Source organism: Haliotis asinina, chromosome 12 (genome assembly GCF_037392515.1).
Source record: "Haliotis asinina isolate JCU_RB_2024 chromosome 12, JCU_Hal_asi_v2, whole genome shotgun sequence".
In the NCBI taxonomy this organism is placed as follows: Eukaryota; Metazoa; Mollusca; class Gastropoda; order Lepetellida; family Haliotidae; genus Haliotis; species Haliotis asinina.
Genome location: NC_090291.1, coordinates 17,660,429 through 17,724,757, shown reverse-complemented (window position 1 = coordinate 17,724,757; position 64,329 = coordinate 17,660,429). Strand labels below are relative to the sequence as shown.

The 64,329-nt window shown below is 39.7% G+C and overlaps 1 protein-coding gene across 1 annotated transcript; it reads left to right on the top strand.

Moving 5' to 3' along the window:
• Positions 1 to 23,043: 23,043 nt before the first annotated feature.
• On the top strand, positions 23,044 to 63,390 carry LOC137258529 (sodium- and chloride-dependent glycine transporter 2-like). Its single transcript, XM_067796234.1, has 13 exons — positions 23,044 to 23,238; positions 49,916 to 50,047; positions 50,424 to 50,703; positions 52,224 to 52,356; positions 52,652 to 52,786; positions 53,094 to 53,197; positions 53,537 to 53,661; positions 58,563 to 58,675; positions 59,532 to 59,663; positions 60,369 to 60,468; positions 60,755 to 60,855; positions 61,441 to 61,608; positions 62,897 to 63,390. The coding sequence occupies exons 1-13, from the start codon at positions 23,055 to 23,057 to the stop codon at positions 63,086 to 63,088; spliced, it is 1,899 nt and encodes a 632-aa protein (XP_067652335.1). The 5' UTR covers positions 23,044 to 23,054; the 3' UTR covers positions 63,089 to 63,390.
• The last annotated feature ends 939 nt before the right edge of the window (positions 63,391 to 64,329 follow it).

Genomic DNA, 64,329 nt, shown 5'->3' with positions numbered 1-64,329 from the left:
TTAAACCTCTGTATGAGGATTTCTATAACAAGAAGTCTTCCCTTGTTCCGCCTCTTGGACTAAGAGTGAAACCTTTCCTTTCTGCTGCTGGCATAACGCTAGACAACATAGCTCCCTCCCGTCTGATTTCCTCTCCTCCTTGGCAATTGGTTACCACAAGTAGACCTTACACTGACTACATTTCAAAAATCAGAAACTAATGAATTACAATATAAACAAGAATATATTCAACTAAAACATAAATATTGCAATTACAAATGCTTATTTACAGACGGATCTAAGGACGGTGGCGCAGTGGCTTGTGCTACTGCCATTGGATCTAAAACATATCTTCTCGATTACCCGATAGCAGTTCAATTTTCACGGCTGAAGCAAACGCCATATTGACGGCTCTTAAATATATTCAAAGACACCCTAAACATCAACAAAATATAATCTATTCAGACTCTCTTTCTTGCCTTGAGGCGATTAAAAACGTATCATGTAAACATCCACTTTTAATAGAAATTATTGAATTATATAATGATCTTGCTACTGGCCAGTACGACATCGTCTTTTGTTGGTTACCCAGCCACGTTGGTATTACTGGGAACACAATGGCCGATCGTGCTGCGAAGGTAGCACTCAACAAATCTGTGACACCACTTCTTATCCCCTACTCTGATTATAAAGATCTTATATCCGGGATATCAAGCAGAAGAGGTGGGACACTCAAGTAGGTATCAATAAATTACCTGCGGTAAAACCCTCTGTTGGTTACACCTACTTGGGTTGTCAGTCCAGATTTGAGGAGGTCATCATCCGACGATGCCGTATTGGCCACACCAGGTATACGCATCAATACCTACTGAAAGGTGAAGATCCTCCGTTTTGTATCCCTTGTGATGAACGAATCACAGTCAAGCATCTCTTGCTTGACTGTGTTGAGTATTCCATCACAAGGGATAAATATTTTACATCACGAACTTTGCAGGATCTTTTTATTAATCATAGTTCTCATTTAATTATTGCATTTTTAAAAGAGTTAGATTTGTTGTCTGAGCTGTAAATAGATAAATATTTAATGACTGGAAGTTTCAATTAGTAACTGAGATTGTTAGTGGCAGTATCCTCAAGGGGGGTTAAAGTACAGTAAAATTATTGTCCTCCCGAGAGGGTACGTAAGCCCCATAACATTCGAAGTAAATTAAAGCTCTCCACTGTTTTACTCGTAGCATAGGTGTAGTTTTAATATATGGCTAGATATCACGCAATTGCTAACGGCTGAAGGGATGATGTAAATCCAGCTAGGGTCCATGCAGGTAGCAAAAGTACTGTAAGTCCCCATGGTCCCTAGTATGGTGATCTACCTTCAGTTGTTGGCAATCTACAGCCCGTTTTTATATTGTAGTGTTCTCGGTAATTAAACTGTTTTAGATATCATTACTAGATTTAAATGAATGTCTGTGATATACTAGTAGTTTTGCTGTTCTTTGTCAACAGATTTTAGATTGTTTCAAGTATTATTGATATATATCATGTTTTTTTGCATTGTTCTCGTCACGATATGGATGAGATACTGCCGATGTGACGATAAATATTAACTCACTCACTCACTCACTCACTCACTTCTGCTATTGACAGGATGACTGTAGCATAAACACTCAGCAGCTTGACAATACATGGATACAGGTTGCCCAGTTGTGGTTTCAGACTTGTCAGTGTTTTCAGCAGTGGAGCTAGTGTCAAGATCTTTGGAGAAGATCTAGAGTTTCTTCACTTGATTCCGCTCCAGAAGAGTTTGGTCTGTATCCATCTGGAACTGTGAGGACTGGTGTAGATTGCAGTCGGTCCTCCAAGTTCCATATCAGTATGTCAAGGAAGGTATCCTTGGAAGACTGTATGCACTGCCTTCTGCCACATTAATCGCATTGTAAATGCAGTAGTTCGGAGTACACAAACTCGTTAATAAAAAGAAAATGTGAATACAATGTGGCTGCAGTGTCAAAATTACTCATATTACTCATTACTCATAGTTTTTATTAAATTAGGCAGTACGAGTTAAAGAAAATAAAACCAAAATATTTCTGCAAACATTGTGAATCGCATTATGGAATAATGTAAACGTTCGAATGAAACAGATTATTACTAAATCACCCATATAAGTATGTATGTTTTCGCATTTCCAAACCCACACCGCGCAATGGCTTCGTGGTTATTTTCGATTGGACTAAGCAGTTCGAAATATACCAATAACTTCTAAAGCTGTGATACAGATACTAAATCATGGATTATGCATTGTTGCATAGTTTAAAATGTTTTTATACACACAAAACGGTGTTCGTTATACGTTTTATAAATATCGGTGTAAAATGAAACAAAATGGCGGACACTTCCGCTTGGTTAATCAGTCGAAACAAAGCCGAATTTCGTCGAAATATCTAACCGACAGCCAATGTAAAGAAACTAATGCTAAATACTTTGTACTACTACCAAAACCTGAGTCTCGTGTGCAATTTATTAGATATGCTTTATAACGAAATTAACCGCACATAGCCACCTACCTCGCGAAGAAATCAAGGAGTCGTCAACACTTCCTGGCTTCGGCCCTCGCAGCCTCTTACCTTTTCCTATTGATTCTTTGACACGTGAAGGTCCCGGGATAGAATAGGCCTTCAGCAACCCATGCTTGCCATAAAAGGTGACTATGTTTGTCGTAAGAGGCGACTAACGGGATCGGGTGGTCAGGCTCGCTGACTTGGTTGACACATGTCATAGGTTCCCAATTGCGGAGATCGATGCTTATGTTGTTGGTCACTGGATTGTCTGGTGTAGACTCGATTATTTACAGACCGCCGCCATATAGCCGGAATATTGCTGAAAGAGGCGCAACACTAAACTCACTCACTCACTTGATTCTTTCATCAGAAATAACGCACATTTGCAAGTAATGGCGAGAGTAAACCATCGTCATTATTTAAAACCTGACATATGATTGTTGCGAAAACCTTCAACTTGCGAAGGGGAGCAATTCTATTGTTTTTCTTAAAATCCGGACCGAGTGACACGTGTCAAACTGGCGAGGCCGTAAACAGCAGTGCAAGGCAACTTAGAAAAAGGGCAGGGCGCAAAATAAAAAGGGCAGGGCGCTGCGCCCTGCTATAAATTCCTAGGGGAAACTCTTAAAAAAAACAGAACATTATTTCCGTCGCAATCCTATGGTGCATAATTTAAATAAATTTACAATTTTAAATGCTAAACCGCGGCGTACCTTTAAGCAGCATAAACGCCAATCATGGCAAAATTATGTATCCAAAATAAATTCTCGGACACCCATGTCCAAGGTATGGAACATGGTCCAGAAAATTATAGGTAAAGGTACTAAATCTAGTGTCAATCATCTGAAACATGGAGATCAATTATAGATAAATCAGATATTGCAAACAAACTGAGTGAAACTCTCTCTTAACACTCTTCCTCTTCGAATTATGTACCTAAATTCCAGCAGTTTCAATGACAACAAGAAAAAAGAACCATTAATTTCAACTCAGATAATGGGGAAGATTATAATGAAACATTTTCTATTCATGAACCCCATACTGTTCTTGATCAAGCTCATGACACTGCTACAGGAGCTGAAAACATACATTATCAACCCCTGAAGCACTTACCAGAGTCCTGTTTAGAGACGTTCTTATATATGTTTGATGGTATTTGGACTTCGGGTAAATTTCCTGATCTCGAAAAAGCATATGACACTACTTGGAAATATGGCATTTTAAGAGACTTACATGACTTAGGCTTGCGAGGTCGTTTGCCTCAATTTATAGCCAACGTTTTAAATAGCAAACAGTTTCAAGCAAACATTACAATCAGGATCAGGGTGTTCCACCAAGGCAGTATTTTGTCTTTCATACTTTTTAGTATAAAGATAAATAGTTTATCTTAAGTTGATGGATCGTTATTTCTGGAAGATTTTAATATTTCTTTTCGTGGTAAAAATATGCATACCATTGAACGGCAACTGCAGTTGTGTTTAAACAAGATTAATAAATGGTGTCTTCAAAAAGGCCTTAAATTTTCAAAAACGAAAACTAACCGCATACATTTTTGTGGTAAATACAAACCACATAAAGACCCTAAATTATCTCTAGATGGCACGCCAGTTAAATTTGTTAAGGAAGCTGAATTCTTGGATTTAATCTTTTATTTACACTTAACGTTTTTACTGCATATTAAATCCCTTAAAACTAAATGCCTGAAAGCACTTGACTTGTTGAAAGTGGTTTCAAATTCTAAATGGGGTGGGGATCAAGCTACTCTTCTCTATCTATATCGATCACTCATGCGTTCTAAACTTGATTATGGATCCATCGTCTATGGTGGAGCCTGCAAAAGCAACTTAAACCTATTAGATTCTGTCCATCATCAAGGTCTAAGGGTTTGTCTTTTCTCCTTTCAAACTTCACCTGTTGACAGCCTGTACGTCAAGGCGGATGAACCATCTCTTGAACAGCGACGTATAAAATTAGCTTTACAGAATGTAACAAAACTATAATCCAATGAGTCAAACCCTGCATATAACTGTATTTCTATCCTCTGTATGAGGATTTATACAATAAGAAATCTTCTCTTGTTCCGCCTCTTGGTTTAAGAATAAAACCTGCTGCCAGCATAAAGCTGGAAAATATAGCCCAAGTGGACCTAACATTGACCACTTTTAAAAAATCAGAAAGGAATGAATTAAAATATAATCAAGAATATCATCAATTAAAACATCAATGTAGCAATTATAAATCCTTATTTTCCAAGGGTGGTGACGCAGTAGCTTGTGCCACTGTCATTGGATCCAGAACAATATCTTCTAGATTACCAGATAACAGCTCTATTTTCACAGCGGAAGCTAACGCCATATTAACGGCCCTTAAATATATCCAAAGGCACCCTAAACATAGACAGTATATAATCTTTTCAGACTCTCTTTCTGGCTTTCAGGCTATTAAAATACTTCTTGTAAACATCCACTTTTAATTGAAATTATTGAATTGTATAATACTCTTGCTTCTGGCCAATGCGACATCGTCTTCTGTTGGTTACCCACCCACGCAGGGATTTCTGGTAAGACAATGGCTGATCTTCTTGCCAAGGCAGCACTCAACAAATCTGACACCACTTCTTATTCGGTACTCTGATTACAAAGCTAGCATTAGAACTTACATCCGTGACCTGATGCAGAAGAAGTGGGACACCCAAGTAGGTATGAATAAATTACATGACATAATACCGTATATTGGTTACACCTACTTGGGCTGTCAGTCTAGATTTGAAGAGGTTATTTTACGATGATGTCGTATTGGTCCCACTAGATATATTCATGCATAGCTTTTAAAAGGTGAGGATCCTCCGTTTTGTATCCCTTGTGATGAGAGAGTGACGGTCAAGCATATTTTGCTTGACTGTGGTGAATTCTCCATCACAAGGGATAAGTATTTTACAGTTAAAACCATTAAGGATCTTCTTACCAGCGTTAGTTCTCATTTAATTACTGGGGTTTTTTTTAAAGAAATTGAATTTTGGGTGGAACGTTTCATAATATGTTCTGTAAATAGACGTATTTTAACTATTGTTAGTTTGGATTAGTAATGTGTATTGTTGGTGGCTGTAACCTCAAAGGAGGTTAAAGTATTGTAAAATTATTGTCCTCCTGAGAAGATACGTAAATCCAAAAACATTCACAGTAATTTTGAACTCTCCACTGTTCTTAGTCGTAACATATGTGTATTTTTAATTTTTTTGCTAGATGTTTCTAAATTGCTAACAGCTGAGGGGATGATGTAAATCCAGCTAGGGTCCATGTAGGTAGCAAAGGTACTGTAAGTCCCCATGGTCCCTAGTATGGTGATCTACCCTCAGTTGTTGGCAATCTATAGCCTGTTTTAACAGTGTATTGTCCAAATAGTAATATTAGTTTTACCTTTCCACGCTAGTTTTAATCCCATTTGTGATATACTAGTTGTTTTACTGTCCTACGGTGACAGGTTTTTATAATGTACATATGATCTTTTTCTTTGTTGAATGTTCTCGTCACGATATGGCTGAGATATTGCCGATGTGACGATAAATATTAACTCACTCACCTTCAGTTGTTAGCAATCTACAGCCCATTTTTATATTGTTTTGTCCTCTATAGATAAACTGTTTTAGATATAATTACTAGTTTTACACTCGTTTCTGTGATATTCTAGTTTTTTTACTGTCCTTCTTCGACAGGTTTTCATAAAACCCACACATTCCATTTCGGTGTTATGTTCCCGTCACGATATGGCTGAAACATTGCCGATGTCACGTTAAATATTAACTCACTCACTCACTCACTTTAGTTGACGGATTCAAATATATCATTTCAATATCATAGGTGACAGGTCAATAAATATCACGTTGTTCCGTATCCAGAAAAAAACCCACTGAAATAGGATCAAATTGAATTTTTCCTCATACCCTTCAACCATCAAATATTCATATGCTACCCCTCCAGGATTTGACGTGTTGTGGTTGGACTATAGATGTCGGCAGAAATCAATGAGTCGTCTATGGCGCATAAAGTACTGAATGGAATTCTCCAGTGCGATAATAAACTGGTTCTTGTAATCAGGATGAGTATTAAAAGATCCAATATCCGGGACTTCTTCAGGGCCATGTCAAGAGTGATTACAGTTTTCCTGTCTGGGAGCATGACTTCAACATTGATCTTCTGTGCTTGCTGCAGAACTGTGATCATTGTCTGCCATTCATGTGCAGGAGCAGCAAGTAATGGCAATGCACTCTGCGTGGCTTTGAATTAGTAGAACAGGGGGAATTGTAATTGGACCAAGTGGCAGCTGTCTTACAATTCATTTCATTATGTGCTGAAGGCTCTTACCTGCAGTTTGTTCATGACCTATCCGCTATTTTTATTACTATATTGTCTTCAATGGTAAAATAACTACAGATTTACATGCTTGCTATAAAAAATAAGCATATTGTACTTAGTATATATGCAAAACGTAACTCGTCACTATATGACTGAGGCACCCGTGAACGGCCACCTCCTCGTGGTGGGTGCTGGGTCACGCCAAGAGCCGTTCAAACCCCCGTGTGGACCCGGGTCAACTAGGTCCATAGCACCCCATTGCTGGTCGCAAGGAGTGACCGAATTGGGCAACCTGTTTGCCGTGGGTTGCGTCCCGTGTCGGTGGAGGACGGTAGTCTGGTGGTTGAGGGCAGTAGGAGCCTGAACCGTGTTCCTGCTGCTCAACACACCACTTTGGCCCTTACTTCCGATTCTATCAATCGGCTGGTCACGCCAAGCCCTGTGTATGGACGTGTATGTCATTACACACATTTAATTTGCAAAAATGTTTTGCTTTTGGACTTGGTACATTTGTTTATATCAAATGTTCACGATTTTTCACACTGATGTTTTGAACTTTGCCTAGAGTCTTATGCCCAGAAGGCGGTGGCTCATGGGCCAATCTGGTGGATTTGTTATTTATAACTCTTCTGCTGGAGTATATCATCCGAGTATCCTTGGTGCTGCAAGTTGGAAACCCACTTGTTATTAGCATTGTCCTTGTGATACTCCGTGGTGGGTGGGGAGCTCGGATGATGAACCTTAAAGCACTAGCCATGGCTTACGAAACCCCTGTCACCAAGAAAAAACGTCCTCTTGACACAGAACCTGATATTAATGAACTCAGACCCTCCACATCTATTGACCATTGGCCACGTTACATAGTACTTGAGACCGTTGATAAGACACCCCTGAAGCTGAACCCTTTTGCCATTTCAAAAGGCATACAAGGCATAGCAGGAGATGTTAAAAACGTTAGACGTTTGCGTTCAGGGTCTCTTCTCATTGAATGCAGTAAGAGACAACAAGCAACTAATCTCCTGTCAACTAAATCTTTTGTCGGCATTCCCGTATCAGTCTCTGCCCACCGAACACTTAACACCAGCAAAGGCATAGTGAGAGACCGAGACTGCCTTTTTGCTGATATGCTGGAGATTGATATTGCCTCAGAAATGAAGGAACAAGGTGTACTATATGTAAAACGTTTCACTACCCGGAAAAACAATGAGATCCAACAAACAAACACATATTTGTTCTCTTTTTCTACTCCGACTGCTCCCACATCAATAAAGGCTGGTTACTGTCAACTCAAAGTGGAAACGTACATTCCAAATCCATTGAGATGCTTCAAGTGCCAAAAGTATGGGCATGGCGTAAATACCTGCACATTGTCTGTGACTGATTGTGACAGTGATTTTAAAAAATGTACCAACTGCTCAGGTGACCATTCATCTTCATCGAAACAGTGTCCAATCTGGAGAGAGCAAATGGAAATAAACAGAATAAAGTATACCCAAAACATCTCTTTTTCTGAAGCAAAAAAACTGGTGAAGAGATCTGATCTTCCAGAAAGTTATGCTACAGTAGCAAACGCATCATCTGTGCGCAGCTCTAAAATAACAAAGTCATCTACAAGCTGCCAAACTACCTTGACTTGGGTCAACAGTGACTCTCCACAACTTCAATACCCAGCTATGTCATCACAGACTGAAGAATCACTTCCTGGAACATCAAAGTCTTCTTCTGATCATAAATCATCTTCGCAGTCACGCACTGAGTCTCAATCTACAACTGATAGACAACAAACTGCTAAAGGTAAATCTAAGCCTAAGCCTGACGTTTCAAAACAACAAAGTGGCAGAGCTCCCAAGGGGTCACAAACGTCCATTCTAGGGCACATAGCTTGTCACCCTCCAAAAGAGTGCGGGGTAGATCCCCAATAAATCCCCCCAAAAGATAGTTTATTCCACTAATATTGTACAGTGGAACTGCAGAGGATTGAGGACTAATTTACATGAATTACAGCTATTAGTCCAAGATTTCACACCTTCAGCGATATGTCTCCAAGAGACATATTTAAAGCAAACAGATACATTTGACCTTCGTCATTTTAATGCATATCATTCTTTTTCACCTCCGGGTGATAGAGCTACTGGCGGGTCATCCGTTTTAGTCAGACAAAACGTTATTCAAAGCCCTGTTTCACTTAATACTAATATGCAGGCTGTTGCAGTGAGAATTACCTTACACGTAGCGTTTACGCTATGCTCTCTTTATATTTCGCCGTCTTCGACGTTCACTAAAACTGATCTTCAAGCTCTATATGACCAACTCCCGAAGCCCTGTATTATAATGGGAGATTTAAATGGGCACAACCCACTCTGGGGTAGTGTAAATACAAACACTAAAGGTAAATTGTTGGAGGACTTTTGTTCTGACAATGACTTATGTATTTATAATGATGGTTCCAACACATATTTACACCCTGGCACAGGGACGTATTCTGCTCTCGACTTGTCATTGACAAATTCCGAACTATTAAATGAATTCGAATGGTCAATCCACGATGACCTGTGTGGAAGTGACCATTTTCCTACTATATTAAAAGCTGTAACTCCATCTGATGTTCCTCCATCATCAAGGCGGAATTTTAAAAAGGCTAACTGGGCTTTATATGAAACACTGTGTGCTGAAAAACTTAAACCCGAACGTTTTATTGACGTTTCTGATACTATCAAATCTTTTTCTGATGAACTGAATTCCATAGCTGATGAGTGTATACCAAAGTCCTCTGCAGTTCCACACATAAGAAAACCATGGTTCAACGATGAGTGCAAACAAGCTAGGAAGGCAAGGAAAAAAGCAGAACATTATTTCCGTCGCCATCCTATGGTGCATAATTTAAATAAATTTAAGATTTTAAATGCTAAAGCACGGCGTACTTTTAAACAGAACAAACGCCAATCTTGGCAAAATTATGTATCCAATTGCAAAATAAATTCTCGGACACCCATGTCCAAGGTATGGAACATGGTCCAGAAAATCAAAGGTAAAGGTACTAAATCTACTGTCCATCATCTTAAACATGGAGATCAATTGCTTACTGATAAATCAGATATTGCTAATAAACTGGGTGAAACCCTTGCTAAACACTCTTCCTCTTCAAATTATGTACCTAAATTTCAGCAATATCAAAAACAAGAAGAAAAGAAAACTATTAATTTCAATTCTGATAATGGGGAAGATTATAATGAAACGTTTTCTATTCATGAACTCCATACTGCTCTTGATCAAGCTCATGACACTGCTACAGGAGCTGATAACATACATTATCAACTCCTGAAGCACTTACCAGAATCCTGCCTAGAAACGCTTCTCAATATTTTTGATGATATTTGGACATCGGGTAACTTTCCTCCGTCATGGCGTGACGCCATAGTAGTACCAATACCTAAACCTGGACGTGATCATACGGATCCGTCCAATTATCGACCTATTTCACTAACTAGCTGTGTTTGCAAGACCATGGAACGCATGATAAATAATCGACTTGTTTGGTACTTGGAAACAAATAATCACATCACAGATATACAGTGTGGTTTCCGTAAAAACAGAAGTACTGTCGATCACTTAGTGCGACTGGAGTCATTTGTTAAAAACGCACTAATTAATAAACAACATGCTGTGTCTATCTTTTTTGATCTTGAAAAGCATATGACACAACCTGGAAACATGGTATTTTGAGGGATTTACATGACTTTGGTTTGCGAGGTCGTTTGCCTCAATTTATTGCCAACTTTTTAAATGACAGACAATTCCAGGTCCGTGTGGGTTCTACCCTGTCTGATCATTACAATCAGGATCAGGGTGTTCCACAAGGCAGTATTTTATCTGTCACTCTTTTTAGCATCAAGATCAACAGTTTGTCAAAAGTTTTAAATGATTCAATTGATGGATCGCTTTTCGTGGATGATTTTAATATTTCTTGCCGAGGTAAAAATATGCATACTATTGAACGGCAACTGCAGTTGTGATTAAACAAAATAAATAAATGGTGCCTTGAAAACGGCTTCAAATTTTCGAAGTCCAAAACTAATTGTATACATTTTTGCAGAACATATAAGCCACATAAGGACCCTGAACTATCTCTAGATGGCACTCCCATCAAAGTTGTAAAGGAGGCCAAGTTCTTGGGATTAATTTTTGACTCGCATTTAACGTTCCTACCACATATCAAATCCCTCAAAACTAAATGCCTGAAGGCACTTGACTTGTTGAAAGTCGTTTCAAATTCTAAATGGGGAGGGGACCAAACTACCCTCCTGCAACTTTATCGATCACTGATCCGGTCAAAACTTGATTATGGCTCCATTGTATATGGTGGAGCCTGTAAAAGCAACCTGAAACTTTTAGATTCTGTTCACCATCAAGGTCTGAGACTTTGTCTTGGCTCCTTTCGAACTTCACCTGTTGACAGCATGTACGTTGAGGCCGATGAGCCATCTCTTGAGCAGCGACGTATCAAATTAGCTTTACAGTATGTAACAAAATTATATTCCAGTGAGTCAAACCCTGCATATAACTGTGTTTTCAGTCCTCTGTGTGAGGACTTATACAATAAAAAATCTTCGCTTGTACCGCCTCTTGGTTTAAGAATTAAACCATTTCTTGCTGCTGCCGGCATTGAGCTGGAAAATATAGCTCCTTCCCGTCTTCTTTCTTCTCCTCCTTGGCAGTTGGTTAGGCCCCAAGTGGACCTAACATTGACCACATTGAAAAAATCGGAAACTAATGAATTACAGTATAAAGAAGAATATAATCAATTGAAACATAAATATAGCAGTTATAAATCCTTATTTACAGATGGGTCCAAGGACGGTGGCGCAGTAGCTTGTGCCACTGTCATTGGATCCAGAACAATATCTTCTAGATTACCAGACAACAGTTCTATTTTTACCGCCGAGGCTAACGCCATATTAACAGCTCTTAAATATATTCAAAGACGACATAAACAATATATAATCTATTCCGACTCTCTTTCTTGCCTTCAGGCGATTAAAAATGTTTCTTGTAAACATCCACTTTTAATTGAAATTATTGAATTATATAATGATCTTGCTACTGGCCAATACGACATCGTCTTCTGTTGGTTACCCAGTCACGTTGGCATTTCCGGTAACGCAATGGCCGATCTTGCTGCTAAGGCAGCACTCAACAAATCTGTGACACCACTTCTTATTCCTTATTCTGACTACAAAGCTAGCATTAGAGCTTACACTCGTGATATGATGCAGAAGAAGTGGGACACCCAGGTAGGTATAAATAAATTACATGAAATAAAACCCTACATTGGTTATACATACTTGGGTTGTCAGTCCAGATTTGAAGAAGTCATTTTGCGACGATGTCGCATTGGCCATACAAGATACACTCACGCATACCTTTTAAAAGGTCCGTTTTGTATCCCTTGTGATGAGAGAGTCACGGTCAAGCATATCCTGCTTGACTGTGTTGAATTCTCCATCATAAGGGATAAGTATTTTTCTGTAAAAACTGTTAAGGATCTTTTTAACACAGTAAGCGCTCATTTAATTATTGGTTTTTTAAAGGAAATTGATTTCTGGATTGAATTTTGAGTATATGTTCTGTATATAAATGTATTTTAATTATTGGTAGTTTAGATTAGGAACTAGAATTGTTAGTGGCTGTACCCTCAAAGGGGGTTGAAGTATTGTAGAATTATTGTCCTCCTGAGAGGGTACGTAAGTCCACAAACATTCGATGTAAATTTAAATCTACCAGGTTTTTAATCGTAGTATTCTTGTTGTTTTAATTTTGGTTAGCATTCTGTATACTCGCCAGCGGTTGAAGGGATGGTGTAAATCCAACTAGGGTCCATGCAGGTAGCAAAGGTACTGTAAGTCCCCATGGTCCCCAGTGTGGTGATCTACCTTCAGTTGTTGGCGATCTATAGCCTGATCTTATAGTGTATTGTCCTAATGGTGATGTTGTTTTTAACTTTCCATGCTAGTTTTAATTCCATTTGTGATATTCTAGTTGTTTTACTGTCCTTAGTTGACAGGTTTGTAGACATATAATTAATTTTGATATTAGATGTTCTCGTCACGATATGGCTGAGATATTGCCGATGTGACGTTAAATTTTAACTCACTCACTCACTCACTATATGACTGAAACAGTGCCGAGGTGACGTTTTAGGTTTAATTCTTTCATTCATTGTGGCAGGGTTTAGTCATTTACTTTTACTAAAATTATAAATCTATACTTAATGTAGTCAATTTAAAATATTGCTGACGTGACTAAACTATCAACGCACTCACTGAATTATTAATTTATTGCATTTTTTTTTATATTTGTTGTATGTAAGTATATTTTAAAGACAGGTAATACATGCATGCTTACTATGATTTGTAGTGGCCATACCCTTGACGATGGTGGAAGTACCCTGCAATTATTGTCCCGCTGAGATCGTATGTAAGCTCACTTCAGTTACACAATATTCATATCTTCCACCGTTTTAAATGGTCTAGAATAGTTGAACATTATAGATAAAGGGCTAACATTACACATTAACAGCTGAAGGGATGGTATAACTCCTGCTAGTGAACCGTACAGGAAGCAGACATATTGTAAATCCACAAACTACCAAGTACGTGGCCAATGAGATCACTTGCAATCTCGTATCATGAATTGTTAGCAACTTATTTTAATTGCACTGTGTTATGAAGTGGATGTATTCATCATGCATTCAGGACCAGCTATAGTCAAGATGTGGCTGAAATATGAAGTGTATGTATTCATCATGCATTCAGGACCAGCTGTAGTCAAGATGTGGCTGAAATATTGCAGATGTGGTTTAAATCCTTAAGAACTCGTTCACTCCTGTGGTTTGAAGAGAAGCGGATTCAATCCATGAACTTTTTTTTGCAAAAACCTGTTTAGCAATCATACCTCAGCTTGGCCGAATATCACGTATTCCGGGGACCAGTGTAAGTACATGTATAATTCATACTGTATATGTGTGGAGGATTGTCGGAATCCTCAGTAGTATAAACAATGGTGGTTCTGGACCAGCCCATATAATCCATAATATTAAAACCTATCCTTCCCTCGCTCATCTTAATTTATAAACACCACAACCACAACACGACCACTTTTCATCTCTGTACCCAACAGTCTTTACAGTGAGAGGTGGACTGTGGGGGTATGGGGCTAGTTTATATAAGATATCAATTTAAAATATCGACTTCAGTGCCCTTCTCTTCTTTTTCATCATTTATTAAAATGGCACCCGTGAACGGCCACCTCCTCGTGGTGGGTGCTGGATCACGCCAAGAGCCGTTCAAAGCCCCGTGTGGACCCGGGTCAACTAGGTCCATAGCACCCCATTGCTGGTTGCAAGGAGCAACCGAATTGGGCAACCTGTTGGCCGTGGGTTGCGTCCCGTGTCGGTGGAGGACGGTAGTCTGGTGGTTGAGGGCAGCAGGAGCCTGAACCGTGTTCCTGTTGCTCAACACACCACTTTGGCCCTTACTTCACCTAGACGGGTGGTAGAATCGGCCCGATTCTATCAATCGGCTGGTCACGCCAAGCCCTGTGTGTATGGACTATACTTATTTGTCATCACACAAATTGGATTTATTTATGTTAACCATTGGGTCTTGGTGAAATTGTTCATAAAAGATGTTTAATCTGGTGGATTTGTTATTTGTAACTCTTCTGCTGGAGTATATCATCCGAGTATCCTTGGTGCTGCAAGCTGGAGATCCGCTTGCTCTAGCATTGTCCCTGTGATACTCCATGGTAGGTGGGGAGCTCGGATGATGAAATGAAAAAACAATAACCATGGCGTATGAAACCCCGTACAAAAAAACAAAACGTCTCCTTGAAGAAGATCATACTGATACTGACCTTAGACTGTCCAATCCTACTGAATACTGGCCACGTTTTCTAGTTCTTGAGACTGAAGATAGAACACCCTTGAAATTAAACCCTTTTGCTGTGTCGAAGGGTATCCAAGGCATTGCTGGGACGTGAAAAATATCAGAAGATTATGTTCTGGTGCACTCTTGATTGAGTGTACCAAAAAGCAACAGTCAACAAACCTGTTAAACACTAAGACATTTGTCGGCATTCCCGTCACCATCACGGCACACAAAACGCTCAACACGAGTAAGGGAATTGTACGGGACTGCGATAGATTACGCACTGACATGTCAGAATTAGATATTGCCTCTGAAATGAAAGATCAGGGTGTTCTTTATGTGAAACGATTCTCAACTCGTAAAAATAATGAAACTGTCACAACCAACACTTATCTGTTTTCCTTTTCCCTACCTTCTGCTCCAAGATCCCCCAAGGCCGGCTATTGCAATCTAAATGTTGACACGTACATTCCGAATCCTCTCAGATGCTTCAAATGCCAAAAATTCGGACATGGTGTAAATTCTTGTATATTATCCGTTGTGTGTGCTCGCTGTGGTGAAAAGACACACACAACAGTGGATTGTGACAGTTCCGTTACAAAATGCACCAACTGCTCAGGGAATCACCCGTCTTATTCTAAAGAGTGTCCTGTTTGGAAACAGCAAATGGCAATAAATAAACTAAAGTTTACACAAAACATCAGCTTTGTTGATGCAAAGACACAAGTGTTAAGCTTAGAACAAACAGAAAGCTATGCTTCCATTGCCAGAAGAGCGCCAGAAACAGCATCTAGAGTACCTACAGTATCCACTAGCTGTCAGACAAACTTGACTTGGGTCAAAACGGATTCCCCAAACCTTTTCTCACCCGCTACATCTACTCAAACACGAGAATCACTTACTGGTACGTCCCAAATACAATTAGAAACATCCCCTGATCTAGAACCATCTTCTCTGTCATCGACAAAGTCTCAGTAAAATTAAAGGTAAACAGCAAGATTCTTCAAAGAAACTGAGTGGGAGAGCCCCGAAAGGGTCACAAAATAAAATTCAGTTATTCAATAAATACGGATCGCTTGAGGATATGGACGTGTGTGAAAACGTCCATTCTAGGGCTCACAGCTTGTTGCCCTCCAAAAAAAGTGCGGGGTAGATGCCCAATAAACCCCCCAAAAAGATAGGTTATCAGAATAATCTTTTACAGTGGAATTGTAGAGGTCTAAGGACTAATTTTAATGAGTTGCAGCTCTTAGTCCAGGATTTAACACCATCAGCTTTCTGTCTGCAGGAGACCTATTTAAAACAGACAGATACTTTTGACCTGCGTCATTACAAGGCATATCATTGTTTTTCACCTCCGGGTGACAGGGCCACGGGAGGGTCTTCCATCCTAGTCAAACAGAATATTATCCATAGCCCTGTTTCACTTACTACTGATCTTCAGGCCGTTGCAGTGCGACTAACTTTGCATGTTGCGTTTACATTATGCTCTCTCTATATTTCTCCGTCATCAACGTTTCACAAAACCGATCTTCAAGTTCTGTATGATCAACTCCCGAAGCCCTGCATTATAATGGGAGATCTGAATGGACACAACCCACTCTGGGGTAGTGTAACTACAAACACTAAAGGTAAATTACTAGAAGAGTTTTGTTCTGATAATGATTTATGTATTTATAATGATGGTTCCAACACATATTTACACCCTGCTACAGGGACTTATTCTTCTCTCGACCTGTCAATCACAAATTCAGAATTACTAAATGAATTTGAATGGTCAGTCCACGATGACCTCTGCGGAAGTGACCATTTTCCTACTATTCTAAAGCCTGAAACTCCATCCGATGTACCTCCATCATCAAGGCGGAATTTTAAAAAGGCTAACTGGGCTTTGTTTGAAACACTGTGTGATGAAAAACTTAAACCCGAACGTATTATTGACACTCCCGATGCTATTAAATGTTTTTCGGATGAACTAAATTCCATAGCTGATGAGTGTATACCAAATTCCTCTGTGGTTCCACACACTCGAAAACCATGGTTCAACGATGAATGCAAACAAGCTAGGAAGGCAAGGAAAAAAGCAGAACATTATTTCCATCGCCATCCTATGGTGCATAATTTAAATAAATTTAAAATTTTAAATGCTAAAGCGCGGCGTACTTTTAAGCAGAACAAACGCCAATCTTGGCAAAATTATGTATCCAAAATAAATTCTCGAACACCCATGTCCAAGGTATGGAACATGGTCCAGAAAATCAAAGGTAAATGTACTAAATCTGCTGTCCATCATCTTAAACATGGAGATCAATTACTTACTGATAAATTAGATATTGTGAATAAACTGGACGAAACTCTCGCTAAACACTCTTCCTCTTCGAATTATACACCTAAATTTCAGCAATATCAAAAACAACAAGAAAAGAAAACTATTAATTTCAATTCTGAAGATTATAATGAAACTTTCTCTATTCATGAACTCCATACTGCTCTTGATCAAGCTCATGACACTGCTACTGGAGCTGATAACATCCATTATCAGCTCCTGAAGCGCTTACCAGAATCCTGTTTAGAGACGCTCTTGTCAATTTTTTATGATATTTGGACTTCCAGGAAATTTCCTTCTTCATGGCATGATGCTATAGTAGTACCCATACCTAAACCTGGACGTGATCATACGGATCCATCCAATTATCGTCCGATTTCATTAACTAGATGTGTTTGCAAGACCATGGAACGCATGATAAATAATCGACTTGTTTGGTACTTGGAAACAAATAACCTTATCACAGATATACAATGTGGTTTCCGGAAAAACAGAAGTACTGTCGATCATTTAGTGCGTTTAGAATCATTTGTGAAAAACGCGCTGATTAATAAACAACATGCTGTGTCTATCTTTTTTGATCTTGAGAAGGCATATGATACAACCTGGAAGTATGGCATTCTGAGAGATTTACATGATTTCGGTTTGCGAGGTCGTTTGCCTGAATTCATAGGCAAATTTTTAAATAACAGACAATTTCAAGTCCGAGTGGGTTCTACCCTGTCTGATCATTACAATCAGGATCAGGGTGTACCACAAGGCAGTATTTTGTCAGTCACACTTTTTAGCATTAAGATCAACAGTTTATCTAAAGTTTTAAACGATTCAATTGATGGATCGTTATTTGTGGATGATTTTAATATTTCTTGTCGTGGTAAAAATATGCATACCATTGAACGACAACTACAGTTGTGTTTAAACAAAATTGATAAATGGTGTCTTGAAAACGGCTTCAAATTTTCTAAATCCAAAACTAACTGTATACATTTTTGTCGTAAATATAAACCACATAAAGACCCTGAACTATCTCTAGATGGAACACCAATTAAAATTGTGAAGGAAGCTAAGTTCTTGGGTCTCATTTTTGACTCACACTTAACGTTTTTACCGCATATTAAATCACTTAAGACTAAATGCCTGAAAGCACTTGACTTGTTGAAAGTGGTCTCAAATTCTAAATGGGGAGGGGATCAAGCTACCCTTCTCCATCTATATCGATCTCTCGTGCGTTCTAAACTTGATTATGGCTCTATTGTCTATGGTGGAGCCTGCAAAAGCAACTTAAAACTATTAGATTCAGTCCAACATCAAGGTCTAAGACTTTGTCTTGGCTCCTTTGGAACTTCACCTGTTGACAGCCTGTATGTCGAGGCTGATGAACCATCTCTTGAGCAGCGACGTATAAAATTAGCTTTACAGTATGTTTCAAAACTATATTCAAATGAGTCCAACCCTGCATATAACTGTGTTTTCAATCCCCTGTATGAGGATTTATACAATAAGAAGTCTTCTCTTGTTCCGCCTCTTGGTTTAAGAATAAAACCACTTATTTCTGCTGCCAGCATTGAGCTGGAAAACATAGCTCCTTCCCGTCTTCTTTCTTCCCCTCCTTGGCAGATGGTTAGGCCACAAGTTGACCTAACATTAACGACATTTAAAAAATCAGAAACGAATGAATTACAGTATAAACAAGAATATAATCAACTGAAACATAAATATAGCAATTATAAATCCTTATTTACAGATGGGTCCAAGGACGGTGGCGCTGTGGCTTGTGCCACTGTCATTGGATCCAGAACAATATCGTCTAGATTACCAGATAAGAGTTCTATTTTTACAGCAGAAGCTAACGCCATACTAACAGCTCTTAAATATATTCAAAGACACCCGAAACGTAAACAGTATATAATATATTCCGACTCTCTTTCTTGTCTTCAGGCTATTAAAAATGTCTCTTGCAAGCATCCACTTTTAATAGAAATTATTGAATTGTATAATAAGCTTGCCACTGGCCAATACGACATCGTCTTTTGTTGGTTACCCAGCCACGTAGGCATTTTGGTAACGCAATGGCCGATCTTGCTGCCAAGGCAGTACTCAACAAATCTGTGACACCACTTCTTATTCCATACTCTGAATATAAAGCTAGCATCAGAACTTACATCCGTGATCTGATGCAGAAGAAGTGGGACACCCAAGTAGGTATAAATAAATTACATGAAATAAAACCGTATATTGGTTACACCTACTTGGGTTGTCAGTCCAGATTTGAAGAGGTTATTTTAAGACGATGTCGTATTGGCCATACTAGATGTACTCATGTGCTTCTGTTAAAAGGTGAGGATCCTCCGTTTTGTATCCCTTGTGATGAGAGAGTCACGGTCAAGCATATTCTGCTTGACTGTGTTGAATTCTCCATCACAAGGGATAAATATTTTACAGTTAAAACAATGAAGGATCTTTTTACCAGCGTTAATTCATTTTTAATTATAGGTTTTTTAAAAGAAATTGATTTTTTGATGGAATTTTGAATGTTTTGTTGTGTAAATAGATGTATTTTAATGATTGGTAGTTTGGATTAGTAACTTGAATTGTTGGTGGCTGTACCCTCAAAGGGGGTTGAAGTATTGTAAAATTATTGTCCTCCTGAGAGGGTACGCAAGTCCACAACATTCACAGTAAATTTAAGTCTACCAGGATTTTAATCGTGGTATTCATGTGATTTTAATTTCGGCTAACTTTTCATACAATCGCCAGCAGCTGAAGGGATGGTGTAAATCCAACTAGGGACCATGTAGGTAGCAAAGGTACTGTAAGTCCCCATGGTTCCTAGTGTGGTGATCTACCTTCTGTTGTTGGCGATCTATAGTCTGTTTTTATACTGTATTGTCTAAATAGTGCTATTAGTTTTAACTTTCCATGCTAGTTTTAATTGAAATTGTGATATTGTAGTTGTTTTACTGTCCTTCGTCGACAGGTTTTTATGATGTATATATGCTCTTTTTCATTGTTGAATGTTCACGATATGGCTGAGATATTGCCGATGTTTACTAATTCATGTAAAGTAGCTTTATATTTACCTTCATCCTTTTCTACAACCGCAGTCATTTAACACCAAGTGAAGTACCAATACTACTGATACATAAAGAACTAACATCAACAACCCCTGAATATTTTTACCCTTTCACAAGAAGTCTATGAATATTATTCTGATCAGGTTCTTTATCATTTTCCCTTAATGGATAATAACCAGATATTTTCCCATTTATAATAATTGGTTTATTTTTATCGTATAAGTTTTACCCAATCAGCAAATTGAGATGAATGAGGTAATTCATGTATTTTTATCCTTAGAATAGGATTATCTAAAGGAGTGCCAGTTTTTACATTTTTAACAGTTGTTTGAATTTGTGTGAAAAGTAGACAATTATAATTTTTAATTCCATTCCAGTATCTTTTCTTTGTGTGGAAAATATAATTTTTTTATCTATCACACTTTTTCGATCGCCCTAGAAATATATGAAATAGCTTTAAATAATGATGACTTCTGTGGAGTTTCATCTGAATCTGGAATTGTGTATGTTTTGTTATTGAGATAGTCAAACCATAAGGTCTGTCATTTTTTACATAAAATTCTGTTTGCTTGATTTTCATTTTTGAACCCAAATCTAAGCAGTTTCTTTTTAAAATAAATTTTAACATAACTTGTGTCATTCCTTGTTGTTACCCTATCCCAATCAAACATTAACAAATCTGTGACAGAGCTGATCTTGCTGAGGCATAGTTAAACTGTGTTTCTATCCTCTGTATGAGGATTTATACAATAAGAAATCTTCTCTTGTTCCGCCTCTTGGTTTAAGAATAAAACCTGCTCCCAGCATAAAGCTGAAAAATATAGCCCAAGTGGACCTAACATTGACCACTTTTAAAAAATCAGAAAGGAATGAATTAAAATATAATCAAGAATATCATCAGTTAAAACATCAAAGTAGCAATTATAAATCCTTATTTACAGATATATCCAAGGGCGGTGACGCAGTAGCTTGTGCTACTGTCATTGGATCCAGAACAATATCTTCTAGATTACCAGATAACAGCTGTATTTTCACAGCGGAAGCTAACGCCATATTAACGGCCCTTAAATATATTCAAAGGTACCCTAAACATAGACAGTATATAATCTTTTCAGACTCTCTTTCTTGCTTTCAGGATATTAAAAATATTTATGGTAAACATCCACTTGTAATTGTAATTATTGAATTGTATAAGAATCTTGCTACTGGCCAATGTGACATCGTCTTCTGTTGGTTGTCAAGCCATGTGGGCATTTCGGGTAGCACAGTAAGTGATCTTGCTGCCAAGGTAGCACTCAACAAATCTGTGACACCACTTCTTATTTCATACTCTGATTATAAAGCTACCATTAGAACTTACATCCGTGATCTGATACAGAAGAAGTGGGACACCTAAGTAGGTAGCAGCAGACAAGAGAGGGTTAATTCTCAGCCCAAGCAGCGGAACAAAAGAGGGCTTCTTCTTGTACAAATCTTCATAAAGATGACCAAAGACATATGTAAATGCAGGGTTCGACTCGTCAGAATATATTTTTGCAATACAATGTTACCGTCTCCAAGGTCAACGATCCTGACCCTCTTTGCAGCTATCTTGACAACCGCCGTCCCAGTAATTAAGTATTCGGTAATTAAACCACCAAAATTTATACCTAACATTACATCATATTTCCCAAATGTGGACAATGAAAATAAGCAGAGCAATACGTACACATCAGAATAAATATATAGAAATATGTCATGTGATTTACAAGTATAAACCAACAAATACGATGAATGAATATTCAATATATTTTTCTGAAAATTAATTAGCTTTCAAGCAAGTCCAAATTTACGTATAAAGGAATATACCAGATCATATATATTATGCCAAGGTTATTAGACCTGCTGAAGCCATATGCTGTTATTAACGATGAAACGTCACCAGATGGACTGGTCCAGCATGATTGCCTGTAAATGTCATCTACCCTGGTACCCACAAACATTGCACAACTAACTTCTCAGAACCGAGGAAATTCGGATCACCGAACTATACAGCAATTAAAACTAAGCGCGTAAATGTTGTAATCAACGCTAATCACTCGAAGAAGTTAACTAAATCAACGTCTCAATTTTCCTATGATTTGCTTGTGCTTACTGTAGAATCCAGTACTGTAGTAGAACCATCCAGTCTGGCTTCGATAACATGAATTTATCAATTTATCAGCTCTGCTTTCTTTTTCAGGTTTAACTCGTCACGATATGGCTGAAATATTGCCGACGTGACGTTACATGTCAACTTGCTCGCTCACGTTTTCAGGTTTAAATAGCATACACTTGCTATTCACTAAACTCTAGTGTGTTATTAAATGCCTCTTACGTGCCTCGGTTTGGTTATCACTCACAAACGTCGAACGTTCTGGTCGATGTAAGACTATTTTCCCTACGTCGGCATTATGTAACTGGAAGTGACCTACGCACAAGCACGATCATATACATAAGACTTAGTCCATGGTCCCTGGTATGGTGATCTACCTTCAGTTGTTAGCGACCCATAGCCAGGTTGTATATTGTGCTGTACAAAAAGGGCTATTAGTTTTAATTTCCGAGGCAAGTTTTAAATTGTAACTGTGATATTCTTAGTTGTTTTACTGTCTTTCGTCGACAGGTTTTTCATAATATACATATACATATATTCCCTATGTCAAGTATGTTCTCGTCACAACATGGCTGCTATTCTAACGCTGACTGTTAACTTAGTCGGGCGTAACATGTTCACAACCAATGGTTGGCTTTGCCATATTTCCACTTATTACAGGATTGGTCGTGTTGCACCTGTCACAAGTTAACATAGACTTTCTGTCATGTCGGAGCCGGACGTGTTTCTGAACGCTGACTCTCAAGCATCCACCAACGGGAAGAATGATCAAGTGAGAACCAGGGAGGTATGGTCAAGGAAGAGAGAGTACATTCTGTCCCTCCTTGGGTTTGCCGTTGGCCTTGGCTCTCTTTGGAGATTCCCCTACCTTTGTAAAAGAAATGGTGGTGGTAAGTGTGACTATATTCGTAAATAATGGCGATGTATTGCCTTGAATAGTTGATTTCTTTGTATCTGGAATGGAATATTGAAGAGAGTGACATCAAAATCAAAATGTTTCATTGATTCCAAACGTTGTTTCAGTCTGTCACAACATTTTCTTCTCTGAATGAATGTCAGGCCATGGTGGGCGAACTGGACAACCAGTTCATAATGAACGGAGTTCGGTAATTTTGGTATCAGTCAAATGTACATGGGTGAATGAGAACAAGGAAGGGGACATGTCACATGCAAACATCACCTTTTGTATAGAATTATATATTACACATAAAAATAATAGTATTTTAGGCCTTGCAGTTTTTATTGTCAATTTAGAATAAAATTGAATACGTGATGTTTGCATGTGACATTTCCCCTCCTTGTTCTGAATCGTACATGTACATTTGGCTGATATATCCAAAATACAGAACTAATATTCTGCTCTGACTCACTCTATATGAAAAGGACATGCTTGCGACATATTTCTATCTCATTGATTCAAGTGCGGACAAACTAAATTTAATAAAAATAATGTAAGGATTTGGGTCATTACATCCGTTATTTGATCGGCAGCAGAATGAAATGAAGCGTTATGACCATGCATACATAACGAAATGAATGTATCATGCGTGTGTGAACTTAGAAATACAAACGACCATGACGGTATATACAGTGGTATCAAATCAGAGTCGCTGAGAGATAGAGAGAGAGATAGAGATAGACATAGAGAGATAGAGATAGACATAGAGAGAGATAGAGATAGAGGGAGATAGAGATAGAGAGAAAGAGATAGAGGGAGAGAGAGAGAGAAAGAGAGAGCGAGCGGGTGGTTGTATGTTTGGTTCGTTAACGGTCACGATTACACAAACATTTTATTGGACGTGATAGAGAGAGAGATAGAGAGATAGTTATAGAGAGATAGAGAGAGAGATAGATATATAGATATATATATATATATAGAGAGAGAGAGATTGAGATAGAGCTAGACAGAGAGAAAGAGAGAGCCCAGTCTGGGTGGTTGTATGTTTGGTTCGTTAACGGTCACGATTACACAAACATTTTATTTTGGACGTGATGGCTCATTTCTAGTGTTGACAAACCGGTTACGAACTTGTCTCATGTACCAAGCTAAACAAATGGCCTTTGTGGAATGAATTTTTTCGGGTATACAAACGGATCGCCACTGAACTGAATCAGTATGTTGTGTGTCGCATCTGCCGGACAGGGTGACCTCGACATTCCTCAAGCAGCTGTGTGATCATTGTTTGTTTGTTTTGTTCCTTCATGGTTAATAGCAGTCTGGCAGATATCCATAATCATTGTAGTAAAGATTTTGTGGTTTTTATTAATTGCTGAACATTACAGACATAGCAATTACAATTTTTAAAATATTTAATGAACATTTGTCACGCTGCAAGAGTATGTTTAGGTGAGCACTATATATCTGGTACAGACACTTGATGATGAGAAAGGCGGTAGTCACAGTCATTGTAAGGTAGTTAAGCCGATATGGTCCCTGTGTACTACAGTACAGAGAATGAGAAAATAACCTTCAATAGGGGTTGTGAACTGTCACTTTCCATTATAAGGAATAGAAAACATGCCATCATTCACATGAATGTGAGATCTGTATGGGTAGATGTACAGTTAGACATCCAGCTGTATGGGGTGGATGTACAGCTGTATGGGTAGATGGACAGTTGAATGGGTAAAAGATGTGCAGATGTATGGTAGAATTTGTGCAGCTGTATGGGTGGGTGTACAGCTGTATGGGTAGATGTGCAGTTGTATGGGTTGATGTACAGATGTATGGATTGATGTACAGATGTACGGATGGATTACAGCTGTATGGGTAGATATGCATCTTTACGAATACCTGCGAAGCTGTACTATTAGCATTTTGGAAGATAAGTAGGCTGAGAGATTTTAAGCTCGATGTAACTTTTGGCAGCTTTCCACGCTGCGGGTCCTTATCATGTTTCGTACATCGACCCGAGGGTTTTGATTTTACTCTGGATCGGAAGCCCTGTGTCTTGGCTTTCACGTCATGTGCGACAGGTGCGGCTGCAGTCCCACCGTTAAGCCACCCAAAGCTAAGCCCCGTGCGTGTGACAAAACAGCTCAGATTTGATATCACAACATCTTATTCATATAATGTTCACATCCTATTCACATGTTTCACATCGACGTGAAGCTGGTCCCCAGGGCTATCTGGTGGTATCATCAAGACAAGTCAAGTCTTTACTGGGTTTGACGCCGGGGCGCTTTTAAGCCCAATTTATCCCGATTTACGGCAGTTTTTCACTCTATGGGTACTTGTCATGTTTCGTACATCGACCCCAGCGTTATGTCTTTGACATGGGTCGGAAGCCCTTTGTCTTTCGCGTTATGTGCGACACATGTGGCTGCCGTCATGTTTTCCCACCCTTAAAGCCCAAGTCTGTGCGTGCGGCGGGATGCAAAACAGCTTATTTGATATCACAAGGGGTGAGTCAGTCAGTCAGTCAGAACGCCATCCTTGGCTAGCAGCGCAGGTCCCATCCTCATGTGCTGGCTGTGGTCCCATAGGGTGGCATCCAGACGGCTTCGCAACATCCTCCTCAAGCGCCGGTTTGCCTCCTCCACCTTCCGCTTGTAGGCAGAGACCGTCATGTTCCTTGGTTTTACCCTCGGAAACAGACTCCCTATCACTGCCCTGGAGCCTGGCCATTTCCACCGAAGGTAGTCCAGAAGATCCAGCAGGTCCTCGACCAGGTCCCGAGGATCAGTAGAGGCCGACACGTCGTTCTCTCCCACTTGACAGAAAACAATGCCCTGAAAAGCTGCATCAAAGGCATCCACCTCTGCTTTCATCCGAGCGACGACCGCCCCTCCAATCCCACGCACGGTAGTGAGGATGCCATGTGGAGGGGGACAGACTTGAACAAGTCACCGCACGAAACTATGTCCCAAGATGGCAACGTGGACTGGCTTTGAAACATGAGCTTCAAAAAGTGATGTGATGTGATTGTGTTTGTCTTGTGTGAGGGTGGCCTTTAGTAACACTAAGAATCACAAATGCAGTGTCTTCGCTTTATCTCCAGCTGGAATTAAAGACAATACCAAGGCTTCATCCTTCCGTACAACGTGGCACCCGTGGCGAGCCACCTCCTCGTGGTGGGTGTTGGGTAATGCTAAGAGCTCGCCGACACCCCCGTAGTGGACCCCGGGGGCATATTAGGTCCACCAACCCGTTTGCCGTGGATTGCGGCCCTGTGTCGGTGGAGGAGGGAATCCTGGTGGTTGAGGGCAATGGGAGCAGGACCAGTGTTCCTATTGCTCAACACACCCTTTTGGCCCTTACTTCACCTAGACGGGTGGTTGAATGGGCCCGGTTCAACCAATCGGCTGGCCATGCCAAGCCCTGTGCATGGATTTTATGTTTAAATTTGCACAAAATACGATTTGGAATTGTTTATATTTTGGTCTTGGCGCCCTATTATTTAACTTGAATTTTGTTAACGTGAACTTTGCCTAGAGTATTATGCCCAGAAGGCGGTGGCTCATGGGACAATCTTGTGGTGCATATCTATAATGCTACTGCTTGAGTATATCCTCTTGGTATCCTTGGTGCCGCCTGTTGGAGGCCCACGGGCATTAGGCATCGTCCTTGTTAACACTCCATGGTGGGTGGGGAGCCAAGAGGATGAAACACAAATCTATTACCATGGCAAATCAAAACCCCAAAAAGCAAAAACGTTATCACATTGATGATACTGATGATGAGGATGATATCATTACCAGACTTTGTTACTCTGAACGTAACACATGGCCTCGATTCATTGTCGCTGAATCAAGTGAGAAAAAGTTAACTTCTTGTTCTCCCTTTCTACTAGAGAAAGCAATTCAAGGAATTGCAGGGACTGTCAAGAATGTTACCAAAACTAGATCGGGATCAATTCTCATAGACTGTCTAAAGAGAGAGCAAGTGGCCAATCTTCTGGAAGCGAAATCATTCGCAAACATCTCTGAAAAATGCTATGCTCACAAGTCTCTAATTTTTAGGAAAGGAATTATCCGAGACCAAGATAAGAGTCTGGCAGATCTGTCAACTGATGACATTGTTAGTCAGTTACGTACGCAAGGAGTGGTTGAGGCTAAGCGATTCAGCTTTAAGAAGGATGGAATATATTCACCCTCAAATACTTACGTTTGATGTACCCAGTTTACCTCAGTCAATTAAAGTAGGATGCATTGACATGCATGTTCCAAATCCACTGAGATGTTTTCACTTTCAGAAGATTGGCCAAGGGCAGAACACTTGTAAAAATCATGCTTCTTGTTCATGCTGTGCTGGCAAAGATCACGACAGCAGCACATGTTCGTCTGAAATCAAATGCGTAAATTGTTCTGGCTCTTCTAAAGAGTGTCCGGTATGACATGAGTTTGAAATGATTGCCCAACGTATTAAAACTGAAAAGAACAGAAGCAAGGACGTTGGCAACGTCAGCTACACCCTCTGGTAACACTCTACTGAGAGGTAAGTCAACATATGCAGAGGTGACGAGACCTTCCACTAAATCTATTGACTGCCAAACAGACTTGACCTGGCTGACAGGTCAGACACCTATGAGTATTCAGGATCTTTCTTCCTTCCGTTTCTTCCTCACGATCACAATCATCTGAAACTCAAACAGCACCTACACCGGTTATCAAAAAGAAGAATGTAAATGTAGATTATTCTAAAAAGCAAAATACAAGTGATCGTCTTCCTAAAGGACAAAGAGGCTCTGTGTCCCTTCTCAACAGATTTGACCGTTTAGATGACATGGAGGTGTCACCTCCTCTAACAACCCGCTCTCGGAGCCATTCTCCTATGAAAAAGGGTCGTGAACTTTCACCGATAACACATCCCAAATGATGGATACACTAATACAATGGAATTGCAGAGGACTTAAGAAGACTTATAATGAGATTCCTCTATTGTTACAGGACTTTAAACCATCATCATTGTGTCTCCAGGAGACTTATCGTAAACACACTGATGTTTTTAACTTACGACAATTCACTTGTTACCATTCATTTTCTCCCCAGAGAGACAAGGCTACTGGAGGATCTACTATCCTGGTTAGACAGGACGTGACTCATAGTGCCGTTCCTCTGAATACTAATCTTTAAGCTGTAGCTATCCGACTGACCTTGCACGTTGCTCTTACGTTATGCTCATTGTATGTACCACCTTCATCAGTTCTTCGTCAAACTGACCTTCAAAATTTTTATGATCAGCTCCCAAAGCCCTGCATCATCATGGGCGACTTAAATGGGCACAACCCTTCATGGGGTAGTACAAATACAAGCAATAAAGGGAAAGTTATTGATTCTACTTCTGATAATAATTTATGTGTTATAATGATGATTCAAACACTTATTTGCATCCAGCCACTGGATTCTATTCTGCACTTGATCTAGCCCTCACAGAGTCAAACATTCTCAGTGAGTTTGAATGGTCTGTACATGATGACCTTTGTGGAAGCGATCACTTCCTTACTTTCCTGAAATCTATAACACCAGGTGACACTACACCTTCATCACGGTGGAATTTCACTAAGGCAAATTGGCCTGTATATGAACATGTATGCATTCAAAAATTAACACCTGATCACTTCAGTAATACATCAGATCCCATCCAGATGTTCTCAACTCAACTGAATGAAATTGCTGATCAAACCATTCCTAAGTCCTCTGCAACTCCTCATATTCGTAAACCATGGTTTACTGACGAATGCAATCAGGCACAGAAACGTAGAAAGAAAGCAGAAAAATATTTTCGCAGACATCCCACCGTTCATAACTTCAACAATGTTAACATTACTAGCGCTAAGGCACGACGTACGTATAAACAAAACAAGCGCCAATCATGGAGGAACTATGTTTCAAAACTTAATTCACGTACACCCATGTCTAAGGTGTGGAACATGGTTCAGCGAATAAAAGGCAAAGGTTCAAGATCTGCTGTTCACCATCTTAAAGATCGTGACAAATTAGTAACTGACAAAACTGACATTGCTAATAAAATTAGCAAAAACTTCTTCCTCGGCCAATTATGTCCCTGAATTTCAGAGATACCAAAAACAACAGGAAAAGAAAAAAGTTAATTTCGATTCCAATAATGGTGAAGACTATAATGAATTGTTTTCATTGCATGAGCTACATACTGCTCGTGGCACCCATGGCGAGCCACCTCCTCGTAGTGGGTGCTGGGTAACGCTAAGTGCTCGCCAACCCCCCGTGTGGATCCGGGGGCATATTTGGTCCACCAATCCGTTGGCCGTGGGTTGCGTCCCTGTGTCGGTGGAGGAAGGGATCCTGGTGGTTGAGGGTAATGGGGGCCTCGAACCACGTTCCTGTTACTCAACACACCACTTTGGCCCTGACTTCACCTAGACGGGTGGTAGAACTGGCCCGGTTCTATCAATCGGCTGGTCACGCCATGCCCTGTGCATGGACAAACTTCCTCAACAATTATTGTGCATGTTTGTACATTTGTGACAATGAGCGTTTGTTATTATCATACTCTATACTATAATAATTTGCCTAGAGTCCTATGCCAGAAGGCGGTGGCTCATGGGCCAATCTAGTGATGTTGACCTCCGAATGATGTATGTCTCTAATTTCTTGTCTAGGGCCGAACCAGTCTGGCATTGAATTGGTAGACAAATACAGCTATTCGTGTCATATTCGCTGGAGTATACCATCCCTGTATCCCTGGTGTCAGCATCTTGGATACCCGTTGCTAATAGACACCGTCCTTGTTGACACTCCACGGTGGGTGGGGAGCAGGGATGGTGAATGATTTTCCTTTCGCCATGACTTTCCAACAAGCTGGTTCAACTCGACATGACAAAAAGCGACGTCTGGACGAACTAGATCCTCCATCCGACACTAATTCAACTACTGATTCCTGGGCTAGATATCTAGTGATCGAAGCAACTGATTTTATGCCTATCAAACTCAACCCATTTGCCGTATCAAAAGCTATCTATGGGATCTGTGGGGAGGTGAAAAATGTCACCCGTCTCCGTAATGGTTCACTGCTAGTTGAGTGCGGACGGAGACAGCAATCTCTAAATCTTATGTCTGTTAAAACATTTGCCAATATAGAGGTTGCTGTGTCCGTGCACAAAACTCTTAATTCTTGCCGTGGTATCATACGTGACAGGGCACGCTGTCTGTATGATATGAGTGAAGAGGATATTGCAGCTGAGCTTGAAGATCAGGGGGTTACAGCAGTGAAACGTTTCACCATTAAAAAGGATGGAATTGTAACTAAAACAAATACATATCTCCTAACATTTGCCAGACCTTCTTTACCACAGTCCATTAAGGCAGGATATCTTAACATCGGGGTGGATGTGTATGTCCCCAATCCACTCCGGTGTTATAAATGTCAACAGTTTGGTCATGGGACTTACTCATGTCGTAATCCTGCAGTATGTTATCGCTGTGGCGGTCCTCATGATGGCACAGGTTGCGAAAATGATCTCAAGTGTGTTAACTGCAAAGAGACTCATGCTGCTTCTTCAAGGTCATGCCCTATATATCAAAGGGAATCGAAGATAATGAAAATAAAATGTGAAAAAAATCTCTTATTTTGAAGCCAAAAAACTTTTCACCACTCAGTCCTCAACCCCATCAAATATAACATATTCTGCTGCAGTTACCCGTTCTGTAGCAATGTCCTCAGCTGCATGTCAAACTGACTTGACCTGGGTCAAATCAGAAAAACCTGTGTTTTCATCTAACAAACCTGCTTCTGAACCGAAAGAATCTACTGCCCCAGTCACTCAAACAACGTCTGAGTCTCAGACAGAAATTCAGTCTGAGTCATCACAATTGACTGCTTCGCCACTAGCCACATCACAACCACCCACTATTCCAGTGAAAAAGCAGAAAGGTAAAAAATTAAATAGGAAAGAAACACATGTTGTTCCTCTACAAAATACTTTTGGGCCTCTAGACATGGAGGTGACCCCGTACTCACAGGACGAGCGGAGGTGCTTACCCCCGTCACGTTCTCGCGAAAGATCGCCAATTGAGCCACCATGACTCAGCTGGCCAATATAATTCAATGGAACTGCAGAGGGATTAAAAATAACTTTAACGAGTTACAGTTACTCGTACAAGATCATCAACCGTCGGCATTCTGTATCCAAGAGACATATCTTAAAGATACAGATAATTTTAAATTGAGACAGTATGATGCTTACCATTCTTTTTCTCCTCAGGGGGATCGTGCAACTGGAGGTGCTTCTATTTTAGTACATCACAACGTCATCCATAGCCCTGTCGCTCTAAATACACAATTGCAAGCTGTAGCTGTTCGTATTACTTTGCACATGGCGCTGACATTGTGCAGTTTGTACATACCGCCCTCTTCAAATATTCATAAATCGGATCTTCAAAATCTATATGATCAACTCCCGAAGCCATGTTTAATCATGGGCGATCTTAACGGACACAACCCACTTTGGGGAAGTGTCAACACAAATACTAAGGGTAAAATCATCGAGGATTTCATATCCGATAATAACTTATGTATTTTCAATGACGATTCAGCTACTTACCTACATCCAGCTACGGGAACGTATTCTTCCCTGGATATAACATTTGCCGACTCAAATTTGTGTAATGAATTCGAATGGGAGGTGCCTGATGACCTGTGTGGGAGTGATCATTTCCCAACTATTCTTAAAGGCATTATCCCTGGAGATGATCCACCCTTATCCAGACGGAACTTCAAGAAGGCTGACTGGTCCTTATATAAAACACTTTGTATTGATCATTTAAAACCTGATGTTTTTGTAAACAGCGAAGATCCTAAACAGCTGTTTTCAGATATAATCAATAACATTGCTGACCAAACTATCCCCAAGTCCTCTGCAATTCCACATGTTCGCAAACCATGGTTTACTAATGACTGTAAACAGGCCAGAAAGAGTAGGAGGAAAGCGGAAAAATATTTTCGCCGCCACCCTACAGTACATAATTTAGATAGAGTAAAAATTTTAAATGCCAAGGCTCGACGCACTTTTAAACAGAGTAAGCGTCTGTCATGGAGGAACTACGTTTCCAAAATTAATTCCCGTACACCTATGTCTAAGGTGTGGAATATGATACAAAGAATTAAGGGCAAAGGTTCCAGATCTACCGTTCATCATCTGAAGGATGGTGACCGGTTATTAACTGATAAATCTGATATTGCCAACAAGCTTGGTGAAACTCTCGCCAAACATTCTTCTTCGTCCAATTACGTACCTGAATTTCAACTCTACCAGAAACAGCAGGAGAAGAAGAGAATAAATTTTACTTCAGACAATGGCGAAGACTATAATGAATTATTTTCATTACATGAGCTACACACTGCCCTTGAGCAAGCTCATGATACAGCGTCAGGTGCTGATGGTATTCACTATCAGCTCCTGAAACATTTGCCCAAATCATGTTTGGAAACAATGCTAAATATTTTTGATTCAATATGGACTTCAGGAAATTTCCCGTCTTCTTGGCGTAATGCTATTGTAGTTCCTATTCCAAAACCTGGCCGGGATCATACTGATCCGTCGAATTACAGACCAATTTCTTTAACGAGTTGTGTCTGTAAAACCATGGAGCGTATGGTAAACAATCGATTAACATGGTTTCTTGAAACTAACAACCTTATCACAAATATTCAGTGTGGTTTCAGGAAGAATCGCAGTACCATTGATCATTTGGTACGTTTAGAATCCTTTGTAAAAAATGCATTTATCAATAAGTAACATGCTGTATCGATCTTTTTTGATCTCGAGAAAGCATACGATACCACCTGGAAGCATGGCATTTTAAAGGATTTACATGGTTTCGGTTTAAGGGGTCGTTTACCTCTTTTCATATCGCAGTTTTTACAAGGCAGGCAATTTCAAGTCCGAGTAGGTTCTACCCTGTCTGATCATTATAATCAGGATCAGGGTGTTCCGCAAGGCAGCATTTTGTCTGTGACCTTATTTAGTATCAAGATCAACAGTTTATCCAAGGTTTTAAACGATTCAATAGATGGATCACTTTTCGTGGATGATTTTAATATTTCCTGTCGCGGTAAGAATATGCATACTATTGAACGGCAAATGCAATTGTGTTTAAACAAAATAAATAAATGGTGTCTTGAGAATGGTTTTAAATTTTCTAAGACAAAAACTAATTGCATCCATTTCTGCCGTAAATATAAACCACATAAGCACCCAGAATTATTTTTAAATGGCACTCCTATCAAAGTCGTTAAGGAGGCCAAGTTCTTAGGTTTGATTTTCGACTCTCATTTAACTTTTCTTCCGCATATCAAATCCTTGAAAACTAAATGCCTGAAGGCACTTGATCTATTGAAAGTTGTGTCAAACTCAAAATGGGGAGGGGATCAAGCTACGCTCTTGCACCTATACCGTTCACTTGTCCGTTCGAAGCTTGATTATGGCTCCATCATTTATGGTGGAGCCTGTAAAAGCAATCTAAAACTCCTTGATTCTATCCACCACCAAGGTCTGAGACTTTGTCTTGGGTCGTTCCGAACTTCTCCTATTGACAGTCTCTATGTCGAAGCCGATGAACCATCTCTTACACAGCGCCGTCTCAAATTAGCTTTACAATATATTACAAAACTATACTCTAACGAATCCAACCCTGCTTTTAACTGTGTTTTCGATCCTCTTTATGAGCATTTATACAACAAAAAGCCTTCTCTTGTTCCGCCTCTTGGGCACAGAATTAAACCATTCATTTCTGCTGCCGGCATTGAGCTGAAAAGTATAGCGCCTTCTCGTCTTCTTTCTTCTCCTCCTTGGCAATTAGTGAGGCCACAAGTTGACCTCACATTAACAAAGTTAAAAAAATCAGACACAAACGAATTACAATATAAACAAGAGTTTATGCAATTAAAAAATAATTATAGTACACACAAATCCTTATTTACAGATGGGTCCAAGGATGGTGGCACAGTTGCTTGTGCCACTGTCATTGGATCCAGGACAATATCTTCTCGATTACCTGATAACAGCTCCATTTTCACTGCAGAAGAAAACGCAATATTAACGGCTCTTCAATATATTCAAAGACATCCTAATCATGTACAGTATATAATTTTTTCTGACTCTCTTTCTTGCCTTCAGGCTATTAAAAATTTGTCTTGTAAACATCCACTTTTACTTGACATAATTGAATTGTATAATGATCTTGCAACTGGCCAGTGCGACATCGTCTTTTGTTGGTTACCCAGCCATGTAGGTATTTCTGGGAATGCAATGGCCGATCTTGCTGCTAAGGCTGCACTCAACAAATCTGTGACACCACTTCTTATTCCATACAGTGACTATAAAGCTAGCATTAGAACGTACATTCGTGATCTGATGCAAAAGAAGTGGGACACCCAAGTGGGAATAAATAAATTACATGCCATAAAACCTTATATTGGTTACACCCACTTGGGTTGTCAGTCCAGATTTGAAGAGGTCATTATGCGACGATGTCGCATTGGCCATACGCGCTACACCCACAGTTATTTACTGAAAGGCGATGATCCTCCGCTTTGCATCTCTTGTGATGAGAGAACCACGGTCAAGCATATCCTGCTTGACTGTGTTGAATTCTCCATCATAAGGGATAACTATTTCAATGTCAAAACAATGAAGGATCTTTTTAGCACAGTTAGTACTCATTTAATTCTTGGATTTTTAAAAGAAATTGATTTTCTTATTGAATTGTAATTGATATGTTCTGTAGATAGTTGTATTTTAATGATTGGTAGTTTAAATTAGTAACTTAGATTGTTAGTGGCTGTACCCTCAAAGGGGGTTGAAGTATTGTAAAATTATTGTCCTCCTGAGAGGGTACGTAAGTCCAATACACTCATAGTCAATTTAAATCTACTACAAGTTTTTAATCGTAGAATATTTGTTCTTTTAAGTAATGGCTAAATTTCAGGATTATCGCCAATAGCTGAGGGGATGGTGTAAATCCAGCTAGGGTTCATGCAGGTAGCAGAAGTAATGTAAGTCCCCATGGACCTTAGTATGGTGATCTACCTTCAGTTGTTGGCGATCTATAGCCCCGGTTTTATGCTGTATTGTCTTCTTTAATTCCATTGTTTTAACTTTCAATGCTAGTTTTATGTTCTGTGATACTCTAGTGTTTTTACTGTCCTTCGCTGACAGGTTTTACTTTTTCTCTTTTTTCATCCTAACATTACTATAACTTATATTGTTCTCGTCACGATATGGCTGCAATATTGCCGATGTGACGTTAAATGTTAACTCACTCACTCACTCACTCACATACTGCTCTTGACCAAACCCGTGACACTGTAGCAGGTGATGACAATATTCTTTACCAACTATTGAAACACTTATCTGAACCACGTCTGGTCACACTTTTAGATATATTTGACAAAATATTGATGTCTGGAATTTTTCCTCCTTCGTGGCGTAATGCCATCATTGTGCCTATACCAAAACCTGGACGGGATCACACGGATCCATCAAATTACAGACCGATATCTCTTAAACCAGCTGGCACCCGTGAACGGCCACCTCCTCGTGGTGGGTGCTTGGTAACGCTGAGAGCCGTTCACCCCCGTAGTGGACCCGGGGGCATATTTGGTCCACCAACCCGTTTGCCGTGGGTTGCGGCCCTGTGTCGGCGGAGGACGGGAGTCTGGGGGTTGAGGGCACTGGGAGCCTGCAACCACGTTCCCTTTGCTCAACATACCACTTTGACCCTTACTTCACCTAGACGGGTGGTAGAACTGGCCCGGTTCTATCAATCGGCTGGTCACGCCATGCCCTGTGCATGGACAACATTCTTATGCAATTATTGTTCATTATTGTGTTTTCTGAAAAAAGAATGATTGTATTTCAAATTATATTATACATATTTGCCTAGAGTCCTATGCCAGAAGGCGGTGGCTCATGGGCCAATCTGGTGAATCTGACCTCTGAATAATGTATGTCTCGTGTCTAGGGCCGAACCAGTCTGACATTAAATTGGTAGATAAATGCATCTGTTCATGTCATATTCTCTGGAGTATAACATCCCTGTATCCTTGGTGTCAGCATCACGGAGATCCGGTGCTATATGACACTGTCCTTGTTGACACTCCGTGGTGGATGGGGAGCAGGGGTGCTGAATCATTTTTCTTTCATTATAGCATTACAACAATCTGGTTCAAATAGAAGTGAAAAGAAAAGGCGTTTGGATGAACTTGACCAAAATACAGGAAATATGTCTGCTACTGGTGACTCATGGGCGAGATTCTTGGTTATTGAAGGAAATGATAATATGCCTATCAAATTGAATCCTTTTGCAATTGCTAAAGCCATTTCTGGAATTTGTGGTGAAGTTGCGAACGTAACTCGTCTTCGTAGTGGCTCGCTTTTGATTGAGTGTGCACGGAGACAGCAATCTCTGAATCTTTTGTCAATCAAAATGTTTGCAAATATTGAGGTTGCTGTGTCTGTGCACAGAACTTTAAATTCCTGTCGCGGCATTGTTCGCGACAGAGCTCGTTGTCTGTCTGAAATGAGTGAAGAAGACATTGCTTTGGAGTTAAAAGACCAAGCTGTTACAGCCGTGAAACGCTTTACAGTTAAAAGAGAAGGGGTTACCATTAAAACTAATACGTATCTCTTGACGTTTGCTCGCACTACTATTCCATCATCAATCAAAGCTGGATATTTGAACATTGGAGTGGAGGTGTATGTACCCAGTCCACTACGTTGTTATAAATGTCAAAAGTTTGGCCATGGTTCGCAATCCTGTCGTAACTCAGTGGTGTGCCACCGTTGTCTAAACCACCATGATGATACTGACTGTGAGAAGGACTATAAATTTGCAAATTGTGATGGCTCGCATCCCGCTTCTCCCAGATCATGCCCTGTATGGCAAAAAGAATCTCAAATCATGAAACTCAAGTGTGAAAAGAATATTTCATACTTTGAGGCCAAAAAGCTTTTCACAAACCAGACCACACCTCCAATGAATATTACGTTTTCTGCCGCAGTTACACGCTCTGTGGCAACATCATCTATTGTTTGTCAGACTGACTTGACTTGGGTCAAGTCAGAAAAACCTGCTGTGTCAGCTACCCCATCTACGACTGTAGTCACTCAGGTAACTGTCACTAAATCTACATCTGGGTGCCAAACAGAGAGTCTGCCTGGCTCATCATCTGAACCGCCTTCTTCCCAAAATTCAAACGCCAGTACCATGAAAAGGAAAGAAAAGAAATTAAACAGAAAACGAACCCCAACCAACCCTTCCCCTCCAGAGGTTCCTACTGAAAACTCTTTTGGGCCTCTCGATATGGAAGTTACCCTGTCTACGCAAGACAGACGGAGGAATACTTCCACGTCACGTTCGCGAGAACGATCTCCAATTGAGGCACCATGACTCAGTTGTCCACTTTAATGCAGTGGAATTGTAGAGGACTGAATAATAACTTCAATGAGATCCACTTGTTGATACAAGATTTTAAACCGTCAGCGTCATGTCTTCAAGAGACTTATCTAAAAAATACTGATAACTTTTATCTAAGACAGTATACAGATTATCACTCCTTTTCTCCTCCGGGAAATAAAGCAACTGGAGGTGCTACCATTTTGGTACGCCAGGGTATTATTCATAGCCCTGTATCTCTTAAAACTAATCTTCAGACCGTCGCTGTCCGTCTGTCCCTGCACATTGCATTGACTCTATGCAGTTTGTATATCCCCCCTTCTTCTGATATTCGACAATCGGAACTTCAAAATCTATATGATCAGCTCCCTAAACCATGTCTAATTATGGGTGACCTCAACGTACACAACCCGCTTTGGGGGAGTGACCGCACTAATTCTAAAGGTAAAATCCTTGAGGACTTCATATCAGATAATAATTTATGTCTTTTCAATGATGATTCAGCCACTTATTTACATCCAGCTACGGGAACATATTCTTCCCTGGATCTGTCACTTGCTGATTCCAGCTTATACAATGAATTTGAGTGGGTGGTCCACGATGACCTATGTGGGAGTGATCATTTTCCCACCATTCTCAAAACAATCAGCCCAGGTGATGATCCACCTATATCACGACGGAACTTTGCCAAGGCTGATTGGTCATTATATAAGACTCTATGTACTGATCACTTAAAACATGATGTCTTAGCGAACAGCGAAGATCCTATACAGTTATTTTCAGATATACTAAACACCATTGCTGACCAAGCTATACCAAAGTCCACTGCAATTCCACATATTCGTAAACCATGGTTTAATAATGAATGTAAACAGGCCAGAAAGCTTAGGAAGAAAGAAGAAAAGTATTTCCGCAAACATCCTACAGTCCATAATTTAGACAGTGTTAAAATATCAAATGCCAAGGCTCGACGCGCTTTCAAACAGAATAAGCGTCAGTGTTGGAGGAACTATATTTCCAAAATAAACTCACGTACACCTATGTCCAAGGTGTGGAATATGGTGCAAAGGATTAAGGGCAAAGGTTCTAAATCTACTGTTCACCATCTGAAGGATGGTGATAATCTTTTAACTGATAAAACTGACATTGCAAATAAACTTGGTGAAACTTTAGCCAAACATTCATCTTCATCAAATTATGTTCCTGAGTTTCAAAGGTTTCAGAAACAACAGGAAAAGGACAAAATCAATTTTATCTCACACAATGGTGAAGATTATAACGAATTATTTTCACTACATGAGCTCCATGTCGCCCTTGAACAGGCTCATGATACAGCAACAGGAGCTGATGATATCCACTACCAGCTTTTGAAGCATTTGCCCGAGTCATGTTTAGAAACGCTTCTAAATATATTTGATACTATATGGACTTCGGGGAATTTCCCAAATTCCTGGCGTAATGCCATTGTAGTTCCCATTCCAAAGCCTGGCCGGGATCATTCTGATCCGTCTAACTACAGACCAATCTCATTAACGAGTTGTGTCTGTAAAACCATGGAAAGGACGGTAAACAATAGATTAACCTGGTATCTTGAAACCAATAACCTTATCACAAATATTCAATGTGGTTTCAGGAAAAACTGTAGCACCATTGATCATTTGGTACGTTTAGAATCATTTGTTAAAAAATGCTGTAGTCAGTAAACAACATGCTGTATCAATTTTCTTTGATCTTGAGAAAGCATATGATACTACCTGGAAGCATGGCATTTTGAAGGATCTACATGATCTTGGTTTGAGAGGCCGTTTGCCTCATTTTATATCACAGTTTTTACAAGACCGGCAATTTCAAGTCCGAGTGGGTTCAACCCTGTCTGACCATTATAATCAGGATCAGGGTGTTCCACAAGGCAGTATTTTGTCTGTCACACTTTTTAGTATAAAGATAAATAGTTTCTCAAAGGTTTTAAACGATTCAATTGACGGATCGTTATTTGTGGATGATTTTAATATTTCTTGTCGTGGGAAAAATATGCATACTATTGAACGGCAACTGCAGCTGTGTTTGAACAAAATAAATAAATGGTGTCTTGAAAACGGATTTAAGTTTTCTAAATCCAAAACTAATTGTATACATTTTTGTAGAAAATATAAGCCACATAAGGACCCAGAATTATCTTTAGATGGCACTCCCATCAGAGTTGTTAAAGAGGCCAAGTTCTTGGGCCTAATCTTTGACTCCCACTTAACATTTCTGCCTTATATTAAGTTTCTTAAAACTAAATGCCTGAAGGCTCTTGATTATGGCTCCATCGTATATGGTGGAGCCTGCAAAAGCAACCTTAAACTTCTTGATTCTGTCCACCACCAAGGCCTAAGACTTTGTCTTGGGTCCTTTAGAACTTCACCTATTGACAGTCTCTACGTTGAGGCTGATGAGCCATCTTTTGAACAGCGGCGTATAAAGCTAGCTTTACAGTACATTACTAAGTTGTACTCTAATGAATCTAATCCTGCCTATAAGTGTGTTTTCAATCCCCTTTATGGGGATTTATACAACAAGAAATCTTCGCTTGTCCCTCCTCTAGGACATAGAATTAAACCATTTCTTTCTTCGGCCGGCATTGAGCTGGAAAACATAGCTCCCTCCCGTCTTCTTTCTTCTCCTCCTTGGCAGATAGTTAGGCCACAAGTCGACCTAACATTAACTTCGTTTAAAAAATCAGAAACTAATGAATTACAGTATAAACAAGAATATAGTCACTTAAAACATAAATATAGCACTTACAAATCCTTATTTACAGATGGGTCCAAGGACGGTGGCGCAGTGACTTGTGCCACTGTCATTGGATCCAGAACAATATCTTCTAGATTACCAGACAACAGTTCTATCTTTTACAGCTGAAGCTAATGCCATACCAACGGCTCTTATATATCTTAAAAGACACCCTAAAGATAAACACTATATAATCTATTCCGACTCTCTTTCTTGCCTTCAAGCCATTAAAAATATTTCTTGTAAACATCCACTTTTAATTGAAATAATTGAACTGTATAATGATCTTGCTACTGGCCAATACGACATCGTCTTCTGTTGGTTACCCAGCCACGTGGGCATTTCTGGGAACACATTGGCTGACCTTACTGCCAAGGCGGCACTCAACAAATCTCAACAATCCATACACTGATTATAAAGCTATCATTAGGCCTTACATCCGTGATCTGATGCAGAAGAAGTGGGACACTCAAGTAGGTATCAACAAATTACATGAAATAAAACCCTACATTGGTTACACCTACTGGGGTTGTCAGTCCAGATTTGAAGAGGTCATCATGCGACGATGTCGTATTGGCCACACACGATATACACATGAATATTTGCTTAAAGGTGAAGATCCTCCGTTTTGTATCCCTTGTGATGAAAGAATCACAGTCAAGACTCTCTTTCGTACCTTCAGGATATTAAAAACCTAGCATGTAAACATCCACTTTTAATAGAAATTATTGAATTTTATAACTATCTTGCGACTGGCCAATATGACATTGTCTTCTGTTGGTTACCCAGCCATGTTGGAATCTCTGGTAATACTTTGGCTGACCTTGCTGCTAAGGCAGCGCTAAAAAAATCTGTTACACCACTTCATATTCCCTATACTGATTATAAAGCTACCATTAGATCTTACATCCGTGATCTGATGCAGAAGAAGTGGGACACCCAAGTAGGTATCAATAAATTACATGCAATAAAACCATTTGTTGGTAACACTTACGGGGGTTGCCAATCCAGATTTGAGAGGTCATTCTACGACGATGTCGTATTGGCCACACTAGGTACACGCATGAATATCATTTGAAAGGTGAGGATCCTCCGTTCTGCATCCCTTGTGATGAAATCATCACGGTCAAGCATATCTTGCTTGACTGTGGTGAATATTCCATCACATGGGACAATTATTTTAAATCAAGAACTATGAAAGACCTTTTTAGTAACGTACGTTCTCATTTAATTATTGCATTTTTAAAAGAATTGAAATTATTGACTGACATGTAAATAAATAAGTATTTTATAATTGGAAGTTGAAATAGCAGCTAAGATTGTTAGTGGCTGTATCCTCGAAGGGGGTTGAAGTACCGTAAAATTATTGTCCTCCTGAGAGGCTACGTAAGTCCCAAAACGGTTTAAGTCAGATTTAATCTTCCACTTTTTTAATCGTAGAATATGTGTCATTTTAATTTGTGGCTAAACTTGCATACAATCGCCAACATCTGAGGGGATGGTGTAAATCCAGCCAGGGACCATGCAGGTAGCAGAGGTACTGTAAGTCCCCATGGTCCCTGGTATGGTGATCTACCCTCTGTTGTTGGCGATCTATAGCCTGTTTTTATGTTGTACTGTCCAAATAGTGATACTATCATTTTTTAAAGTTTCTACGCTAGTTTTAATACTAACTGTGATAGTCTAGTGGTTTTACTGTCCTTCGTAGACAGGGTCTTCATAATATCGATATATATTCTTTTTTGTCATGTATGTTCTCGTCACGATATGGCTGCAATTTTGCCGATGTGACGTTAAATATTAACTCACTCACTCACTCACTCACTGAAGCAAACGCTATATTAACGGCTCTTAAATATATTGAAAAACATCCTAGACATAGACAGTATATTATCTATTCTGATTCTCTTTCTTGCCTCCAGGCAGTTAAAAACCTGACACGTAAACATCCACTTTTAATAGAAATAATTGAATTGTATAATAATCTTGCTACTGGCCAATACGACATCGTCTTCTGTTGGTTACCAAGCCATCTAGGCGTTTTCTGGCAACACAGTGGCTGATCTTGCTGCTAAGGCAGCACTCAACAAATCTATGACTCCACTTTTTATTCCATACTCTGATTATAGAGCTACAATTAGATCGTATATTCATGATCTGATGCAAAAGAAGTGGGACACCCAAGTGGGCGTAAATAAATTACATGCAATAAAACCCAACATTGGTTATACCTACTTGGGTTGTCAGTCCAGATTTGAAGAGGTCATTATGCGGCGATATACACATGAATACCTGTTGAAAGGTGAGGATCCTTCGTTCTGCATCCCTTGTGATGAAAGAATCACAGTCAAGCACATTTTGCTTGACTGTGTTGAATATTCCATCACAAGGGATAACTATTTTCAATCACGAACTATGAAGGATCTTTTTAGTAATGTAAGTTCTCATTTAATCATTGCATTTTTAAAAGAATTAGATTTGTTGAATGACTTGTAAATAATTAAATATTTTATTATTGGTAGTCTAGATTCGTAACTAAGATTATTAGTGGCTGTACCCTCAAAGGGGGTTGAAGTATTGTAAAATTATTGTCCTCCTAAGAGGGTATGTAAGTCCCAAAACATTCTGTGTAAATTTAGTACGGCCAGACTTTTAATCGTAGTATCTTTGTTGTTTTAATAATGGCTAATTTTCAGTATAACCGCCAATGGCTGAAGGGATGGTGTTAATCCAGCTAGAGTAGCAGGTAGCAAAGGTACTGTAAGTCAGCATGGACCCTATTATTTTGATCTACCTTCGGTTGTTGGCGGTCCCTAGCCCGTGTTTTATATCGTATTGTCCTCTTTAATTACAATATTTTAGCTTTCAATGCTAGTTTTATGTTCATATCTGTGATAGCCTAGTATTTTTAGTGTCCTTCGATGACAGGTCTTTACGTTTTCAATTTATTGATTTCAAAACTGATATGAATTAAATTAAATTGTTCTCGTCACGATATGGCTGTAATATTGCCGATGTGACGATAAATTCTAACTCACTCACTCACTCACTCACTCACTCACTCACTCCTTCCATACAACATCAAGCTATTGGCAAACATGGAAACACGGAGTATGGATCACACCAGCTGGAATTAAAGACAATACCAAGGCTACATTTCCATACAACATCAAACAACTTTCATACAACATCAAACTATCGGCAAACATGGAAACACTGAGTACGGATCACAACAGATGGAATTAAAGACAATTTTTCCGGGCCAGTTTGTAGGCATTGAAAATGTGTCACCTTCACCTGGTAACATATTGTCAATGCCTCGGCCGACCGACTGACTTTGTAGACCTTGATGTAAGTATAGCATTTCACTTGTGTCAAGGGTTTCATCACCTACCCATTTGTATCTGTTTTGTTTATTTCGCTCTTTTATTTTTTATTAGTAGTGTCAGGTGTTGTTGTTTTGAGTTGTTAGTGTTTGAGTTTCGTAGTCACCTTCTCTCTGTTGGTATATTTTTCATGTTAATTTGATGTTTTTGGTTTGGGGTTAGTGTTTTAGGTGGCGTTACCTTTGTACTTTTAGTTTGGCATTTATCTCCAGTTTTACGTTCTGTCATTGTCAGTGTTTATTATTCAGTTATACGCACCGCTGTATTCATGGTTTGAGCTGTAAATTTATGTCCTTTAGGTTTGGTTTGGCGGTTTAGTTTTAACATTCTCGGTATTGATGCTTTTAGCTTTATGGTTATGTCATTTAGGTTAATTCGGTTTGGGTTAGTGATTTAGTGTAGAGAGAAGGACGCAGACTTCACGTTTTAACTTTATGTTATTTTGATTTGAGGTTAATGGTTTGGATTAGAGGGGAACGGTGTTAGCTTGTTTTAATTTAGCATACACGATGATAACCATAGCTCACGAATTCAGTATCCATACAATTGCCGTACATAATGGACAGACATCTCAAATATGTTAACACAAATATATAATACAAATCATGAAACCTGGAAGGATACAACTTTCATTCCAAAGTCTGATTGCCGTGAAGGCACACTTGAGGAGGGAGGAGGTCGTGGTTCTTCGAGTACTGTGGGCAGCTGAACTGCTACACGTGATGAACAACACATACTACACTTTACATCAATATGCATAACAAAAAGTCAGAAAACGTCAATGTCCGTCTGGCATGTCATGCCGTCTCATCTACCCATCAAGTAGACGCCTCACGTAAATAGCTGTAGACACTACAGCAACAAACCGCTCATTTCCCATATGCCACACCTTAGGCAATCGCAAAGATTTGACACGGCAAATCATGAACAATTGCCACCAAATCGCCTTTGAGCCTCCTGTCAAGACTTGAACGGGTTTGCTTGCGCCAGGTATCGTTTGACCATCATCGCCTCTGCTCTCGGGATCGTCCCCTCGCCTCCTATGCAACACCAGCATTTCGTTCTGCTTCTCGCAAACTCGCCATTGAACCAACTGTCAAGCCTCGATAGGTTTCAGTTCTGCTACACCATGGTCGATTGTAGATCGAGCGTCTTCGGTAGAACGAATGATGAATAGCATGAACAACGTTACCCACGATAACCACCACGTCAACCAAGTGCTTCATCATGGCGGAGTTCGGAACTATCACCCTATGCACAACCTTGGGAATTCCTCCTTTCCAACCTCCGTGGGCAGACGTAGAGGGCAGCGTCGCAATTTCCGCATCGCCGTTCCCGTTCCGTCTACATTCGTGCCCGGGGAACGTAGGCATTTTCCGAGCAGTGGCCAAGCTGGCTCGGGTTCCCCTTGTATAGAAAACTACGTCAATACGTTGGATAGTTAAACTTTCACCTGACGGTAGTACACATTTTAAAATGTTTATAAACACTTTATTTGAAAAGATTGCATGTACCTCCGCCATTAAATGGGCTTTCTCACAATCTAACAATCTGACTTTTAGAGAAGAAGTTACATAGTATTTTTTCAAGAAGTACAGCAAAAAACGACTATTTTTTAGAACAAATTGTGCAATATACTTTACAATTTTCAGAATAAATGAAATCTGTTTACACCATTGTTGCCGCCGCCAGAAGAGCTTTCTAATGATACCATAAATGTATGCTGCAGACCAGAGTGCTGCAGTTAGAAGCACAAAAAAGACTCAATAAGGCAACACGTGAGCAAATGCGCCATTGAAAGGCCGCAGACGCAAAAAGCGGCGGTATATACGGAGGTGTCTAGCATCTCCAAAAAATATTGTATAAGTGCATTTTATACGTCGTTAGAAGCAGAATTGAAAGGGCATTTATATGCATTATAGACATTTAGGATCGCAAACACGATATAAAAATTATCAACGAACTTAACCTCCGATTTACGATCCGTTGAAACGGAAATAACATGCGGCATTACATACGGACAGCTATGCACAGTATTGCAGATGTGCATGTTATGCATCGCTAGAAAAAACATGGAAAGACCTTTCAAATGAATCATAGATATTAAAAATCCAAAAGGGATAACGAAATTAGGACGAAAGTCTACTTCCGCTACCGGCCGTTGCGACGGAACAAACATGCGGCATTACATAGGGACATGTCAAGCAACTTTGCTCAACGTCGCACATGCACATGCCATACACCACCAGAAGCGAATTGAAATGCTCCTTCTAATGAATATAAGATATTAAAAGTCGCGTCAGGCATGTAAACATTATTAACAAACGAATCATGCGCTGATGGTGTTGGCGACGCACAGGTTTGCAGCTATGCTAAGCATTGAAGATGTGCATGTTGTGCATCGCTAGAAACCCCGTGGAAAGACCTATCAAATGAATTATAGATATTAAAAAGCCAAAGAGGGATAACGAAATTAGAAGGAATGTCTACTTCCGCTACCGGCGCCGTTGCGACGGAACTGTCATACACCGCATGAATATACGATATTAAAAGTCGCATCAGGCATGTAAACATTATTAACCAACGAATCATGCGCTGATGGTGTTGGCGACGCACAGGACAAGCGGTGTGTCACAACATTTCCATCACGGAATGAATGTCAGGCCAGAGTGGGCGAACTGGACTACCAGTTCATAATGAACGGTAATTTTGGTATCAGTCAAATGTACATGTGTGAATGAGAACAAGGAGGGGGACATGTCACATGCAAACATCACCTTTTGTATAGAATTATATATTACGCATAAAAATAATAGTATGTTAGGCCTTGAAGTTTTTATTGTCAATTTAGAATAAAAATGAATACGTAATGTTTGTATGTGACATTTCCCCTCCTTGTTCTGAATCGTACATGTACATTTGGCTGATATATCCAAACTACAGAACTAATATTCTGCTCTGACTCACTCTATATGAAAAGGACATGCTTGCGACATATTTCTATCTCATTGATTCACGTACATAACGAAATGAATGCATCATGCGTGTATGAGCTTAGAAATACAAACGACCATGACGGTATATAGAGTGGTATCAAATCAGAGTCGCTGAGAGAGATAGAGAGAAATAGAGATAGAGAGAGAGATAGAGATAGATAGATAGATAGACAGATAGACAGAGAGAGAGAGAGAGAGAGCCCAGTCTGGGTGGTTGTATGTTTGGTTCGTTAACGGTCACGATTACACAAACATTTTATTTTGGACATGATGGCTCATTTCTAGTGTTGACAAACCGGTTACGAACTTGTCTCATGTACCAAGCTGAACAAATGGCCTTTGTGGAATGAATCTTTTCGGGTATACAAACGGATCGCCACTGAACTGAATCAGTATGTTGTGTGTCGCATCTGCTGGTCAGGGTGACCTCGACATTCCTCAAGCAGCTATGTGATCATTGTTTGTTTGTTTTGCTCCTTCATGGTTAATAGCAGTCTGGCAGATATCTATAATCATTGTAGTAAAGATTTTGTGGTTTTTATTAATTGCTGAACATTACAGACATAGTAATTACAATTTTTAAAATATTCAATGAACATTTGTCACGCTGCAAGAGTATGTTTAGGTGAGCACTATAGATCTGGTACGGACACTTGATGATGAGAAAGGCGGTAGTCACAGTCATTGTAAGGTAGTTAAGCCGATATGGTCCCTGTGTACTACAGTACAGAGAATGAGAAAATAACCCTCAATAGGGGTTGTGAACTGTCACTTTTCATTATAAGGAATAGAAAACATGCCATCATTCACATGAATGTGAGATCTGTATGGGTAGATGTACAGTTAGACATCCAACTGTATGGGATGGATGTACAGCTGTGTGGGCTGATGGACAGTTGAATGGGTAGAAGATGTACAGATGTATGGTAGAAGTTGTACAGGCGTATGGGAGGATGAACAGCTGTATGGGGTGGATTTACAGCTGTATGGGTGGGTGTACAGCTGTATGGGTAGATGTGCAGTTGTATGGGTGGATGTATAGATGTACGGGTGGATTACAGCTGTATGGGTGGATGTGCATTTTTACGAATACCTGCGAAGCTTTACTATTAGCATATTGGAAGATAAGTGGGCTGAGAGATGGTTATCTACTGAGACAGATCCATAGATCAGTCAGCAGACTGATACACATGCTGGGAGGAACTTTTCAAATCCACAGATTCTATTGAAATCCTGGGTCTTCCAACAGCTACTTAGTGGTTTTCTTGATGTGTGGTAGGCTTCAGGCTAACGTTGCAGTTAAATGTCTTATTGATAGTGTCAGCTATGCTTTGACACAAGCCGGAGTAAATGAACCATGCTATTCAGTTTCCGCTTTTTGATCCACCCAGGTTATTGTGTCTGACCCATTGTCAATTTTCAGCCATTACATTAACCTCCCTGTTGCATCCAAGAACATCGTGACTTTATTCAGGGCAACAAGCTCCAACTTTAGTTTTTAAGTGTATTATTTTAGAGGCCACTGTCGAGACATTCGAGATTTCTTAATAAACCTGATGTACACGTGGGGCCTTGCTTGGTGTATAGCTATAGACATGAATGAACGCATTTATGAATGAAGCGTCGTGCATCAATGACCCTTTTGAAACCACATGAATGTACAACTTGCGCAGTTTCATCAATGGCATTACCCAGGATGCAGTTTTCGTATAACGCAAAAATGCCACATTTCGACTCACAGTTAAGCAGCGACACAGCAACGTTCACAATGTTTACATTCCGACAGCGCACATAAGTTGTAGATTGAATGTGTTAATGTGTTTGTTATGCATGAAAAAAATAGTTCCGTCACAACGTGACCTAATATGGAGGTCATCGGTAATCCAATCAAATCGTTAAAATGTCAGGATAAGTCGTGACGACACAGGTCAAAGCGATATGAAACTAGTGTGACGTACGTGATGCAACGAGTATGCAACTACCCACACGTTGACCACGTGGGAAGTAAGATTTATTGCAATACGCTGTGTCGTTATTTCGTTCAAGCTTAATATACTGAAAGCCAATAAGTTGGTATTTGTCATCCTAGAACTTACAACACTTGTATTGAAGATATCTTTCCTGCGGTACAGAGGATGTAGGGAGAAAAGGCTGACATTCTTGCCCATTTCGAGTTTGAGTCCCAGAATATTCCTCTTTTATGAACTTCGATGCTTAAAACTGAACCTTTGACATTTCTCGTAAACAGAACGTTGTGCATGTCCATTACTTGCACCTAGGCCCCTTCAAAGCACAGGGAATTGTAAAACTGAATCACGTTGAGAAAATGTCATGCTTGACACAAGACGAAGAGAATGTCATGCTTGACACAAGACGAAGAGAATCAAGTTCTCGCTATAGTTAGCGGCGTTTCTTGAGACATGACGATTGTCAGACACTGTAACGTGCATCCGGCTCGACGGGTCCGCAGTATCCGAGTCTCAAACTTGCGAAATTGTTTCCAAACACCTACTAATACTGCAAAGAGGACAACTGGGACAAGACACCAAAGGATGTGAAGACGCCTTAACGCAGAATTAACGTACACTTTGCATATGGACGTCAACAAATTTATAACGTCGAGAAGAGAGACTTGCGCCAAACTCTGTTTATGAACAAAGTCGTTTTGGAAGGGCTAGGGCCATGACCAATGACAAGTGCTGAATTGACACCGGCCCTTCAACATCACTGGCAGACCATTCCACAGCTGTTTCTGAGAAATATGTGCCCCCGGAGACTTGCAGTGCAGGGTGAACACACAAGATATTGACTGCAAGTGACCCCACCTTTGTTTGAAGTCGTTGTTGCGTCACTGTCGTTGTTGCTGGACATTTTCAGATTAAGTTATCCACAGATGTTTATTTAAAAAATATCTGTCAGTTACACCTGTATATGTTGGCACTTGTGTGAGTAAAGAAAGTACGAACGTCAAATTTCGTTTTTGATGGCTTTGAGCATATATGTAAAATACTCATAAAGTTTGTTCTGTTTCGCAGGTGCGTTTCTTATTCCCTATTTTGCTGGGATTTTCACATGCTCCGTTCCACTTTTCTTCCTTGAGGCTTCCATTGGCCAGTTCACAAGCAGGAGTGCATTACATGTATGGTCCATTTGTCCTTTCCTGAAAGGTCAGTCACATACCTTTGTGTACAAAATCTGCACAATCAACAAAAGTCTTTGACTATTACAACTGTATCGCTACTTATGACACGAAACTCGTGGAGGTCAGCAACCCATGCTTGACATGAAAGGTGTCTATGCTTGTCGTAAGAGGCGAAGACTCTTACACTGCCTACAGTGCGAGACAGAGGATTCTGTAACATTCTAGGTTAGATTATATTGCATTTTTCCGGCTGTTCAAGAAGCTCCCAATTTCAGCTCCTTCATCAGCAGTCAGGCGATTTGCACATGACTGCACTATTCTGAAGCCTGACGATTTAATACCATTACACCACTGTCCCGTCCATGATTAACTAACACTGCCATATGATACTCTATTTTCAGGTATTGGCATCACCCAGGTTGTAGCCTCTTTCACTTCAGTCCTGCCATATAATGTCATCATTGCCTGGTCTATATACTACTTGTACCAGTCCTTCCGGTCAGTGTTGCCATGGACAACGTGTGGCAACTGGTGGAACACTCTCCTGTGCATCAATAAGCTCAGCAGCAACATATCAATCACTGACGCCTACCTCTCCAACAGTGCAGAGGATCATCGGCTGCTCAACTCTGTATGGCGGAAGCCGAATGTAACGTTGACGGCGTCAGAGGAGTTTTGGCAGTAAGATCTTAGGTCTTTTTACATTTCATAATGGTAACAAGTATATGTGTGTAAGACATATATATGCCATTTGACTATCTGTGCCAGACGCCCATGGTTCCTATATTCACAGCTGAATTCAAAGACATGCCTTGCACATACCAAACACATTTTCTCATACCAAACTGTACGCAAGTCAAAAAAATTTCAAAGTAAAGTTGTACATTCATGTGGTTTACCACCTTTTTTTGTTATTTTAACTCTTGGCTAAATTTTCCAACAATCGCCTGCGGCTGAAGGGATGGTGTAAATCCAGTTTGGGTCCATGCAGTAAGCAAAAATAATGTAAGTCCCCATGGTTCATAGTGTGGTGATCTACTCTTCTGTTGTTGGCGATCGATAGCCAGTTCTTATGTTGTATCGACTTGTATAGTTAAAGCATTTTATATGTCAGTACTAGTTTTACAATATACACATCTGTGATAGTCTAGTTAGTTTCACTGTTCTTTGTCGACAGATAGTTTAAGTTGATTACCTTGTTTTCATCGCTATGTGGCTGTAATATCGCCGATGCGGCGTAAAATTTTAACTTACTCGTCCCCGAACTTTCCAGGCTTCTTCTGCATTGTGTGAACACAAGAGTGAGTGAAATCAGATGGAAACATACACTGACACCATTTCAGCCATATGTTGTCTATAAGACGATACCAATTAACACCAAATAAAGTTGCATTATGAAACCTGTTGAAAAAGACTCAGTAAAGGAACTAGAATAATGCAAATGTAGACTTTCATCTAGAACGATCCGTTACAATTGGGCAGTTTACAACAGTACATGTGACAAGTGTGCTAACAGCAGAGTGTGCTGTGGATCGCCAGCTATTTTTGGTAGCTCACCACACAATGAATCGAAGAGACTTGCTATATATGTGGTACCTGCATGTTGCTTTGATGGATAATACATCAGCTCTTCAGGAGATAGTGGATCTATGTAAGTCAAATATATAGAAATACGTTCTGAGTATTTCCAATGTATTTCGTTTAAATAGTTATTGATGACCCAGTAGCGAGTGAGTGAGTTAAGTCACTTCGGCAATATTTCAGTCAAATCGTGACTAAAATAAATTCTAATTTCATAAAAAATAAAGGTTACTTCTAAAACCCTGTCAACAAGGGTCAGTAAAATAACTAGTTTATCACAGATTTCAATTTAAAACTAGTAATGAAATCTAAAACTTTTCCACCGTATATAATACAACAAAAAGACTAGTGTAATGCTTGGTACTTGATCCAGCAGAGGTAATTCAGTATGGTTACGTTTCCTACACATACGAAATACATTACATTCATCGGTGCGTTCATGTATATGTGCATATTCATGCAGACCTACCTTTGCACTTTCCACTGACATGACTATGTCACAGATATCAAAGTTGAGAAACAATAATCCTATGAAAAAGCGCAAAAACACTTACAATTTCAAACAGCAGCTTTATCCAGTGTTATATGATCTGTGTCGATAAAATATATTGGTTTGACAGGTACAACACACTGCGAGTTTCGAGCGGCATTGGCAATTTTGGAACAGTTCAGGTTCATCTCGTCGTTTGCATCCTCATTTCCTGGTTTCTTGCATTTCTGTGTATGATGAAAGGTGTGAAGTCTGTTGGAAAGGTGGGATACCAATGTTATACCTTTCAGACCAATACCTCCGTCACACCTTTAAGAATTAGACAGAAGTACTGACTGATGTACACAGGAAAGGAGATAAAACACCATTCTTCTGAAGATTTTAATTTGTTATAATGAAAGGTGCCTTTTCAACAGATGGCCACGTTAGTGGTAGGGTTGAATTCTGTCAGTGCTGTTTTGTTTTGGGTCTTTGTTTATTTAAGTTGTGTTTTTGTTGCTGTTGATTAGGGGGTGGGGGGTCAGCATGTACTTTGACGCTTTTAGCTTTCACTGACAGGTTGTGTACGTGACTGCCCTTCTTCCCTACGCTCTCCTGACGGCTTTGCTGGTCAGGTCGTGCATGATGCCGGGTGCTGGGGAGGGTATACTGTATTTCCTCCGTCCAGACTTCTCTCGGCTCGGCAATGCACAGGTTAGATGCTCGTGTATTATTAATATGATAATAGTAGGAGAGTGTTTTTTCATATTCGACTATCAAACGGAAATGTAAGCTTAGAGAAAATAAAATGACTTGCACTGTCAAATTTCTCAGAAAGGTGAATTGTAAGGATGAGAGAGGCATTTCTGAATTAAAAGGAAGCAAACTATTTCTCCCTGGGTGTTTTTTCGTGCTGAATACGAATCGGCTGTGTGCTTATAATGTAATACTGTTAATGTACGAGACTAACAATTTTTCATGTAAGAACAGAACATGCAATGTGATTTTAATTGATCCAAAGGTTTGGCTGGAAGCTTTGCTGCAAGGGTTTTATTCTATGAGTACAACCTACGGAGGCCTCATCACCTTGAGCAGCTACAACAACTTCAACAACAATTGCTTCAGGTGAACAGGTCTTCTTCTACTGGAGAAAATGACAATGAGATATTGTAAAATGCTTTTGAAAGTCTTATTAAATGAAAACTACATAATCTCTATTCATGTTGAATTCGAAACATCACTAACAATTAGTTCCCAGTGTACTGTTTATCAGATGTCTGAAGATAATAATCACGAAAACAAAACCAATCATTCTAACAGATCTCTTACACGTGTAGCAGTTGTTTACATCTTTTTCTAATTGAGATCTGTTCGTTGGTAGGAAACGCAAGCACATTTGTTTGTTGCAACTTTTCCAGATAGGATCACACTGACGTAATGATGTTACTATTATTTTCTTTTCAGAGACGTGATGCTACTTACTGTCATTGGTGAAGCCAGCAGTATATTTTGTGGTCTTGTGGTCTTCTCTACACTGGGTTTCATGGCACATCAGGCTCAAATACATATATCAGAAGTTGTATCATCGGGTAAAGAGTTTAGTTGTAATGTTGACTCCACGCAGTGGATAATTATTCCCGTGCACTAGAGGGGCAGTACTTGAGTATCCTTCGTCAGTCCCTATTTCCGCCCTTCTTTATGACACGACTTTTCGGAGCGTATGCTTGCTCCTTTTTCAGGTGAAGGAGCAATACAGGAGCAAACATGCGCTCCGAAACGTCGCGTTAGTCACTATAAAGAAGTTGACATCCATAAGTTTTGCTTTTCCTATGCATATAACTAGATGTGTTCAGTCTCATGGTCCGTCCGTGCGTTTTTCAGTGGGGAAAAAGAATTTTACAAAATCTGGCCATTTCCCTTGATGCAAGATTTTAGTTTTGTGAGTTTTCAATATATTTGGAACATCATTTGGCAGCATCTACGGAAGTCACTTCAATGAAAGATTGCATGCATATCGAAGAGAACATTAGCTCGCCATATTTCAAAAAGTAATGTCATATTTCGTACACACTTTGTCATACGACTATCGTTTTTCCTTAAGCATACGCACTTATGGACACAGCGTCTGAATGCAGTGGGTTTTCTCAGAAACCATGGTAGTTACATGAGTACGAAAACCGGTGCAATAAGAACTGATTTGCTGGAATATGTGGTTTTTGTTTTGTATATACTTAACATTAATAATTTTCTCCGACGACACCCATATGTTTGTGTCTTGGCAAATCAATTTTCCTACACTCGCCAGTGGCTGTAGGGATGGTGAAAATCCAGCTAGGGCCCATGAAGTACTCTAAGTCCCCATGGTTCCTAGTTTGGTGATCTGCCATCAGTTGTTGGCGATCTATAGCCTGGTTTTAGATCATGTATTGTCCGAATAAACAATTCTGTTACTTTTAACTACCAGTTTCAATTCGAACTGTGACGACTGGTTTCTTAAACTATATTCATTCCTTATCAACGTCAAATTTGTTCTCGTCACGGTTGACTCAATGCCAATGTGACATAATACGTTAACTCACTTGCAAAGTGTAGTATTTACTTTTATATACTACAAACAAAACATATGGGAACACCCTCAACTGTGATAATAATGTATAAACTTGACTGGCCATTTATACTCTAAGGTGAATGCATTTTTTGTGCGTAATGGGCACATTTAACGACATGTTAAACTTACTACTTACATATTTATCGATTTTGAGTGAAATGAAACATTGTCCACGACAGCGACAAAAAAGGGTGCTGAACGCCCTAACACAACAGACCAGTGCATGTGGAAGACAGACTTCCCAAGCAGCTTGTGGCAACGTTTCCTTTCAAGAAAGTTGCAGACAATATTTAAGCTTCCAAACTTCTTCAACATTGGACCTTTAAGCGCGAACGACAGAAGCAGTGTCATTGCATGGTTACAGGGATGTGAATGCATAAGAATTTTTACTCGCCGTCTTCTTGTTGTTTTTGATAATGTTTTATTTCACTCCAACTCAACAAATATAGAATCTATTGTTTCACTGGGTGTTCAAACATATTGTTTGAGGTGCCCATTTAGTACACAGAAAGTTGTATTTACCTTAGCGTGAGTAAATATTCAATGTTGCATCGGCAATATATCAGCCATAACGTGACAAAAACAATTTACACAATACAAAATGAAAACCGAAAACATCTTATTCAGTAAAACCTGAACACATTTGGAAGATCAAAACCTGTCGACGATGGACAGTAAAAAACTACAGAATAACATATATAAACATAATACTAGCATGTAAAACGGGGTACTTAAAGAATGATTTAAATCATCCCCTCAGCTGCTAGCGACTGTGCTGAATTTAAGCCAATATCAAAAATACCAAATATACTACGATTAAAAGAATGGTAGATGTAAATTGACCTTAGATTGTAGGGATTTACGTGCCCTCTCGGGAGGACAATATTTTTACCCTTTGGGGGTACAGCACTAACAATCTCAGTAACTAATCTACCAATCATTAAAAATGTATCTATCTACACGACATATTGATCATAATTCATCAATGAAATCAATGTGTTTTGTTTTTTGAAACACAGTGAATAAATGAGAACTAACAGTGTTAAAAAGATCCTAAACAGTTTTGACCTTGAAATATTGGTCCATTGTGATGGAGAATTCTGCACAGTCAAGCAGCATATACTTGACCGTGACCGACCAGTTACACGGAATACGAACAGGAGGATCTTCACCTTTAAACAGGTATGCATGTATACTACCGACAGAAAATAAGGGAACCAAGAAATCGAATGTAGATGACTTAGACTGTGACAGGGTCCGTTATCGTGGCGTATCTCCCAAACGCAACATCCAATGACAATGGAATTGTGCATAATGCATGCCCAGCACGTGCTACACGTGCATACTGAAGTTAACACCTGTAAATGTACTGGAGAATTCGCAATCACTAATGCAATAGAGATTGACACTTACTGACAGAAATGCCTCTGAGGCAGTATCTCGGTGAAGCAACAAAATGGAAAATTGTGGGGATGATAGAGGGGGGGACATCATTATGTGAAGTTTCCGAGCATATGGGTAAATCAAAAAGTGTAATTTCACGCCTGTGGGATAAGTACCGTCAAACGGGTGGGGTTGCAACGAGACCTGGGCGTGGTAGACCAAAATCAACGGCACCACGACAGGACCGTCTCATTACGTTAATTGCTCTAGGTTTAAATCGGCCCCTGTCATCAATAGAGAATTCCGCACACTCACTGGAAGACGCATTTCAACCTCAACCGTTAAAAACCGACTCTATCAAGCTCGTCTGAAAGCAAGACGGCCTTATAAGGGTGTCACCCTTTCAGCTCACCATAAGCGCCAAAGATTGGCATGGGCTAGGCAGCATCAGGGACGGGCTATGCGCCACTGGCGTTACACCATGTTCTCTGATGAATCAAGGTTTTGCCTACGATTCACAGATGGCAGAAAACGTTGTTGGCGTCGGAGCGGGGAGCGATATGCCAGAGCAGCAATTCTTGACCATGATCGATATGGAGGTATAGGTGTGTCATGGTGTGGGGTGGGATTACACAAGACAGACGATCAGATTTGGTCATCATTAACGGAGCCATGACTGGTCAGCGATACGTTGACCAAATATTGCGTCCTGTTGTGGCTCCATTGGCTAGAGTTATCGGCCGAAATTTTGTATTCCAAGATGATAATGCCAGACCACATCGGGCCCGAATTGTCTCCGCTAATTTCCGACAAGAAGGTATCCAGACATTGAACTGGCCCTCTAAGTCCCCAGACCTGTCCCCAATTGAACATCTCTGGGACGTTCTTGGTCGAAGGGTGTACGCCAGGGACCCAGGACCCGCCAACCTGGCCCAGCTTAGTGCAGCTCTCCAAGAGGAATGGCGGGCAATACCACGGGCAACCATCCGGAAATTGATTAACAGCATGCCATCAAGGTGCCGTGAATGTGTTGCCCAACATGGTGGACACACCAGATATTGAACTTGACACCTAAAATTGATTTAGTGGATATTTAAAACAGTTTCAAATTCGCTATTATTTCAATAGTTCCCTTATTTCTTGTCGGTAGTATATCTTGTGTGGCCAATACAAATCTGCAAATCTGCACTGACAACCGAAGTAGGTATAATCAATCTAAGGTTTTGTTACATGTAATTCATTGATACCTACTAGGGTGTCCCACTTCTTCTGCATCAGATCACGGTTGTAAGTATGGGATAAGAAGTGTTGTCACAGATATGTTGAGTGTTGCCTTGCCAGTAAAATCGGCCATTGCATTAACAGTCTGAATAGATTATGTATCGTTTTATATTTAGGGTGCCTTTGAATATATTCAAGAGCTATAAATTTGGCGTTAGCTTCTGCTGTAAACAGAGAACTGTCATGTATTGTCCTGGATGCAGTGACAGTGCCACAAGCTAAGGCGCCACCGTCCTTGGACCCGTCTGTAAATATGGATTTGTATATATTATATTTACACTTTAATTCAAGATATCCCTGTTTATATTGTAATTCATTAGTTTCTGATTTCAAAAAATGTAGTTAGTGCAGTATAAATGACCTCACCAAAATTTTGATTATACATGACTATCAAGGTTTAGAGTGTTCCCATACTTTTTGTTTGTAGTATATTATCCTTTACTATATGTCCATAGTAATAATGCTATTTTCATTGATCATTGTCTCGTCGATGCTTCTATGGATATTGATCAGGATGCCTTCAGGTAACACACGTTTTCGTTGTTATTAAGACAGTGATCAATTCATATAACGTTCTTAGGATAATACCCTTGGGAATGTTATTTGGCAACAATCAAGATTGATTATCTTCTAGCGTTGACGTTTTGAATTGGGTAGGTACTATGTGTCCAACCTAAGATGCCTAAACTCAATCACCTTTCGACACTGCGTCCACACATGCCAAAGGGCAATGGTTTGTAGTCATATCAAGACATATCGTTCATTCGGGCGTTGAAGACTCAGTTCAATCACTCGGGGATGATGGCTGAGTAGGATATATTCCCGACGTTGTATTGATGGAGCAATCCTAAACATTGTACCTCAATCAATTCACAAATATTTCAATGCCTTATGATTGTCTGAGTGAGTGAGTTAAGATTTATAGTCACGTCAGCAATATTTCAGCCAAGTCGTGACAAATTACAAATTGAAAATACATGTATGAAAAATGTCCACAAGGGACAGAAAAATAACTAGACTGGGAATACAAAAAACTAGCCACTGTAAAATTAATCACTTCTTTGATCAGTACAATGTATGAAAAATGGGCAAGAGATCACCAGCAACTGAGGGCAGGTCACCAAACTAGGGACCGTGGAATGTCGTATGAAAACAACGTATGCATATGTCATGACTATGTTATACAGCCTCTACTAAATCAGCAACTCTTTGTACCAGGTTCTGGGCTAGGGTTCATCATCTATCCTGAAGCAATTGCCCAGCTACCATTCTCTCAGATGTGGGCAGTGCTCTTCTTCATCATGCTGTTGACAATTGGGATAGATTCCGTGGTAAATATCCTTTAGAATATAACAGTTAACCAGTAGAACGTGTCTTGCAAACGTTTGGTTGTAGTGAACATTTCAAGCCAAAGTTTCCATTGGGGCATCATCGTGTACATTTGGTTTCATTGGACCTTTTCATCAAACATGTTCGTCACGATATGGCTGAAAAATTGCCGACGTGACGCTAAATATTAATTCACTCGCTCACTAACTGGACCATTTCTTTGTTCGAACGTGTGTCTCTTGTCCCATGTGGTTATATGTCTTGCTATTTGTTGGTACAGTATTTGGGCTGTCGCTGCTTATGACAGTACTTATTGAACCTCCGTCAATCTGTGTGCAAAACATACTACAGTTTTTTCACCCACGTGAAGTTGTAATTTCCATTATTAGCGAATCAGATTGCCGGAGGTCCTAAAGCCTGTCGCTGACGACCTTTGGCAATTTAATAAATAACAAAAAGTGCATCCCCTCGAAAGGCCTGTGTATATGCCTCCCAGACACATCGGAAATGTGAAAAGAAGCTTTTGATACTCCTTTGGACTTTTCAACAACGATATATGCAATGACTAGTGCGTAATTGTCCGGTTTTCGATCACGTGATTTTGGTGACACACCTTTACAGGTTATACAGTAAGAGGGTTGGATAGTAAATCGGGACTTAATTTACCCCTTTTCAGACCTACGGTTGGCGCCTGTGGTGAAGTGCGACATTGTTATTTACACAACACGTACAGAGAAAGACTTGTCTATTGACACACGAGGTGGTATAAACCAATCTAAGAGATTTCACATCATAATATCTTTACTTCTTGTATTCAGTGTAAATATATACAGACTACAAATATGCATTTTTTTACAGTTTGGGATCTTGGAAACAGTAATAGCTGCTATCATAGAAACGTACCCAAAAGTCCTTCAGCACAGAAGAGTGTATGTCACTGCTGGAGTATGTCTACTCAACTTTGCAATTTCCATCCCCTATGCAACTGAAGTAAGGCTCTTTGAACAAGTAACATGCATTATATATTGCTTTTATAAATCACTTTCTGAGGGGTTTTTTGGGGAGTTCGAGGCTTCAAAAAATGGATTTGCACTGGAGTGAACCCTTTGCTAAAGGTATATCCAAAAAATATATGTCACCCGAGGAACCGAGCACTGTGACTTGTAAACACGCAGAGGTCTGTGGCGTTGGGAAACATACAAACTTGTGGACGAGGTAACTGTTTCAGAACAAGTGAAGCGTAGGGAATATCGTTCTCCATTTCTATATTAAAAGAAAATAAAGTAGTATGATATATTAGAGGCTAGATCGCACCACAACTATCAGAAGGAGAGGCGTTTCCTACTTTTTCCATAATGGAAGATAAGTTAGTTAGTATGCGTAGTATTCACTGATATACATTTACTGTCTTATTCCAATATTTTGACAACAATGTTGATTTTCATGTATGTATTTTGCAGTTTCCTATTTAGTTGCAGATTATTTTCTTGATCTAGTGTACGGATTTCGTGTTTTTGTACTCGATTATTCGAGGTCATATCCTCATTCGAATGAGAACTATTCGTGTAACTTTTGATCGGATTTGAACCTCCTCCAAAAACACCACTGCTTTAATTTTGTGACACTCATCAGTTTATAAGTTATGACGTTTAGTGAATTTTGTCGATGGCATTTGTTTTTCCTTTGCTCTTGCAGGGTGGTGTGTACTTGTTTCAGCTATTAGACTGGTATGCGTCCTCGTTCAACGTACTGATCGTTGGATGTCTGGAGTGTGTCGCCATTAATTGGATCTATGGTAAGTTTAGGGAGATGGTTACCCAAAATAGCACATTTATCACCACGGGCTCTGTATATACAGATAAGAGAAATTTCAAACTTAATTTCAGTGCAATATTACTGGGTTGTGCGTGAGTTCTTAGACACATTTCAAAGCTTTCGACGTAGCTAGATGATATCTCTGGGGTATTTTTAATGACAAACATTCTTAGAAGTCTTTGTAGTAAAAACAATTACTTCAAAAGTTTTGCATTTCCCTATGATGTCAACATTACATATCATGCATATGATGAACCTTTCCACAGGTTCGGAGAGATTTAGTAACGATGTTGAGATGATGATGGGAAAACGTTACCCATGGGTGCTGAGAGTTTTGTCTTCCTACTTCACCCCTGTCATACTCTTTGTAAGTTCAACTTCATATTTATCGCATTAAAGTAATGCCTTCTTTCAATAATGCTGAGTGTCACAAGTATTGCTCCCAAAGCGTCATGCCTCCAACACTGAGATGCATTTGTTCATTGTTTATTGAGTTATACGTACCAGCTGATGTGAGTACACATGTGATTCGTTTATGGTGAATGTAATAGAATAAGCATCTGAAATACAGATTAGAGATAGATATTGCTAAGTGCTAAGATACAGAAGGTTACATGGTGGTCTACATGTCAGGTTCCGTCGACTGGCTACAGACAATTGACAAGGAAAGTCGTGTCATCGAGTGACAACACTGCTGCGCTACTCATGTAGGGGCTCACGATTCCTTGTGCAAAGGTGTGCGGGTCACAAGGATCACAAACGTATAATCTTGGCTCCGAAACCCAGTTGGCATTGAATCTGTTGTTCATTTTTGGTTTGTTTGTTTTCATTTTACCAAATCGTCAGTCAACCCCGGTTTTATTTTCGCATCTGCAAATTTTCCGTGAAATATGTTATCGTGTTCAGACCAAACCACTGATAGCTTATTCAATGTACTGTTTCTCCCTCATAGGCGTCCCTGATTCTTTCCCTGTTTGTCTACAACCCTCCAAGCTACGGCGAGTACGTCTACCCTGAATACGCAAAGGTGATTGGAATCTTAATGGCCGTTGTGATGTCATTGCCAATACCTGTCATGTTGGTATACCAGCTCATCAAGCAGGAAGGAACATTTCTTGAGGTAACGAAACGTCATGTGCGGGATATGGATAAACATATATGATGTATGTTGCAAAAGTTCGTGTTAGGTACTAATATTAATTAATGTGATATCTACACGGTAGAAACAGTCGTAGCAGTCACGAAGCCTTCAAAATGTTTGCGTAGACATGAGGATATTTCCACTTTAATGAACAATGAAGTGCATTGTTGGTCATTTGGACATGTTCCTGTAGTTTGTTCATTTCGTTGGGCAGGATATTGCCACATTTTCACGTCACATCGGCATTATTTCAGCCATATCGACAATCATACACTGAAAATAAATATATTTATACTTCCTTAAGAACTAGATTATAACAAATTAATGAAACTATTTTGAGCTCAGTGTATAATGCTTAATCATTTCCCAACAACACAATATAAAATCAGTCTATAGATCGCCAACAACTGAAGGAAGATCACCATACTAGACTAGATAACGTAGGGGCTTTGATTACTTTTGTTGTCTGAATGGGCCCTACCTGTATTACCATCATCTCTTCAGCTGTTGGTGATTTTTAGCACATTTGTCATACATTAAATAAACCAAACTTCTACAAGTAAACCTCCGGCAAGTATATCAATGCATTGAGGTGGTCTTAAATACCCTCTCCGGTGGAAAAATATTCTACGCAACTTCAACCACCTCGAGAGCGTAGCAACAAACAAACAAAGTCATTCATTCATTCCGGTCCACCGGATTTTAACGAACTTATTAATTACAGTACATCAGAATGTATGAATCAAATTAGATTCCGGTCAAACACCAAGAACTAATGAGAACTTAAATGAACAAGATCCTTTAAAGATGAAATTGTAAAATCCCTTGTAATGGTTGATAAACATATACCTGGTATCATGTTGTCGGAAATGTGCAATGGACTAATGAGTTCAACTTTATCGTCAAATGTCAGTTCACGTGTGTTAAACTATTCAAGGTCAATGCCGAGTGTAACCTCCATATGACTGTATGACAGCCAGCACTCCCTTCCACATACCCCTGTCAGCCTCCATTCCTCGTGTAAAGCAGCTTCCAATTCGGCTAGGTTCTGTACAGAAGGATCCCCTTTTGTTGCACACGATGACAGTCATCTTCCAGACATTCTCCAACGGGTTGAGATAGTTGTTCATTCAATAGTGGTTCATACAGATATGTGAGGATTGTTGGTATGACATAACTTAGGTCTTTGTGTATATTTATTAAGAACGTGACCTGTTTACAACAATGCTTACTTTGCTGAGACTGGGTTTTATTATTCATTTAACAGCGTCTCCGCCTCGCAAGTTCTCCGTCCACTGACTGGGGTCCACTCCTGCCTGAGCACAAAGAACAGTATCTTCAGAAGATGCACAGTCAGCGAGAACCTCTTATCTTTCGACCTTTATCATTGACAGGCAACTCACATGACGCCGACGAAAACAAACAGGAAACCCAGGGATGTGTAATTACTGAAGCATAGTCTTACATTGTATGCTCATTCACCATGTTTTAAGTATTCCTTAGTATTTCTAACACAGTTTTTTGCCACTGTGAGCAATAGTGCAACAGTAGGTCGCTCAGATATGCATGGCACCAGTTTTGTACACACGTATACCTGTATGAAAACGTCATTTCCTCTTTCTCATCATCATTATCGATTGCCTTTTGTGTTAGAAAGTAGTCAGTGCACGTATAATCCTCCTAGCCACTGGAATTGTACATGCTTTCTTTTATACATTTGTATGTGGGGATGGTTAACAACCAATAAAATATCCATGCTTGTGCTGATGGTGGCGTATAGTTTTCTTTGCTGTGTAATGGAACTACAGCCTGCTCTATTACTACACATGTCTAGGCATTCTGCTATAATTCGAGATCTGGCACCCGATTCTATATGGACAACCTGTGCAAGAAGTATTGCAACTTGTTTTGCTTTGTGGGTGATGACTGTGGGCAAAGCGGAGATACTCCAAATAGAAGAAAACGCAAAATTTACATATGTGCTAGAATATACATTAAATTCAGTGTAAAGTTCTTTAAGCGAGTGAGTGAGTTAATATTTATCATCACATCGGCAATATTGCAGCAATATCGTGACGAGAGCAATTAATTGTTACATTGTATATCAAAATTAGAAATTAAACCCTGCTGAAATCACGAGAATATCACAGATGTCCTTTTAAAACCGGTAAGTGAGTGAGTTAAAATTTACACTTTGACCATATTGCAGGCATGTCTTGACTAAATCAATATATAGATTAACCAGAATTTAAGACAGATTGTACAATCCTGTCAACAAAGGATAGTAAAATAAGTACAATATCAAAGATACACATGTAAAACTAGTAATTAAATCTAAAATATTTTAACTATAGTGGACAACACAACTTAATAGCCTATAGATCGCTAACAACTGAAGGCAGATCATAATACTAGGGATCATGGGGACTTACAATGCCTTTGCTACCTGAATGGACCCTAAGTAGATTGGCACCACCCCTTCAGCCGCTGGCGAGTGTAATTAATGTAAACCAAATTAAAATAAGAAGAATTCTACGTTTAAAAATCATGGCATGTTTACACTGACGTTTGGGGACTTACGTACCCTCTCAGGGGAACAATGATTTTACAGTACTTCACCCCATGAAACCAATTTCCTTTAAAAAACAATAATTAAATGAGAACTAATATAACAGGGAGAAAAAGGTCCTTAACTGTTTT

Bases quoted from the DNA above. Each gene is read 5' to 3' on its own strand.
- LOC137258529 (XM_067796234.1), top strand. From the start codon at position 23,055: ATGTCGGAGCCGGACGTGTTTCTGAACGCTGACTCTCAAGCATCCACC. The intron at 50,048-50,423 runs GTCAGTCACATA...CTCTATTTTCAG, and splicing joins CATTTGTCCTTTCCTGAAAG to GTATTGGCATCACCCAGGTT. The intron at 59,664-60,368 runs GTAAGGCTCTTT...TTGCTCTTGCAG, and splicing joins CCATCCCCTATGCAACTGAA to GGTGGTGTGTACTTGTTTCA.